This window comes from Barbus barbus (genome assembly GCF_936440315.1).
Source record: "Barbus barbus genome assembly, chromosome: 14".
In the NCBI taxonomy this organism is placed as follows: domain Eukaryota; kingdom Metazoa; phylum Chordata; class Actinopteri; order Cypriniformes; family Cyprinidae; genus Barbus; species Barbus barbus.
In genome coordinates this window covers 18,369,754-18,434,755 of record NC_136742.1, presented here as the reverse complement: position 1 = coordinate 18,434,755, position 65,002 = coordinate 18,369,754, and the positions used below count along the sequence as shown (strand labels likewise).

At 37.7% G+C, this 65,002-nt stretch overlaps 4 protein-coding genes across 6 annotated transcripts; 2 read left to right on the top strand and 2 right to left on the bottom strand.

Moving 5' to 3' along the window:
- Positions 1-14,867: 14,867 nt before the first annotated feature.
- On the top strand, positions 14,868-15,680 carry LOC306880361 (uncharacterized protein; the record flags this gene model as incomplete). The annotated part of the gene is made up of 1 exon (XM_079433857.1): positions 14,868-15,680. One exon carries the CDS (start codon positions 14,868-14,870, stop codon positions 15,678-15,680), a length of 813 nt encoding a protein of 270 aa, XP_079289983.1.
- A 5,936-nt stretch (positions 15,681-21,616) lies between these two features.
- On the top strand, positions 21,617-34,175 carry LOC306880179 (zinc finger and BTB domain-containing protein 25-like). 2 transcript variants are annotated; one of them, XM_079433513.1, is made up of 4 exons: positions 21,617-22,189; positions 23,206-23,271; positions 32,080-32,258; positions 32,489-34,175. In XM_079433513.1, the coding sequence occupies exons 3-4, from the start codon at positions 32,086-32,088 to the stop codon at positions 33,615-33,617; spliced, it is 1,302 nt and encodes a 433-aa protein (XP_079289639.1). In that variant the 5' UTR covers positions 21,617-22,189; positions 23,206-23,271; positions 32,080-32,085; the 3' UTR covers positions 33,618-34,175. The 2 variants fall into 2 exon arrangements, with proteins under 2 accessions (XP_079289639.1, XP_079289640.1); XM_079433514.1 differs by lacking the exons at positions 21,617-22,189; positions 23,206-23,271 and adding an exon at positions 30,770-30,879 and having other exon boundaries at positions 32,489-33,799.
- Positions 23,762-29,789, bottom strand: LOC306879798 (zinc finger and BTB domain-containing protein 1-like). The gene is made up of 2 exons (XM_079432988.1): positions 29,572-29,789; positions 23,762-27,974 (listed from the first exon to the last, which is right to left on the bottom strand). The coding sequence occupies exon 2, from the start codon at positions 27,968-27,970 to the stop codon at positions 25,949-25,951; it is 2,022 nt and encodes a 673-aa protein (XP_079289114.1). The 5' UTR covers positions 27,971-27,974; positions 29,572-29,789; the 3' UTR covers positions 23,762-25,948.
- A 3,353-nt stretch (positions 34,176-37,528) lies between the features above and the next one.
- Positions 37,529-62,015, bottom strand: LOC306880273 (C-1-tetrahydrofolate synthase, cytoplasmic-like). 2 transcript variants are annotated; one of them, XM_079433714.1, is made up of 28 exons: positions 61,708-62,015; positions 61,497-61,606; positions 60,450-60,534; positions 59,517-59,576; positions 59,384-59,437; positions 58,944-59,080; positions 55,140-55,240; positions 53,578-53,714; positions 53,236-53,347; positions 53,012-53,139; positions 51,660-51,757; positions 51,385-51,558; positions 51,051-51,187; positions 49,936-49,982; positions 49,737-49,844; positions 49,571-49,645; positions 49,382-49,474; positions 49,148-49,282; positions 49,005-49,073; positions 48,733-48,844; positions 47,922-48,061; positions 47,746-47,787; positions 47,484-47,584; positions 46,994-47,171; positions 46,361-46,468; positions 45,815-45,967; positions 41,624-43,469; positions 37,529-39,263 (listed from the first exon to the last, which is right to left on the bottom strand). In XM_079433714.1, exons 2-27 carry the CDS (start codon positions 61,595-61,597, stop codon positions 43,398-43,400), a joined length of 2,757 nt encoding a protein of 918 aa, XP_079289840.1. In that variant the 5' UTR covers positions 61,598-61,606; positions 61,708-62,015; the 3' UTR covers positions 37,529-39,263; positions 41,624-43,397. The 2 variants fall into 2 exon arrangements, with proteins under 2 accessions (XP_079289840.1, XP_079289839.1); XM_079433713.1 differs by lacking the exon at positions 37,529-39,263 and adding an exon at positions 44,745-45,437 and having other exon boundaries at positions 42,524-43,469; positions 61,708-62,012.
- Positions 62,016-65,002: the final 2,987 nt, after the last annotated feature.

Here is a 65,002-nt window from a genome sequence, read left to right as displayed (position 1 = left end):
AGATAAGGAAACATTTCAGATGCCACTTTTCCTTATTTTATTTATTCATTAAATTTTTTCCATATTTGTATTTATTTATAGGGAATAATAGGCTATGATTGTTTTGTACAATAATATATGTTTAAATTAGCTATTTGATATATTGCATGCTGGGTCAATTAAATATACTTTATTTTTTAAATCCTTTAAATTGTTTTCATCACATCAGTTACTGTTTTTACATGGATGTTTATATAAGGCTCAGTGTCTTTAACACATATAGTCTTCACTGAGATCATTATTTCCTGTAATGGGTGTTTATAGTCACACTTATTAATTACAAATAAAATGAAAATGGTTTTAATCAATGAAATTGAAGTACATCTTTATTGTGTGTGGAATTAAATATTTTGTTAATGTTTTCATATCACTTAGAAAGGTTTTATGAAAGTTTTTGTGTATGTGTTGTTTAATTTCTCATGATTTGACAGAATTGTGGTTTAACTTCAACTTCACCCTACATATGACAAGTACGCACACTTGCCAAATAAGGACTACAACTAGCTCAAGGATGTGAATTTATACCTAAGGAATTCGATAACCGCCGTAAACCTTATATAACATCTTGCTAGCAATTTACATGAAAAAAGTCAACAAAAATCACATTTAGAATGTGAAAGATCCTTTAAACCATAGACCTTATTTTTAATGTGTGTGTGTGTATTAAAAACCTAAAAATTCACAGGGAATCTAAATTTGGTAACCCAGACATTGTGATTGAATGGCTCTATTGGGAAGTACTGCGTGACAAACTGCTTATATGTAAAGTTTCATGGTTATGGTTACATGAGTGTAGCTTCTAACTGAAATGTGGGTGATGGGCCACAGTGACATTTGTCTGTCCTCAGATTTGACCCCACTGATTGTGGTTTGCAGTTTGAATGTCACTTCAGTTTTAGAAGCATGTAATTTCCCCCTAACCCCCCTAAGAGAGAGAGAGAGAGAGAGAGAGAGAGAGAGAGGGAGAGAGAGAGAGAGAGAGAGGGAGAGAGAGAGCGAGAGGGAGAGAGAGAGAGAGAGGGAGAGAGAGAGAGAGAGAGGGAGAGAGAGAGAGAGAGGGAGAGAGAGAGAGAGAGAGGAGAGAGAGAGGGAGATTAAATTAATTTGTGACTTGTGAGTACCCAGTGATCAAAAGCACAGACAGTGAGACCATGGGAACATCATACTCTGTGGTGAAAGAGTAATTTATTACACATAAGCACTTGACGAAATCAACATATTTTATGCTGAACAACTGAGTTATTTATAGCGTAACATATTTGAAGCAATTAGGAAAGTTTTATGACAGCATATTCAGCTTCATTACATTGTAGTCTTCACCCTGTTCAAGTAATAAGAACAGAATTCTGTAAAATGAGTAAAGGAACACACCATTAAATCAGATATATTTGCTATATCCAATTGGCATTTTATCCACATTCTTGTGTTTATGTTCAGTAGTTTTGGTTTCAAGTTTTAATATGTTTTGATTTTCAGCTGATGTTCTCACTAAAAAAAAAAGTGCACAAGGGTTTTAAGATTTGGTAACACAGTTGTAGAGAACGAGACTATAAGGTGACCCGTGACTCACTTTGTGCTCTCCTGTGATATCTGAGCTAAATGATGAGTGCTGTCACTGACAAAGCACTGACAATGAGCGCTAATGGGATTATCATTAGTTCTTTAAAAGAAGAAGAAACCAACATAGTGTTCCTTGGATATAAGGTCTTTGTGTTTCTATACACACTATAATGTATTATGTTTTAGCATGACAGTAGTATGCTGTTCTACAAGAAAGAAGATAATGCAATTAATTCTAAATGTGTTTGTCCATCTGTTTTAGCCCTATCTACTCATGTTTACCAACCCGATCTTGTTAAAGTGCGTATAAATAGTACGCCAAATAAAACTGAAAACCCTTAGTATTGATACACAAAAATGGACTTTGGTGTGTATATGCTACGCGATGGGTATGATTAGGGTTGTAGGGTGGATGCGTGTCATATGTACGCGGTATGGAAGCAGAATAATGACAATAGTTTTTGAAACATAAAGCATGCTGAATTCCACAAATCGAAAAAAGATGCATTGCAATTAACAGTGCTTGCATTTTAATGCCTTGTATTTACAGGGCTTGCATTTTTAGGTCCTGAAATTTAACATAGTTGTTTATTTAAGCTGTGAATATTTGAATTCAAAATATTTCACACACATTTTCAACGCGCTGCATTTTCGTTGCTTTTCCTTGATCTATAGAATCCTACAAAGATATCAAAACCACGATTAGTTTTAACAGTAAACAACCACTTTATATTGACATAGAAAAGGAGTTCAAACCCGCCTAGGTGTATTGTTGCTGTGAATGTAAACCAGAGAAAGCATTGACGCGCTATCAGCATTGACGCGCTATCGCAAGGGACTGTCTTACAATTCCACCGACTGGGTTAAAACGTCCAATGTATTTAAATAAAAATTACTTTTAACATTTTAAATAACACACTGTTAAATTGTAAATTTTGTATTGCTCATAATGATTTACAACAGATGAGATTTTGCCAATACCTCACTTTATATATATATGTATATATATATAGATATACGACTTCACTGGGGGAAGTCGTGGCCTAATGGTTAGAGAGTCGGACTCGTAATCGAAAGGTTGCGAGTTCGAGCCCCCGGCCGGCAGGAATTGTAGGTGGGGGGAGGGAATGTCCAGCGCTCTCTCCACCCTCAATACCACGACTGAGGTGCCCTTGAGCAAGGCACCGAACCCCCAATTGCTCCCCGGGCGCCGCAGCATGGCTGCCCACTGCTCCGGGTGTGTGTGTGTGTGCATTTGTTCATGGGTTAAACGCAGAGCACCAATTTCGAGTATGGGTCACCATACTTGACAATACGTCACGACTTTACTTTACTTTACTTTACAGCACACAATTATTTACATATGAAAGATTTTTTTTTCATGTTCCAACGGCTGTAGTAAGTTGCTAGATACAAAACTGACTTACTACAGGTTAGATTTTGCCAATATCTCCCTTACGGTATGTGCAATACACAAATATATATTTTTTTAAACTACAGTAACTCATCAAACAGGTTTTTCATGTTCCACAGGGTGCAGTACGTTGTGGAAATTTTTGCCAATATCTCCCTTACTGTATGTAGGCCTACAATTCACAATTATTTAAAACAAACACAAAAAAAATCTGTAAGACCCCAAAAGGAATTGTGGAAAGATTTCGGGGTGGGTGAAAAAAATTTGGGGTGGGAGGAAAAAATATTTTTCAAATCTTTTGCGTTCTCTCGCAAAGATGTTTGCGTTCTCTCGTAAAAAATTTGCATTCTCTCGTAAAACTGTGCGTTCTTTCGCAAAGATGTTTACGTTCTCTAGTTTTGCGAGAGAACGCAAAAGATTTGAAAAATATTTTTTCCTCCCATCCCGATTTTTTTTCACCCACCCCGAAATCTTTCCACCACCATGAGCTCTAAGGGGCTCCGTAGAATTGTTCATGTTCCAAAGGTTGTAGTATAAAATATTGATGCACTTTATGTACATTAAGGGAGGTATTAGCAAAATTTCACATATATTAAGTCAATCTAGTCACTAGGAATGTACTACAACCTTTGGAGCATATTTAAAAAAAAAATTAAACTTTTTCCCACCTACTCCGCAAAAACGTCTGTGGCGTCCAAACTTTCATTCCAAGGCATGAAAAAAAACAGTATAGCCTAATTTATAATGAAAATAATGTCTCATTATTGTAATCAATCGGAAATATGATTGACTAACAAGCCGCTTAAAGTGAAGCGAACACGATCTGTCACCACATTAAAGAGCGTGAAAAAACACTTTATAATATACATATTGTTTGTATTTCACTATGAAACTGATAGATTTTGAAAGCTTTGGAATACAAGGCTAAAATATCTCAAAATATTATAACTTTAATCTTCATTCTCGAAACATTTAGACTTTATTCTCGTAGTATTTCGACTATATTCTCATAGTATTTTGACTTTATTCTGGTAGTATTTCGACTTTTTTCTCGTAGTATTTTACTTTATTCTCATAGTATTTCGACTTTATTCTCGTAGTATTTCGACTATATTCTCGTAATCTTAGATTTTCTTTTTTTAACTTGGCACTAAAACACTGTTGTAGGTGAAACTCGTTGGTTGTAGGCTCATATTCTGGGCTCATCTGCTTAAATGTACATAATATACAGTAATATATTTTATTAGCATTTCTGTCATTTAGTCAAGCATTTCTGCAGACTCAGTTGATCTTCTCCTGGATTCATTTAACTCAAAAGTTAAGAATGTTATTGATGATATTGCTCCGATAAAGGTCAGCAAGAAGACTGGCAGACAAAAATCATTTTGGAGAAAATCAACAGCAGTTCAGAGTATGAAAAGACAATGCAGAAAAGCTGAGCAGATGTGGCGGAAGACGAAACTCGAAATTCACTATAGCATCTATGAAGACAGCCTTCATGCTTTCATTGTGGAACTAGCCACAGCTAGACAGACCTTCTTCTCAAGCCTTATAAACAGTAACTTAAGCAACACTCACACTCTTTTTGCGACTGTTGAGAGACTGACAAACCCCCCACGTCAGATTCCCAGTCAAATGCTCTCCGACAGCAAATGCAATGAGTTTGCTTCCTTCTTTTCTGAGAAGATCAATAATATCAGAAAGGAGATTGGCACATCCTCAAGTTATGCAGAGGTCACACAGATTCAACCGCAATTTCAAAAAGAAGTGACTATGTCTGTCTTTAAAGCAATTGATAGCAAAATTTTGGAAGAAATAGTACAGCACCTTAAATCGTCAACCTGCTATCTTGACTCACTTCCCACATCTTTTTTCAAAAGTGTGCTTAACTGTTTAGATGTTGATCTCTTAGAAGTGGTAAATGCCTCACTTCTTTCTGGGTCTTTTCCAAACTCCCTTAAAACTGCAGCTGTTAAGCCCCTTCTGAAAAAGCGCAATCTTGATAACAACATGTAACTATAGACCAATATCAAATCTTCCTTTCATAGGTAAGATTATTGAAAAGGTAGTTTTTAATCAGCTGAACAACTACTTAAACTCAAATGGATATCTGGACAATTTTCAATCTGGTTTCCGAGCACATCACAGCACAGCGACAGCACTCATTAAGATAATAAATGATATTCGCTTAAATTTTGATTCAGGAAAAATCTCAGTGCTGGTATTATTAGATCTTAGTGCTGCGTTTGAGACTGTTGATCATAACATACTTCTAGAGAGACTGGAAAACTGGGTCGGGCTTTCTGGGATGACACTCAAATGGTTCAGGTCCTACTTAGAAGGGAGAGGTTATTATGTGAGTATAGGAGAGCATAAGTCTAAGTGGACGGCCATGACATGCAGAGTCCCACAAGGCTCAATTCTTGCACTGCTCTTGTTTAGCCTGTATATACTCCCACTAAGTCAGATAATGAAGAAGAACCAAATTGCCACAGCTATGCTGATGATACCCAGATTTACCTAGCCTTATCTCCAAATGACTACATCCCCATTGACTCCCTCTGTCAATGCATTGATGAAATTAACAGTTGGATGTGCCAGAACTTTCTTCAGTTAAACAAGGATAAACCTGAAATCATTGCATTTGGAAACAAAGATGAAGTTCTCAAGGTGAATGCATACCTTGACTCTATAGGGGTAAAACTACTAAAAATTAAGTAAAAAATCTTGGGGTGATTCTGGAGACAGACCTTAGTTTCAGTAGTCATGTCAAAGCAGTAACTAAATCAACATATTATCATCTCAAAAAAATTGCAAGAATGAGATGTTTTGTTTCCAGTCAGGACTTGGAGAAACTTGTTCATGCCTTTATCACCAGCAGGGTGGATTACTGTAATGGTCTCCTCACCGGCCTTCCCAAGAAGACCATTAGACAGCTGCAGCTCATCCAAAACGCTGCTGCCAGGATTCTGACTAGAACCAGAAAATCTGAGCATATCACACCAGTCCTCAGGTCCTTACACTGGCTTCCAGTTACATTTAGGATTGATTTTAAAGTACTTTTACTCGTTTATTAGTAACTCAATAGCCTAGGACCTAAATACATTGCAGATATGCTCACTGTATATAAACCTAACAGACCACTCAGATCATTAGGATCAAGTCAGTTAGAAACACCTTCACATAAAACAAGGGGAGTCCGCTTTTAGCTATTATGCTGCCCACAGTTGGAACAGCTTCCAGAAGAGATCAGATGTGCTAAAACATTAGGCACATTTAAATCAAGACTCAAAACTCATCTGTTTAGCTGTGCATTTGTTGAATAAGCACTGTGCTATGTCCGAACTGACTGCATTGTATTTTATGTAATCATTTTCTATTCTTAACTGTTTTAAATTCATTTTAAATAAATTTCTATATCATTTTAAAACTACTTGTTTTTATTATTATTTTTAATGACTATTTCACTTTCTTTTATATAAAGCACTTTGAATTACCACTGTGTATGAAATGTGCTATATAAATAAACTTGCCTTGCCTTATTAATTAGATGCTGAATTTCATCATTTATTATCACTGAGGCAAACAAAACTCGTTAAGTGTTTTCTTTATGGGAAATGTTTAACGTGCAGTTTTGCGCGTTCTGTAACATGCGTCCTCATCTGTTTGCATCATTAGTAAGATCTGCGTTTGGTCTTTTAATAGGCTTGTTTGAGATGAGCAAAATCTGCGTAGAACCGATCACAGTGATCACCGCAAGATGCATGCCGGTTAGAAAAGTGTCCGATTTTGTATTAAATCACATTTAAAATCACATTAAAACACATAACATTCACAGTGGATAGTAAAAGCAATAAATACATAGGCTACACAACCAGAAAACAAAACAGGAAAAACCTCAATAATAGTAATAACAAAAAAGAAATATAAGAGAAAAACAAATAAATAATAGTTACCATAAACATCTTTTAAAATAAATAAATAAAAAGTGTCCGAGTTACGTCCGCCTTTTTCTGATGTCATGCTCGACTCTTGCGACAGCGAGGCCGAGGCGACTTTGTCGGATTGAGCAGACGAGCACAGTTGCTCTCCACCAACAGTGCTGATCAAAAGCATGATGGGAAACAACTTGCTGACGACACAGCTCATTGGTTCAGACAACTGTGATGCTGCATTCTCGGCTAAAATGTTTTATTTTTTTATTACTTTTTTAAAATCTGATTTCATGTGATGTGTATTTCAATTATGCTTGAATATTCCCAAACACTATGACAGTGCGATCTCTGTGTGAGATATGTGATTGTTGTCATATGTCTAAAAAAATCTAAAATACATGTTTGTAGTAAAGTAGAAATGGATAATAAATACGCCTTTCGTATGGGATTAAATAGCAAGCACTTCGAGTTTCTTGTTCATCATATTTATATTCATATAAAAGCAACAGAACTGAATGTATATCACGTTTATCAGCAGCAGACATGAGTGAGAATAACGCAATCTGCCTTTGATCTCATAGGTATCTGTTCTACTTCGAGAGGTCAGAACTGTCCATCTTGACTGTGCTTATTACACTCCTCTCCTCACTGTAGCCGCCTACACTTCAGGCCAGGCGAGGCACATCTCAAACAAGCCTAATAGCTGTCATTGCATTAGTGCTGAGCTGCGTAATGCGTTGTCTTTAACCGATTTCTGAGGGAAACAGCATGAAACCTTGCGTGAATCTGCTTAACTGTCCATATAGTTCACATAATGATCAATAAAGTGTATTCTGAGATCTGAGGTCTTCTATCACTGTATTAGTTCACTGAGGCTCATCGTTGGGGAATCCTGGAGTGTGACCTATGAGGGGAACCCCAGTATTACAGCACAGAGTCACACAAGCCATGATACAAAGTTACAGAAACTAAGCAACCGAAAGCAATAGATGTAATGTTAGTTCTGTACTTCAGCGTTGGGTAAAAGAGCATAATAATCTCCTTTGTGGTAGAGAAAGCTGCTTACATGTAGGCTACGGGAAACAGCAAAGATGTTGAATTAAACATACACACAATCAGCGTTTCCACATGTTTATACTGGCCCCGATAATCAAAACTTATTTAGCGCTTGCTCCATTTCTGCAAATCAGTTTTTGTAAATGAATGACTTGATCCACATATGGCCTTGTTCAATGGCCGCTTCCGCCACCTGCTGGTGAGCGGCTGACATCAGCTGGAGATCATGCATCGGTGCTCTGCTGCTTTTCCTGCGGGTCCCGGATGTGCAACGTGGAATTTTCTGCCGAATTTTAACTACTGAATTTGTGGCAGCAAATTTGGAAAGTGAAATAAAATGACCGAAATTTGCCTGTCGAATATTATGCATCGTATTTTTAAACAGATTGAATATTTTGGAAGTGAATTCTGGAAGGTGACTATGAATGTTTGAATTTTTAATTATGAAAATGTGTGTGAAATATTTTGAATTGAAATATTCACAGCTTAAATAAACAACTATGTTAAATTTCAGGACCTAAAAATGCAAGCCCTGTGAATACAAGGCATTAAAATGCAAGCACTGTTAATTGCAATGCATCTTTTTTCGATTTGTGGAATTCAGCATGCTTTATGTTTCAAAAACTATTGTCATTATTCTGCTTCCATATATGCGAAAACTGCGTATCATATGCACTCCAACATATTTGGTATCATATGCACGCCAAACACGTTGGTATCATATATACGCCAAAGTCCACTTTTGAGTATCAATACCACGAGTTTTCGTTTTTATTTGGCGTACTATTTATACGCATTTTCATGAGACTGGGCTCTGTTTATCAAGATTGCTGTTGACCACTGTACTGTATACAATTCTCAATCATGCAAATAAAATTCATGGAAATAATTTGAGGTAGATAAGTAACCTTTTCTGTCATCAGTGCTGTCATTATTTTCCATGGAAGAAGAACCTGGAGAAAAAAAAATATTGATATAAGGCAAAAATGTTGGTTGGGATTGCTGGCATGATGAGTTTTATATATATATATATATATATATATATATATATATATATATATATAGCCCACGAACCTCTGCTGTCATCCTGCCTTGTCTCAACGGTTCAGGCTGCTGGTGGTGGTGTAATGGTGTGGGGGATATTTTTTATATATATATATATATATATACACACACACACACTCACCGGCCACTTTATTAGGTACACCTGTTCAATCACTTGATAACTCAAATTGCTAATCAGCCAATCACATGGCAACTCAATGCATTTAGGCATCTAGATGTGGTGAAGACGACTTGCTGAAGTTCAAACCGAGCATCAGAATGGAGAAGAAAGGGGATTTAGGTGACTTCGAACGTGGAATGGTTGTTGGTGCCAGATGGGCTGGTCAGAGTATTTCAAAAACTGCTGATCTACTGGGATTTTCACACACAACCATCTCTAGGGTTTACAGGGAATGGTCCGAAAAAGAGAAAATATCCAGTGAGCGGCAGTTGTGTGGACGAAAATGCCTTGTTGATGTCAGAGGTCAGAGGAGAATGGGCAGACTGGTTAGAGATGATAGAAAGGCAACTCAGTAACTCAAATAACCACTCGTTACAACCAAGGTATGCAGAATACCATCTCTGAACGCACAACACGTCGAACCCTGGAGCAGATGGGCTACAGCAGCAGAAGACCACACCGGGAGTCGCTCCTGTCAGCTAAGAACAGGAAACGGAGGCTACGATTCACACAGGCTCATCAAAATTGGACAATAGAAGATTGGAAAAAATGTTGCCTGGCCTGATGAGTCTCGATTTCTGCTGCAACATTCAAGTTCAAGTTCATCATGATTGGAGTCAGTGATATGGGACGGTAGTCATTTAGACAGTACACAGGTGATTTCCTTGGTACCGGTATGATTGTTGTGGATTTGAAACATGTGGGGACGACTGCCTGGCTCAGCGAGGTGTTGAAGATATCTGTAAGCACATCTGTCAGCTGTGCAGCACAGTCTCTCAGAACACGGCCAGGTATGTTGTCAGGACCCGCAGCCTTGCGTGGGTTAATCCTAGATAGGGTCTTCCTTACGTCGGCTGGAGACAGACAGAGTGCCCGGTCGTTGGGAGGTGTGGGCAGTTTTTGTGCATGTGTGTCATTCTGCATTTCAAGTGGTTGAGTGCATCGGGGAGGGATGTGTCATCATAATCCCAGCATACAGACCACTTCTCAAACTTGCCAAACCGGTCAGTGACGGTCAGCTTGTAGTCAGTGATGGTCTGAATGGCTTGCCACAGGCTCCGTGTGTCTCTGCTGTCTGTGAAGTGATTGTTGATTTTTTTTTTTAGCATATAACCGTTTTGCATTTTTGATACCACAGGACAGATTGGCTCTTGCTGTTTTGAGGGCTGCTTTATCTGCTGATCTGAATGCTTCATCTCTAGTCTTTAGCAGCCCACGAACCTCTGCTGTCATCCATGGGTTCTGGTTTGCACGTGTGGTGATGGTCTTGGTGACTGTCACATCATCAGTGCACTTTTTGATGTAAGCAGTCACAGTTTCAGTGTACTCATGCAGGTCTGTGTGGTTGTTGTAGGTGGCTGCCACTTTAAACATGTTCCAGTCTGTGCAGTGAAAGCAGTCCTGTAGTGTTAAGGTAGCATCATTTGGCCAAATTGTGATGAGTTTTTGAACTGGTTTGTCAAATTTGAGAAGTGGTCTGTATGCTGGGATTAGCATAACAGAGATGTGGTCCGAGTACCTGAGGTGGGGGCAATTCAGATGGTAGGGTCAGTACCAATACCATTCAGATGGTAGGGTCAGAATTTGGCGTAAAGAACGTGAAAGCATGGATCCATCCTGCCTTGTCTCAACGGTTCAGGCTGCTGATGGTGGTGTAATGGTGTGGGGGATATTTTCTTGGCACATTTTGAGCCCCTTACTACCAATTGAGCATTGTTTAAATGCCACAGCCTACCTGAGTATTGTTGCTGACCGTGTCCATCCCTTTATGACTACAGTGTACCCATCTTCTGATGGCTACTTCCAGCAGGATAATGCACCATGTCACAGAGCTCAAATCATCTCAGACTGGTTTCTTGAACATGACAATGAGATCACTTTACTCAAATGGCGTCCACAGTCACCAGATCTCAATCCAATAGAGCACCTTTGGGATGTGGTGGAACGGGAGATTCGCATCATGGATGTGCAGCCGACAAATCTGCAGCAACTGTGTGATGCTATCATGTCAATATGGACCAAAATCTCAGAGGAATGTTTCCAACACCTTGTTGAATCTATGCCACGAAGAATTAAAAGCATTAAAAGCACCTGCATTAAAAGTCAGTAGCAACACTTCCTCAGAGTTTGTCTCTGGTTACTAAAAAAAATGATCTGTGTAGAAAAACATGTTGAGAGGTGTTAAACAGAATTAAGGCAGTTCTGAAGGCAAAAGTGGGTCCAACCCGGTACTAGCAAGGTGTACTTAATAAAGTGGCCAGTGAGAATATACAGTATATAACAATCCTTCTAGAATCAAAACTTTAACTACTGACCTGAGTCCTGACTAAACTTCAACAGCAACATACAGCAGGCAAAGTTACAACAAGAAAAACGAAACTGATAGAAATCTATTATTGATTGATTTGCATACTCTTTTAAATATGCATGACAAATGTGTAAAAATCACTACCTACACAGGAAATACCATCTATCTAGTAGCAACAAATAACTCAGTCTGAGATATTTTCTCATTATAGTTAGCATTCATTATTCATAAGTAAATCCATAGTGATATCCTTGAAGTTACTTACCTGCCAACTTAATAATAAAAAAACATATATTAATTGTGAAATATATTATATTAGTTATGAAAACTATCCTGTCATGACCATTTTTCTCCATTACCTGCATTAAAATAAACAGTTGAACACTCAATCAAGTTGAACAGCAATGCAAGACTTGTGCACAAGAGCAAAGTCATTTTTTCTCCATTAATAACAGGTTTTGCTCTCAGTTCCCAAAGTCTTATACATATACACATTGTCTTTTGACATCACTTCCTCAGACTGTGTACTCTGTTTGCCACAAACGTGAACCAGTGAATTTTTTATTTTTTTTTAAATCAGACTGAACCCTTAGGTCAGATTCCTTTATTTTGGACACTGATGTTCAATAGCAAATGTATTTATTTATTTATAGCCTATAATTCCTAAATATTGTTTAAATAATGATTAATTGAAAAAAGGGTGATTGATTTCTCTGTGTTCCGTAGGTCTATTATTTTTTATATTTATTGATATTCATGCACTTTCTGTATAATTGCCATATGCACAAAGCTATGTTTTAATAATTGTAATACTTGTGGCATTTTCATTTTGATACAATTACCTGATGTATAAAATGTAAAGGAATAGAGAACCACACTTACATGCCAACTCAATACTATGCAAGAAGCTTTGATTTCATCATTGATCATGTGTGCCATTTGCTATCATGAAAAATCAAATACATTTTTATACCCCCTTAGGTTACATGTTCAGCACCCTCAACGAAGTCCACGTTTCAGAGGCTGAAGTCCCGAATACTTACACCACTAAACCAAAAACATAGTCTGTTCCTGTTCTGCATTGCCAAAAGTCAGTAGCAACACTTCCTCAGAGTTTGTCTCTGGTTACTAAAAAAAATTATCTGTGTGGAAAAGCATGTTGAGAGGTGTTAAACAGACAGCGAGTAAAAACGAGAAGTACACACAATAAGACACATCAACTCTCTCATCTCCAACCATCTTCAAATGTTGCCTTTTTATCACAATAACCAATGGCAATATTGCACCTATAGTATGACCAATAACTTAACCATCCAAAGACGTTTAATATGATAAATGGTTACAGTTTTAGTATGGTATTTAATATTGTTAAATACCATACTAAAAATTGTATATCAGATATTGATTGAACTATTATTTAGGTGAATGCACTATAATCTCAGGTTGGTTATTATTTCAGTCATAGTGCAGTGTAGCGGTTTGTCCAGCTGGTGGCATCCATGCACTTGGTGACTAATGTGTCAAAACAAAAGCACAAAGGAGCATTTTTAATTTTTAAACCAGTGATGGGCAAACTTTTTGACTCGAGGGCCACATCAAGTTTTCCACATTAAGTGAGGGGCCGCATAATACGTTTATGACAAATGAAGCTTGATTTTTATTTATTTTTTTATTCTAAATCGACACTCACTTACTACTGTACTATGTATACTTGTACATACATGGTAGTTCTATTCTTGTACCATCTCTACCTATTTTTATGAGCACTTTATGACACACAGATAAGTTGCATTGGTGTACAAGTCGATTGATGTATAAGACACATTTTATCATTTCATTCAGAAATAATGTAAAATAAACGAAACGTTTACAAACATTAGAAACATATATTTATATTCCATACACTCCACAAAAAAATCCTGTAAATTTAGCAGTGTTCAGAATAGAAAAAAGAACGAAAAACAAGCCATTTTTCAAAACAAATGAACACTTTCACATTTTTTAAACATGTAACTTATTTACAATTGTGCCAGTTTTGTAATTTATATAGCTATTTTGACTTTTTATTTTGTATTTGCTGTACGGCTTGAACGCGGCGTCCGTCAAAAATAGACTAGGCACTTATCTTTGGCGAAGCGCGCGCGGAGAGCCGCTTCTGAAACGTGCCGCGGATCGACTGGAGTGGGCGCGATCAGCTCCGGTGGCCGCGTCGGAGCGGTACTGCACTACAGGCTACACTATTGGATTTTATTGATATTGCACATTGGAACAAATGCCTCACGGGCTGGATGAAAACGCCCATAGTTTGCCCTCCTCTGCAGATTCGTATCATTTTTTTTAAATCCCTCGCGGGCCGCCACAGGAGTGATAGCAGGCCGTAGTTACTTTCACCCCTGTTATAAACCAGGCAAAAATTTGTGCCTGCGGTTGACTGATTTTTCCAACATGATTAATAATATGCCAGACATATGCTACCGGCAATAGGCATATAACATTTTATTATTAATTCTGACATTGTTTAGGTTGATAGACCTAAGTTACATGAAATAAAGATGGAAACTTGTGTCTGAGATTTCTACAAATCACAAATTGCCGAAGGAAAAAAAAAAACACTATGAACACCTGTTCTTTGCCGGGGTTTATAAAACTAAACTGCAGAATACTGACTATTAAACGAATTGACACCCGTGACAAACTACCCAAATTGGTCAAAACGTCTATTTGTGTAGCCTTGTCCAATGATTTATAAAGTTAGTGAAATAACAAGAAATGGGTGGTTGGCATTGGTGAAGAGCAGTGCGGGGATCTAAAACGTTAAATCAGAATTAGAACAGAATGTGATGTTCCCTTTACATTTAAACATGTTCATGTCCACGTTATTTGTCCACGACCCAAAAAAAAAAAACGTTTTTTTTTACGTTTAGCTGTGGGTAGCGACTAGTGTGCACTAGTGAGACCCGCCTCCCTTCATGTTCCCTCACTGCATAACACTGAGGCTGTCTGTATGTCCGTTCTCATGTCATTCAGCAGATGAACATCTCAGCACTGGTTCTGCTTCAGACGGGGTGAGACACTGTTGGCTATACCCTATCGGTCATCTATAAGCGCTCTGGAAACGTCTCTGCATGGAATAACGTCCACACGCTGGAAACGGATCGCTATTGTGGATTTGCAAGATTAGAGGAATGATGAATGAATAAAAACTCAGCGACGTGGATAATCGACAAACGCAGTGTATCAAACCGTGAGCAGTTCTCTTGAATAATCTGTCAATAACAAGCGTTCAAGACGGACGGCGTCCAGGTGCACAGAGGGAGAATCCGCGCGAACATGAGAGAACGGGACTTCATGCCAAACATGGAACGGGGCAAACCGGCCACATACACGGGAGACAAAAAAGCTAAAATGGCTGCTAAAACCAATAAAAAGTGGGTGAGACTGGCTACTGTATTCGCATATGTCTTGTCGGTGTCTTTGGCTGCTATAATACTGGCGATTTATTACAGTTTGATATGGAAACCGACATCAGCATCTGTGTCTGGACGGTCAGATGTTTTGGTGACGGCTACAATTTTGCCCATAAACACAATTAACATCACAACAAGTGATGTACCAACCACGAACAAGATGAATAATACACCACCTGTCAGCCTGAGATCGACAGAGACCCCCACGTATGCCCACTCCACTTCTTCACATAGACAGCAACACTGGGGTGATAATAAAGATCACGAAGGCCTTCTCAATATCCCCACAACAAAAACAAAGAATACTGACCAAACAGGAACATTTGACTCAGTGCACATTCACGATAAACCTGGACGTTTTAGTACAGTAGAAGTTGGCCATGTGTCAGAAACTAGTGTTCTTGTACAAGGTGCATCAAGTGAACCTCCTTTGGCCCATGGATCCATATCTTCTACTAAACAAAATCGCATTTCTTTGGTCAGTGCCACTGAGGATCAGCCAAACATGTGGGATTCAGCCTCTCCCACAGCTGACCAAGCATCTTGGACAAGCTACAGTGCGAGACCTGACGTCTCCTCTTTGACAGAACGTGGTCTGGAATTAATGGAGGGCTCGTCTCCGTTGCAAGAGGAGTTGGTTACCAAGGACACCGAGAATGCAGCAAGTGGAGTGTGACACCAGATTATTTGTGTGGCACGTAATTATATGACATTAACAGTGATGACTGTGCAGCGAGAGAAATAAAGGACAGAAACTGCGTTGACCTACCTGCTTTTAAAAAGCTCGTTTAAAAGTTGTTACATTAAAGAGTGCAATAGATGGGTTCCGAAAGTAAAATCCCATTCATTTTCTCCACTGAGGAATTTAACGATAACTTTCAAGCCTTTTAAGACAGACCTACTGTGAGCAACAAGGTTGTTAATTGAGGTTACTTGCTTTTTATTTTTAAAACCATCATACTGCACTATTTCAACTTATTTTTTAAATAATTGTGTTTATCTGGTATAAAACTACTTTAAGCATTATTCTGAAGCGAAATCTCCACCAATCAGACAATCACATCAAGCAAATTGTCCCCAAAAAAGCTGTTTAGCATCCAATCACTCCCATGAAGCACATATTTTTCCATAATGTTTAATTGATGTCATTTGCAATGCTTCTTTCCCACAGTCTTGACAGATTTTCAATTTTCTTTTTTTTGTTGCTTCAAATCAATTTTGTAATGATGTGATTCACCTCATGGCTGGTTGATTTGGCTCATGGCTTATAACTCTTTGACGAAGACTTTTTAAAAATTTCTATGGGAAAAATACTTCCGGAAACAAGGCTGCTGAAAAATGGGCGGGCACTGTGGCATAATTCATTTGCAGTTAATCACAGCCACGCTTTTATACAACAGTTCTATAAACCTGCAATTAATATCCAACAACTTACATTTTGGACAAAAATTGGCCAGTTAGTGTGTAGATCTCTTTCCAATGACAGTAGTTCCAAAATAAGTCAAAGTCAAATATGTCCAATACACGGACTCAGCTCCACGTTCACTCCTGTTTTTCTAAGTGGGGCGATACAGAATTAAAACTACAAAATGTTAAAACACAGTGCCATTATACTAAATTAAAAGTCTTGGAACACTCCTTGGCAAATCAAATCAAGGACAAAAACTAACTGATGTATAATGGATTATAAGATAATGGTAATGGATTGATAAGGATTGTGGTTAAGCGATATGATCATGGTTCTTGAGATGTCTTTTTGAAAAACAGGAAAATGAGCCATTCACGTCGCCAATGATGGACAAACATCCTTCAGTAGCGTTTATTTCATTGTGTAGTAATTGTGAGCAAGTTAAACACTGTTTAAAGCAACTTAAAAGACTTTGCCTATAACGTTCAGGAATGCTCAGGAATGGAATATCTGTCTGAATGCAGAATACCTGGCAAGTATAGGAAAAATTCACTGTGCAAACTCACCCATGTTGACATTTTAGTGTCTTTAAATCAGCGTGAGTTGAGCAAGATATATAATAACTGAAATATGATGTATGAATAAACAAATATTTTTCATTCAGTGCAATGATTATTAAACTAGAAATGTGTCTTATGAGCTATAAAATGATTGCTTATACTAGAAAGAAAGACGTCCTAAACACCAGATGGTATTTATAAATTAGTTATATATTTTAAATGCAAAGCAGTTTTCTGAAGTGGATGACTGTTTAAAATGGGCACATATTTGGGAATTAAACTTGTCTTGTATTATAATTATTATTATTATTATACAAAGCCATCCTTTCACATTCCATGAATATCAATTTTTAATGATTCTGAATAACAGAGGCATCAAATGAATAAAAGTTTAAAGAATTAAATAATGTATTATTATTATATAGATTTTTGGTTCATGTTTATATCCATATTTTTATATTTATATTTTATATGGACAACAAGCGTAATCATTCTTTTGTGCCACAAAGTAATTTGTTAGTAATTTTTCTTGCCAAAGCAGTTTCTAGACATTTTTTTTCTTAGATTATTAGCTTCTAATTATATGATATATAATATGTAATGTTGTCAGACACATAAATTATATTTTGAACCATACTTTTCAAAGCACTTTAAGATAGCAGAAGGACAGTGACAGTAACCAGATGTCTGCACAAGTAGACTCTTATCCCCATCTCTGAGTCATCAATCTCTGTTAGCATGCATGAAATGCAAGCCAACCCCTACAGATGAGTCTCAGTTCATTTTATATGCTTATATACGTCAAACAATACAAATTAGTGCATAGTAAGATGTCACACTGTAAATGGTAAATTTATGTTTTATGGGACACTGCATTAGGGAGATGACACATTTAAGAGTGCTGTCTAAAGGGAATCATTTGCTTAATTAACTTTTACATCCCTTTCAACTATATATTTGGCCTCATAAACCAAACTAGTCCAGTAAAACAAATGTCTAGCAACAATAAAAAATAGTTGAATTCCTGCTGGACAATCCATGCCAGTGATACTGGAAAGTGTATGACTCAATGGTTTTAAAGTGACCTGAAGTATCCCTCAGCCTAAGTTTGTCTCTCACACTGTGTACTCCATCCATCAGTTGTCCACGGGGACTTCATCATCACATTAAGCCTCAGCATTCCATTCAACCAAAAAAAAAAAATAGCACTGTCCCTCAGCAGATTCCCATTAGCTTCAGATGAGCAAAGACTGTTTACGCCATAGCAGCAGCAACATAAAATGCTACCTTATTTTTTTCTACCTCTTAACCCAATTTAAAATATAAGGAGCTGGACATTCCCTGCATATTTTAAGATGTTGCTGTGGGTGACACTCTTTATAAATGGAAACATACCAGTAATGCTATTTAGACTGAACCCATTAATGGAACACTTAAGTTATGGAAAAATGCTTTCTGATGGTTGCAGTGAAGGAAATGTGGAATGGAAACGTGGAGAAAACATGAATTTCGGGAACAAACAGTTGAATCGGAAATTGTTCGGTTACCAACCTTCTTCAAAATGTCTTCTTTTGTTTTACACAGATAAAAGTAAGTCAGATGGGTTTGGAAGGACATGTCAGTGAGTAAATGAGGAGAGAATTCTAATTTTTGAGGAGTGGACTATTCCTTTAAGAATAGGTTGTAAAATAGTTTTTGCAAGTACACAGCCATACAAGCCATTCAAATATAACGTATAGATCTGACATAGTTGACATGCACCACCATTCAAAAATCAGTTAAATGTTTTTGAAATTATCATTTTTAGTGATAAGATTTTTCAGCAAGGAAACTGATTGATCAAAGGTGACATTTATAATGTTACTGAAGATTTCTATTCTAAATAAATGCTCTTATTTTAAACTTTCTGAAGAATAATGTGACACTAAAGAGTGGAGTAATGGCTACTGAAAATTCAGCTTTGCCATCACAGGAATATAATACATTTTAAAATATGTTAAGCAGAAAATGGTTATTTTAAACTGTAATAATATTTAGGTTTTACTGTATTTTTGACCAAATAAATGCATGCTTGGTGAGCATAAAACACTTCTTTCAAAAACATTACTAAATATTGATAAACTCAAACTTTTAAATGGAAGTGTAATTCTTCTGAGAGAGTTTACATTTTAATTTAAATACTCCTGTAAGGCATGTAAGCCTTTGGATGGGGTGACAATGCTTATGAAATCTCCTGTGGAATCAGTCTTGTCAGTCAACGTCACTGTGAATGGTATGCAGCATAATTCTGTCCATCCAAAGATTAAAATCTTATGCAAAGTTTTGTCTTTTGAATCACTTTTTAAAATCTAATGTGGCATGTTTCATGAGTATGTACCCTAGTTCACCTCGAATGGCCTCTCGTCGCCTTTGTGGACTGAAGTTCCTGAGGAGATTCTGTCTGCTAATGTTTGTGGTTTCTATTGCCTGACATTTCGCAGGGGTCCTTACAGAACAAACCACACATATACCATGGGATATAGAAACAATGGGGAGCAGATGACCTCAGAAGAAAGTATCTGCATATCACCCACAGGACTAGAATGAATTTTACCTCAAAGGACCTTGTTGGATCTCTGTACATACATCTTTTTAAATGTGTTTACAGAAACAAAATACATCCACCTTAACACTAAAATGGTTTAAAACATTTGGGAACTAGTGTCCTAATCTGACTTTAAATCATACAGCGATCGAGAATTATGGAAACAGAACTGTACAACCTGAATTTGGTGACCAAAAGTAATTGTTAACAATTTTTCGTCCAGGTTATTCACAAAGTGGAGGAAATGGGATTTGGTGACGCACATGTTTAATCTTATCAAATACCTTTAAGAGCCATCCTTGATTAATTTCTACACTCATCATGTGGGCCAAAATAGATTACCTATTTGATATTTTTTCTTCTGTCAAAGGTGGATGCGGATTACTTTAATTCACTCCTTTGATGTCAGAATCATCCTGAAGAAGTCATTAAATAAACTGCCAAAATGTGTTGGTCTCTCCACCCCCCTGACATAATTACAGAATAACTCATTTCATAATTTATATTTTTTTCTCCAGCATCTGAGGTTCTTGGCTTATAATGTCAGTCACATTTCTAGCCAGCGTGCATATGTAAGTGACTTTGCATTATGTCATAAACAGATGGCATGGGTCAGTTGTCATTTTGAAATATTTCAAGAATGGTTTATGTCCTTTTAAGGCAAAAGGCTCTAAAAGCTGTATCTCACATAGATGTTCTAGGCTAGGCTATGTAATAGGCTATCTGTGAACATTCACACCCACAAAGTGGGTCAAAAGGGACAATTCAAGCATGATTTTTATATTCATAGAAGAATGATGCTTATGTTATGTTAAATATATATTTTTAAATAAAATATTTGTCTTTTATTTTAGCTGAAGGCTTTTGGGTCCATGAATTTAGCTACATGAGTCAAGTCACAGCTCTTCATTCTAAGATTCTTTACACATTATTACTGCCTCTGGTGTGAGAGGACAGATGGTGGGAGTAACAAATAAGGAGAAAGTGGGAAAAGCCAAATCAAATGTGTGAACTTATTCTGGCGTTTTCTAGAATCATATGCAAATTTCTAAATAATAATAATAATAATTTATATATATATAAATTCCTCATGCATTAGACATGACCTGAGAGTGTGGGTGGATTGGAATAATGAATCAGCAAGAACATTAAAGATTACATAAGATCAGTCCAGACCGAATGATTTTAGAACAGACGGCAGGTGAACTCATCAGAGTTCAATCTTAAATTGCTCTGGACGAAGGCATGTGTTAAATGTTTGATAAAAAATGACAAAATGCAAGAATTGTGCTTAGGTTTATCTGAGCTTACAGGATACAGTGCTCATGAAAGGTTAATATTTTCAAGAAGGCTAAGAGCCAAAGCCTGTGCTAATTGACATGTAATGAAGCAACTACAAAAGGACCAGGTGGCTAGGAAGTGCTGTAAAGTGGACCTTCAAGAGGGCCGTGCCTGTAAACATATGACTGGAGTGGGTGGATGATGTGTTATGGAAAGACTCTCCATTACTGAAGTCGGCATGACCAGCTCCCATGAGGACCAGACACCCACAGTCGTGACAAACAGACCTGCCTTAAAAGGACATCATGTAAACCAGACTAAATCAGAGGGGCACGAGAGATTGTGGGATTGTGGGTCTGTGATCCAAGACAGAACTCTGTTGATCTGGAACATAGAATTAGGGATAATGGAGAAGAAATTCATTTAGCAGGGTGTAACGGAAACAGACTAGCTTAGACGTCACAGATAAGGCCATTTTATTTTTTAGAGAAAAAAAAAAAAAGTAGCTTAAGTCATCATTGGTTTTGTTAACAAACCAATAATGTTAAAACGTATGAAAGAAAATCTAAAGAAATAATTTTAGAAAATTTAAAACAAAAAACATTGGTGTGTAAGGCTAGAAATATAGGCCAGTTACTCTACGCAAGTATGTGATTACAAACCAGTTATCATTTAGATGCATCTGCCATTTAAACCTACTCTCTAAAAATCACTTATAAGTTGCAATAAACATAGGCTACTATCTCAGCAATATTCTCTTCGACCTGTTGCTCCGCCATGACAGTACTTTACCTAAATCTCAACATGAAAATCTTTCCCTTGCGTCAACGCAGAGAAAGCAGCGCCATTTTTACATTCTAATTTCCATTCTAGTTTCGGTCTTAATCTACACCGATTTGAGAATAATTTTCCCTGATAATATATTTCAGCAATCACGCTATCTGTGTTTTTCTAATACGTGTTTAGAATCAGAACTAGCGATGCCAACCAACGATTCGGTCAAACAGGTTGCAAAAGGTTCACGATTCAGTTTGATTCATTCGAACGGTTCACTCACGCACTGACTCGTTTTTGCAGCGGCTCTTCGAAATAGTATTTCACGAGTTCACACTTACATGTAATAAATTGAGTAAAGGTTATGCGTATTTGGCGTGCTGTCCAGGGAGAGGGCTCCGAGCTCAGTAATTACTTACAGGCCCGGAGTACTCCCCCTGTCCGGGGAGAGGGGTCCGAGCTCGGCATTTAGCCCGGACCCAGAGCGCTTCCCCCGAGTGCTCCTCCCCGTGCTGGGGTAGTATACGGGCTGAAAGTCGGGATGGTGGAGGGATGCTGAAAGACTAGAAATGATGAAGGTAAGACGGCTTGATTATTTATAGGGGTTCTCTCTCGTGCTGATTGGTTAGCTGGTGTGATTACTGATATCTTCTAGTAGCTAGCTCTTTATTCTTGAAAGACTAATGCTGAACTGGCTTTAATTAATTTTATTATTATTATTATTACTTATTCAATAGTAGAGTGCACATTAAGCTTCTCAAATGCACTCGTGAGACCTGTTCATAATGTGGACTATGGATAAGCATAAAACAGCACCACCAAGTGATTAATAAAAGAATAACATGAAAGCACATAAACAAGAGCGGGCAGACAGTGTGCTTTGCCCATTCTAGTAAACAAGCTGAATTTTTTTTTGCACATTTTACAATAAACGAATATATGTGTAATATTTAAAGTAGGGCCTACTTTTTGTTTCGTGAGAAGAATTATTTGGTTCTCATCAAGGATGTTTTTATTAAACCGCTTGAGACATCTTAGTCAGGTTGAGAACCTTCCATGCTAAACTAATTTGGTTGGACAAATACAGAATTTGTATGCGTCACAGTAAGCGCCACAAGAGGTTTCCAGGCATCTAGAGATGGTTTCCAAACCACAAGTTCACTGGCTGCAAAGGCAGTCGAGCAGTTAGGAGAACATGTAGGCATTAAAAGACTTTTAACCAGCCATAAATTCATTTGAGAGCCTGAGATAGAGCCTGCTTAGGCATTTTAAGTAGATAATTATAGCAAAATACAGGCTATATACCGGAGGGATGTTTTTGTGCTGATATTTAGAGCTCAGCATTGAGGTGGCCAAACAACATTTGTCTTTTGTATAAATCCCTAAGACCATCTCCCCTACACCTAACCTGTTTCTCAGAGAGTGGTACATACATAAAAAGCTCCTCTAGAACTTTGGGTCAAATCATATGAGAGAAATATCACCATCTAGAGGTTAGTGATGGCACTATCCTGCAAACATACAAACACTGTTAACGTTAGTTCAATTTGGCTCATGTGTTTGATTAGTTGACTGTGTTTCTGCTTTCCTACAGACCTACAGAGATCGTTCCCTGTTCCGACTTTGAAGCTCAATTTCAAAATACTGCTAGAGGGCACAGGTATGAAGATTATTTTCAGTGCAGCTACTGAACATCAGCAATAAAAGCCACAGTATTTCACATGGTAACACAGGCTAAAGAAATCAGTAAAGCAATGCATTGTCACACACAATACAGAAGCATGATGTTCAGTTTGACAAATTCATCTTCCTTGCTATATTTTGACAAGCTACTGTTTATTTGTAGACAAGTTAAATAAAACTATAGAAAACAATGCACCAAATTACCATTAAAAAAAAGGCAGTAGTATAATTTTTTATAAATTTGACATAGCACAGGTATAATATAAGAGTAAAGCTTTCATAATTAATTAATTAAAAATTATTGTTATTCATTTGGCAGGGGATTCAAGCTATTGTGTTTGATATGGTCTGTTAAATATAGGTATAAAATATCCCGGATAGGTTTGGAATGGTCATTTGCATGGCAAATATTATGCTGCCATTATCTGACAACCAGAAGGTTGTAATAATTCAGTCAACAGCCTGTAGTCTGTCTAGAGAAAATATTTTATATGATAAATTAATCATTGTCAGATAAAACAGTAAACACACCTTATAAGATGTTTTGCATTCGTGTTCGTGAATTTTGATGAATTTCCTATCAAATACATCACACAAATCACCAATTTTTAAACTTTATTTTCTTTCTTAAATCCAAGAACGTATGAAACACTGAAGGAAATTTTTAAAGTGTGATCAAAAAACAGTATTTGCTTATTCCTTGCAATATTTCTACTACACACAAAAAATATATATATTTTCACTAGGTTTAGATCACAACACCACCCAAATACACCGCAGAACAGCCAGTGCAAATGTCTGAGCTGTTTGTCTGTAAATTAAAATTACTTGCTTTGGTCCTTTTTGTTTAAAAACCCATCACAAATGTAACTTCCGATGAAGAATACAAGTAAGCTGCATAAACCCCACTGTAACAGAGTTCTGATATACTTTTTGTACAATCCATTAAGACATTAAGCTATGTAAGCCTGAATAGGTCAGTTTACTTGAATGTGACAATGTATTTTAAACAGAAGCATGGAGCACCAACTACCACAAGTTTTGCCAGACAGCCTGCTCTTAATCCAATCATTAACTGCGTCTAGATTGATCTGTATGATCTCGTGGCCTCGTTGATGGTTCATGGATCACAGCTCCAAAAATCTGCTCTCTAGCTTGTATGAACGTCACGTGATTAAACTTGAAAAACACAAAACCAAAAACAAACCATCCTGGCTATTTCACAGGATAAGATAAAAATTGCTGAAGTAACTGTTTATTAATACAAACATGTAATAATTTACCCTACACCCTTGTGCAAGCATTATATGGCATACTTCACATCAAGCCACATTAATTTTACAAGGTGAAATATTTGAAATGTTAAGACCTCTTAAAAGCCCATTTAAGCTTTAGATGGACCCTAAACAAAAGCATATAGTTTGATTGCTCTGAACAAAAACAGCATAGGCTGATAAGTATTGTATATCACGTAATCCTTATTAGAAACAGATAGCTTGTGTACAAGCTGAAAGATTTTATAAATCTGTTTATATGACATGAATATCTTTGGGATATTGAAATAACTACACAATAATTGTTTTTACACCATGAAACTCTGTTCACGTCAACTCTGTGAACACACACTAAATTAGGGTTGAATTTACAACAGTTTGCATAGATTTCTGGGTTTTGTATGAGTGACTATTTAGCAAGTACAGCTAGCTGAAAGGCATCAACAAGAGTGTTTTTCTTTGCTTTTTATAAAATACAGTATTTTTAGTGTTCTGGTGCAAGGAGGGAAAACTGCCCGCATACTATTAGCAATATATTCTCCTTTATTATCTCTATGCTTTAAAGGGATAGTTAACCAAAAATGAACATCATTTTCTCATCCTCATGTCATTCCATTAAACATGGCTTTCTTTCTTCTGTGGAACAGAAGAAAATATATTTTGAACAATGTTTGAACAGTTTTTGTCCAAAACAACATTGGACCCCACTAACTTTCATTTTATGGACAAAACCAGTATGATATTTTTCAAAATATCAAAAGAATTGAGTCAGTCATAAAGGTTCAGAATAACATACAGCAAGGGTGAGTAAATGATGACAGAATTTGTCTGTGTGAACTATCCCTGTAAGGGCGATTGAACATGGAATATTATGACAGGTAACGACACCAGAGCTACTTGAAATAATGAGAAATTGGAGCAGTATATGCTTATGTTCACTAAAAAAAGCACCACCAATAAAAACAAATGACCCTTTTGACAAAAGTCCTCTTAAATATGAAAGTTTAAATGTTGATGTGCACCACCGTTAAAGCTTAATGAACATATATTATTTTGTTGGATATAAAACTATTAGCCATGAGCCAGTTTCATAACTACAGACCTATTTAGAATTTTCAACTGAAACACCACTAATAGTGTGATTTAGTCAATATCTAGACTTAACCAGTGTCTGGATATCCATCTCGAAGTACAAGAAAATGAAGACAAAAGCTTGAGGCACTATGTCCCACCAAAAACATTGAGCAACACATCTAGAATTTGCATACACATAGAAAGTGCAGTTGTAAAGGTTACAATTGGTGTCTAAGTGCATAGATTTGTTCTCACATTTACAGTTTGGCTTATTTAAAAAATTCAAGGGTTGCAGAGAGAGGCCTCTCATTGTCTCTTGGTGTGCTTGGAATTGTAGTGGCTCCGCATGTCTTTGCGGAGACGGAACTTCTCTCCGCAAACGCCACAGATGTACAGATGCACATCCATGTGCTTCTCAAGATGTTCGCCGCTGGGGAAAATCTGGAAACACACCTGGCAGATAGTCTCTCCGGCAGACAGATGAGAGATCATGTGTCGCACGTGATCGTGTTTGAGGAACGTACCCTGATCACACACGGGGCAGATGTACCGCGCCATTCCCTTGTGCATGTCAGTGTGCAACCGCAGCTGTCGCTCGCGCAGAAACTGTTTCCCGCAGGTCTGACAGGTGAACTGCTTTTTCTTGGTATGCACAGTGTAGTGCTCCCGTAGATGACACCTTTGGTAAAAGCCTTTGCCGCAAATTGCGCAGAAATGCTTGCGCCGATGGTCTGGTTCACTGCTGTCTTCCAACAGAACGGGCCGGAACGACTCCTGCTCCGGACAAGCCAACGTATGCTCCACCGCGAGACTTTCGCTTTCAAATATCATCCCACAGAGTGGACAGCGAAAGCCCAGGTCGGCTCCTTCCAGCAAGCTTTCTTCCATAGCCTCGGCATCTTCAAGTAGAAGCGAATCCTCACCTGGGGAGTCCGTCTCGGCCCCTTGAGGTTCACCGCAACGCTCGGCATGCTCCTGAAGCTGCCTGCCTTTAATGAGCACTTGGCCGCACCTTCCACAGGCACAGATATGTCCCATGTGGCTGGAGATGTAATGAGCGGACTGATCCTCCTCCGTCAACAGGGCTCCACACAACTCGCATGGAATGCACACACCATCTTGCTTTTCCTCTTTGATCCGGTGCACCTTGGGATCCGTGTCTAACCCTGTGCTTTGGCCCTCCAAAGCATCCATGGCTGATACTCCAGCCTCTTCCTCGCTGTCAAACTTCATCTGGTCTTTGTACACTCTGGTACGAACTTTGCAGCTCCCTACGTTATGGTTCCCTACCTTTACGACTTTTATAGTTTCCAAATCAGTCTCAGAATCGTCATCTCGCTCCACTTTAATGGTAATATTCCTGGAGAAGGCAGCTTCGGCGTCCATGCCGGTGGCGACGGACCTGATCACGGTCTCTGTGTCTGGCTTGTGGTCTGGCCAGTCCTCTTCGCCCTTGCAAACCGTTCTGTGCTCATCCGTACCCTCTGAGGTCGAACTCTCGGCTTTTCCGGCATCGCCGTAAACCTCCTTGCTGACTTTGGGTGTCTGGAAAGCTTTGCGATTGGTGCATGTGAGGATGTGTTCGATGAGCAGCTTTTCACAGCTAAACACAAAACCGCAATCGTCGCAAGTGTATGTACGACCAAATCGAGGACGTTCTTTCATGGCAGAGCTTCGGCCTGACGTTCTCTTCCTCAAGTCACATGGCTGGTCTACAACGGTCTCGGAGTGTGGCGGAGGGTGTGGTATGACCACATCTTCAGCAGGCCTGACAGTTGAGATGTTAATGGTCTGACGAGCAGTTGTGGTTGAGGCTTTTGGTGCTTGTTCATTCTCAGAAGGGATTGGCTGCAGCTGCTCAAACATTCGAACGCCGAACATCATCTTGCTTCCCACCACGCTGGATGAGGACGAGGAGCTGGATGACGAAGAGGACGATGCAGAGGACGAGGGTGTTAGATTGGATGTTCGGATGTCTCGGAGGTCCTCCAGTGAGTCGGGTATGTAGTACATTTGCAGGTAGGCCATAGATGATTTCAGCTCTTCAAATTCATAGTGATCCACGGCAATTCGGCCAAGGTACATGAGCTGCAGAATGAGATCGAAGCACTCTGCGCTGATCTGCATGTTGCTGAGATCAAACCGTGCGGTTCCCTGCTGATCCCGGATGAACATCATTCTGAAGTAAGAGCTGCAGGCCGCCAACACGGCCTTGTGGGCCCTGAAATAAATGTCCCCTATGGCAATGCAGCAGTCACAGAGGAAACCCCACTCCCTTTGGTTGTTGAGCTGCTGCAGGACATGCTCACTGTGGCTCGGCCTTGCCATTACCCTGTGAAGAATTGTAAAGAAAAAAGTGATACATCAGCAAGACCCAGGTTTGAGGAATATTTTTCCTTCTCACAGGCCCCCTATCATGATAATATCATGACTCGTGTATTGATTTGCAAACTGAAGAGTTTATCTAACTGTGGAATGGAAACGTGAGTGCACAGATCTCAAGATACACTTTTAAAAGTTTGACTATTTTTAACTTGACATGCTGCCTAAAAAACACAACACTAATGACAGGACATCCAAAAACAGCCAAAGACGTGTGAATGTGTATGGCTGTAGCTTAAAAAGGGGATTTTTTTTCAACTTCTATGAAAGGGTTTATCATACCAACTTTCTAAGAACTAGAGTACAGTACGCTAATTCAAGCAAAAATATATCAATTAAATAAGGGGCCACTAAGCTTTTTACGATTTTTAAAGAAGTCTCTTATGCTCACCATAGCTGCATTTATTTAATTAAAAACAGTAATATTGTGAAATATTATTGCAATTTAAAATAACTGTTTTCAATTTTAATATATTTTAAAATGTAATTTATTCATGTGATGTCAAAGCTGAATTATTCCAGTTTTCAGTGCTGATTTGGTGTTCAAGAAATGTTTCTTATTATCATCCATGATCAAAACAGTTGTGCTGCTTAATATTTTTTTGTGGAAGCCATGGTACTTTGATGAATAGAAAGTTCAAATAAAATTATTAATTATAATTTTTTCAATGTTACTTTTGATAAAATGTCCATCCTTGCTGAATAAAGTGCATTAATAAAAAAAAATTAACTTCAAACTTTTGAATAGAAGTGTATATAAGAAAAATCTAAATAAAACAGTCAAACTCACACACTAGTCTGTACTGGACACTTACCTTGATCACACATAAATCTAAAGACTAAGTAATAGATATCTGCCAATATGAAACAACAACAAAACAAAAACAATAAAGGGGAAAACAAATTATATTAAAAAATATATATATATGTTGCATAGATTTGTAACCATCTGAGCAACCCACGAGGTAAAATCCCTTCTAAGGGCAAACTTGGTCAATAAACTCAATTGATCGGGCTATAATAATTAATGGAGTCTAGTGGAATCTTCAGATTCTTTGCAAACTTGTAGAATACGGTTTTACTATTTAGAATAAAATAATAAAAAGCTGAGAGACTGTGTTCAAATAATTAATAAGCTTAGTAAAAGAACTGGTTTAAATAGTAGGCTACTTGTTTCCGTCGTTCAGTTCCATCACAAGCCAAACAGAGAGGTTTACATCCCGCCCCCGCGTTCTCATTGGCCTATTTTGGAGACAGAATCATGCGGGCGTTGTGGCTGTCAATCATACCGCACTTAAAAGTAAAATCAAACTACTTGGACAACACGCTACAGATCTGACCATACAATTATCCTTAGTGACAACATAAAGTTTTTAAAGGCTCTGTTACTTAAGAGACGGCATAACCGAATATATCTGACCATTGTCGTAGGGAGATCTCTCACGCAAGCATGCAGTGCCACCCCCGCGCAGCTTCCCGCACATACGCTATGAGCGTCACATTACTGCAGCTTGTGTTTACACGCAAAACACACTGAAAATACTCACCGACGGTAATGGGCGCTAACTTGTAGCGAACGACAGAATTCAAGTTAAAACACAGAGCGAAGAAGTTCCACCTCTTTTGCCTTCGTCCAAGCGAAAACTTGGGACGAGAATAGCTAATCTCGAGGGCGAAGCCCCTTCTGTGCAGCGCGGATGAAAGAACTTCCGCACAGCCGCTCTGCGAGCTCTATCACCGCACTGAGATCCGGCCCCGCTCACGCAAATCCAGCCCGCCCCAGCACGCGCAGCACAGTGAAAATGCAACCAAACCATGTATGAAAATATGCTCTTCAGGACGAACCCTTGCGGTGACATTCGTTCTGAAAACGAAATAGAATGGTGTTATATAGTTTATATTTCGCACCTTTACCACAATAACTAGTCTACTGTCAAATTATTTATTTTTATTTTATTTTATTTTTTATGTGTAGCCTACACATTTCCACGCTTTCCTCTGTATAGCTGTCATACCATCATGCTAAGCATTTTAGAGAACTGAATTTCTGCAAAAAAAGTTTGTTTTTATGGAATGGGAAGTCTTATTTCTGATGTAAACATCAAAAATATCACTATTTTTGTACAATATTTTATTACATTGTCAGGCCATTAACAAACATGTTTAAAATGTAACATTTTATACAATTGCAATTCTCATATACAAGTTAAAAGTATATATAATTTTTATACATTCAAAGTCAGTTTGCTTGCTTTTACATGGTAAAAATCATCACAAGCCATTACCACACAAACACTAATCGTAAATCCGCACGTTACCAAAATCCATCTGATTAGATCTTTATTGTAGCATCCCTATGTGATAGGCTAGGCTAAATGTTTTAAAACAGATGAGTTTAAAGACGTATAATTGGTCAAGTGTTTAAATTGTTAGAGGTGTTCCAACATATGTGTGTTACACTAAAACAATTTCATGAGTGCTTCAGGTCTGTCAGACCCTTTTGCAAAACTGGCTTTGCGCTTTCATCTATGCAAGTTGTCATACTTCACGCATCGTTTAGGACTTTCCTCACTAGATACAACTGCTATAATCTATAAATATATATATATATATGCACCCGAGTCATCATTCGACACAAAAGAACAAAAACACATCGAACGAGCATGTAAATACAAGCAAAGCGTTTGCTGTGTATGTTTCCACTATGTGTGCGTCTGGATCAGCTAATGTACAGTACGGTCACGTGACGGATAACAAGCTAAGCCGTCAATCGCTTAGGAAGAACCGCGAGACCATAAGAGAATTGTCCTGCTGCAACAAACACGAAATTATTATCCGTTTCTCTCGTATAGGTGGTAAGAACGCATTTTTTTGGGACCGTGTGAATGCATCATGCATGTACATGCATGTTTTGTTGGCCAAGGTGCATGAAAACGTACACCGTTTCTTCGACAACACTTGATCGGTGTAGACCAGACGTGTGAAAATTATTATTATTCTGTCGCGGACAAATCTGCTGGGAGTCAGAACATGTATAAAACAGAAGCAAGAACTAAACAGCTCCTACACGCTATTTTGTGTATTATCCATTCATTCATGGAATTTTCTTGTTCGAATGCGACGAACATTGCTGTTTGTAAATGTTCTTTTGTGTAATGATTTTAAGAAATCGCTGTCAGGTAATGTCTGCTCAGGTCGGCATGCAAATATTTTAAAATGTTGCGGTGTAAACATTGAATTCAAGCCAGTCGTTGATGTTTCTCCGTTTGTATTAAGAAAAGTCAATTACATATATTGATACAATGTGAAATTCTGCTGTAGATTTAAGTTATATATATAAAGAAAAACGTACAACGTAGTTCTTACAGAATTTCCGAGTAATTTGTTTTTATGAGGAATGTCATTTACCAAAGCATTGTCATAGTAGGTTTCACTGTAAAAATAAATAAATAAAATAGCAATCCTATCCAGATGTAAACAGCTGGGTTGTCTCAAAAAATGTTAAAATATTATGACTATTTTGATCGATAGAGGTCGCCAGTTTGATCTCAGTCAACTAAGGCTCTTCAGAAAGTCGCTTCATTGGTTGGTTCTGGCACTTGCTGGCCCATCATGTTGAGAGACATTTGGGACAAGAAAAAATAAGAATGTCTGAAGACAAAAATTATGAATCTAGCTTAAAAGTATGTGCTATGGTATTCAAATATACATTATTCAGTCATATCAATAAGTTTTTCTGAAGGCTGCTGTATTACACCTGAACAAAATATGCTTTTTTATTAAAAACAAAGCCTATGACATTGAAAAAAACAAAATGAAAGTATTTTCATCATAGTTTTTTTTAATTGCATTTTTTATTTGTTTTTGAATAACTCAGTAGATAGAAAAATTATATTGCTAGAAATGTTGACTGAATAAACTACTCTGAATAATAAGGTAAATGCCAATATTATTAATCCCAGTGTAGTATACAGGAGAGTAGGCTATTCAAATTATGCATAAGAATTTATTTGGTTTACATTTGTATTCTATGCATGTATGTTCATGTGTAACAGGTGGAGATGGACGTGTCTGGCCATAGTTTGTTCCTCCTGCAGCAGCTGAACGTCCAAAGGGAGTTTGGCTTTCTGTGTGACTGCACTGTTGCCATCGGCAACGTATACTTCAAGGCTCATCGTGCAGTCCTTGCTGCCTTCTCAAACTACTTCAAAATGATCTTCATCCACCAGTCCAGGTTAGCGAAAACTCCATTTTGAAATGTATCTTGAAGTGCACAGGTCACCCATCATGCTTACATACTCTGCTATACAAATAAGCATGGGGAGGAAGTCAAGATAGCTTGATTAATAAACATTAAAAGTTGTTAATAATAATGCCAAATATAGACCAAATGCTTAATAATCATACTTTAAAAGAAATAATAAATTGCTGATTGTATTTTTAATTACTTTCCTGCTTTTTCAGTGAGTGCATCAAGATCCAGCCCACAGATATTCAACCAGATGTCTTCAGCTATCTGTTACACATCATGTACACAGGCATGGGTCCCAAACAACCCGTAGACCAAGGCAGACTTCAAGAAGGCATCAAGTTCCTCCACGCGTACCAGCTCTGCCGCAAAACAGGCGAGGGCGGCCCCGATGCATCTTCTGAGCCCATCCGTATGTCCAACCTATATGGCATCCAGATCTCTTCACAGCTGGCCAGTAAAGAGAACTCAGGCCTGAAGGCTGGCGGTTCACGGGACCCTGAGGATGGCCGCTGCAGCACTAGGACTGATCACACACATGGCCGTTTAGCTCTCGCTGTAGGGCTGGAGGGCATTACGTCTGAGCCACAGCCTCAAAGCTTCCGCGCCGCATCCTCCGTGGCCTCAGGGGACGACTCTGACATTTTGGCTCGGATCAAACAGGAAAGGGTAGAGGAGGAAGAACAACAGGAAGGTGACAAAGAGCCTTGCTCTTTCTCCCCAGCCCAGGTGAGCCCCTGTCAGGCGGGTCTGTTCAAAGATGGCCCTCTAGCACTTTTATGCCCCCGGTGCGGTGAACGCTGTCTGTCACCTGAAGGCCTGCAAGAGCACTTATTTACCCACGCAGCCTGTGCCCTCGAACCTAGCGGTCTGATGGAAGGCCCTTCAGAGGACAAAACCGGGGAGCACAAGTCCCTAGAGGAGAGGCGGCCTCATAAGGAGCGCATTGACTCTGGTAGTCTGGAGGAGGCCTTACGGCAGAGTCAGGCCCTGGCAGATGAGCTGGCCGTGGAACTCAGGCGAGGTGGTGGGACCGGACGGAGCGGCAGCCCATTGGCAACCTTCACGCGAAAACGAAAGATGGCCTGTGCCGTCTGCAACCGTCGCTTCTCGCAGAAGAGCCAGCTGCAGGAGCACATGTTCGCACATGTGGGCAAGCCGCTGCGATACCATCGCTACAGCCGATTCTGCGGGCAGCTGCTCCATGGCTGCGAAGGCCAGCCAGATATTACCACAGCCACGGGAGAGGAGGCAGCCAAGGACACTCAGGATAACGGCAGCTCCTGCTACTCACTGGACTCTGAGGTCTCTCAGGAGAGCGTGGACGCAGTGACTGTGGAATGACGTAGTTAAATGTCTGTTAAAGGAATATTCTGGATTTAGTAAAGTTCTGTCAGCATTTGTGGTAGGTTGATTACAACAAATTAATTTCCATCTATCCCTCATTTTCTTAAAAAAAAAAAAAGAGAGCAAAAATCTTGGTTACAGTGAAGCATTTACAGTAGAAGTGAATGGGGCCAATCTGTAAAAAAAAAAAAAAAAAAACTCACCGTTTCAATAAGACATAAACAAATCATTTTAATTTGTAAAAAAAAGTCTCAACTTTTATACTTCATATATATAAAGTACATATAAAGTATACTTCAGTTTTTATGCATACACTGGAGTATGCGTACAGTGCTTGACATAATACTTAATTTTTAACAGAATAATGTATAATGTTTCGACTTTTAATTCCTCTAAAATTGGTGCCCATTCACATAAAATCTAATGTGACTTACCATAACCTCAATTATTTTCTTTTTTAAGAAAACGGGACAAGTCAAATTATTTTGTTAATCAACATTATTCTTCAATTACTGTCGATTGAGCTTAACTTTTATTAAACCCATAATTTTCCTTTACCTAATTTTGTTTTCTGCCTCAACACTTCTGTCCTGTCACAAAAGTCCTTGTCAGTGTTTAAAACTTAGTGTTGATGATTGTAGTGTTGTTGTATAATGATGTTGCTGACTCTTGGATGACTGAATAGTGTTGGATCAATTATATATTTAAAGGAAGTATTAGATTGACAAACAAATGCTTACGAAACTCAAATAGCACTATGAAGTGCCACATTTGACCACAATCAAAATATATATTCTTTCAGAGGCCAGCTTAAGCTAATAACATGATTATTTCTTGTTTGGGGTTGTGGCCTATTGAGTGAAACTGACTGAGCATAGAGTCTAAATGATTTCTTCCCTAAATCGAATTTCCTATAAGAAACTGGTTCAGTGCCTTAGAACATTTTTGCCAAGCATCTCTGTAATGAAAAGCACTTAAACTATTGCTCAGCCAGTTGAACCAAATCCAGCTGTTTTTCATTTTTCAAGTTAACAGTGAACAGTGCCTATTTGTGCAAAGTTGTCCAAGACATCTACACAATCAGAATATTCGATCAAATGAATGTGTGCAACTGGTGCTTTTCTAAAAGCTTTTTGATATGTTGAAAGACTTTCATGATTATATTGTGTATGGAGCACAGACTATAATCCAAGTTTGCTAACAATCTTACAACATAAACTGAGACATAACTACAAAGATGGGACAATGCCACTGTAAATGTCTAATATAACACTTCTTGACAAAAACAGCAATGGCACATTCAGTCATGTTTCAAAAGCAGACAGGCCATTTTCAAAAGCTGAGACATGACAAAATGTTTTATTAAGAACGATTTATCAATTTCAAGACATCACTGATGCACTGTAAAAAGCAAAAACAAAGTTGAGCCAACTTAAAATTAAGGCAACCAGCTTCAGCAGATTTTTGAGTTTTCTCAACTTGTTTTACGTTTATACAACAAAAAGTTGAGAATCTCCTACAAAAATAAGTTGAGAACTCAAAAATCTACTGAAGCTGGTTGCTTTAAAATTTTAAGTTGGCTCAACTTTTTTTTTTTTACAGTGTGGTAGACATGGTTTCTTTGTGCTGTATTTGAACTGTTGAAGCACCACTTTTTGCAGTCATATTTATTGAATACTCAAAATCGAGGCTGGTGTACTGTGAAGAGTATTTTAAAACAGCGAAACTTGCATTTGTGTGACTTGTGTAGTGCATTTAAATAGTCCCTTTCGATTTTATTCCTCATCAGCACTCAGTGCCATTGTGTGATAATGTGTTTGGGTATTTTTTTAAATAAATGGCACACTGAATAAACTGTGTTTTATAATGCATCTGCTTTGGTCATATACTTGTCATTGGTTTCACTGGCGCTGACTGGGGATTGTTAACCCCAAATGAAACTCTGCCATTACCCTCACATCATTCCAAACAGGTGTATAATTTTACCTTTTTTTTATTTTTTGGTCTTTACAATGAAAGTCAGTGTTTTTGGTCACCATTGACTTTCAGTGTATGGACAAAAAGTGTTGAAACATTCTTCAAAATATCCTCTTTTTTGTTTCCCAGAAGAACGAAAATCATACTGGTTTGTAACAACATGAAGGTAAGTAAATCATGACAGAATTTTCATTTTTGGCTGAACTATCCCATAATTGGCCGTCTTGTAGTAACATCTCAGTGCCACAAGAGAGTAGCATGTAGTCACAAAAGCAAAAATGATCTCTGCTGCCAACTCTGTAATCATCTTTAAGCATTACTCCCAAGCATGAGATGTACAGTATTCAGTGACTTTACATCCATTACACTGTAGGCTTCAGTCAGGGCCTCATTTAAATCTGAAAAGAGCATATGCACACCTGGGTTCTCAAGACCACATATTTTCATAAAAACGTTGCCCTAAATGTTGACAGAAGGCAGTTTCACACAACATATCATAAGCATGTGGCTTGTTGCCTTCTCAGAGTCGTGTGGGATATTCATTGCTATAGAAACTAGACTGCAATGACATTACCATATAAAAAATAGGAACAATAGAAGGTAACATTAATGAATATATGACAAATGATAATCATGCAAGTACAAACTTACAGCATTAGAATGACATAACATTACAAACTTTTCCACAATCCAACAATTTAATCATTACAAATATTAACATTGTCTGTTTTTACACACCAATTCCTCTTCTCTTTTTTTCCATCTGTTACACACAGCTATACCATCATAGAGAAATATGAAACCATTTGCTGAATAAAGAATAAATATATGTGTGATTACGCATGGTCTAACTTATCTGATTGTGCTGCTGCTCGATTGTGAGTTGCTCCACAACGCCATGAATGGCTGCTTGAACCATTGAAATTGCCGTCTGAATCAGTAAGGTCTCATTACAATGGCTGTGGCCCAGTTCAGGAGACACATTTAGGTCAGACGGATGCAGTGTGTTGATTGTTAGGTTGTTTATTCTTTAATCCATTCACTGCTAGACCATCAAACTGAGGTGTTTCATTCATGTTCTCTTCCTCTGATGAGTATGCTTGCTCTATAATAATCACTGGCTTGCATTTGACAATTTTTAATAGGCTTCTCAGTTAAGACTAGCAGATCACCACCTGATGATGTGCCTGCAAACTCGCTGCAACACGATGGAGGAACCTCAGAATCCAAAACACCATTAGATTTTAATACACGGTTTTCTTTATTTATACTAACATCTTGGTCAAGACATATTTCCTTTTTCTCATCCATGTGATCAAACTTAATATGCGTGTTAACGCTCACCTCTGCACTGAATGTAAATGCCTCTGAAATGCTTTCCGCTTTTATGTCTTGTTCTTCCTTTTGGTTCTCTTCTTTCTCGATACTGGAACTGTCCAAAGCAGCTGCATGTGATTGATTCAGTTGATCAGCTTCTTCTTTTTGTGATTCCTTGGGAGCATTACACTCAAACTGACCAATATGAGATGCTTTCTTCTTTCTTGGAAAGATCTTTTTAAATGTCAAACCTTTTGGTGCTGTTATCTCCTGAAAAACCATGCTATTGTCTTGCTCTCTACACCCCCTTTGACATCGCATATGTTAGATCTCTTAAAAAGGGGCCACACTGTAAAGAAAGCCCTAGTTTTAATTTTCCAATTAGGAACTTCCTTATTTACATCACTCAGTTGATTCTCATCCATGGAGTTACACATACTGTGTTGAGCTTTGTGTCTGTTTTTCTTTGTTTTTTGAGGATTCAAAGTATCATTTTCTGTTCTCTCTGATTCCTCCCTCTTTCCACACCTGAGGAGTGAGGAAATCATCCTTTTAATGGATGTTTTTGAAGTGCTTATGGTAATTTTTGTTTTACTTTCTATATTTTCATCTTTGCTTTCACCATGCTCCAATGTTACAAGAATTCCTGAGGTATCTCCTGGAGCATCTGGCTGGGTGGCCTTCTCCTCTGAGGGCTTTTCTGGGCTGTGGTGGGTAATAAGTGAGGATTCATTTCCATAATTTTCTTGATCATTATTATCCGCTGTGCCATCACAACATTTAGCTTGTCTTTGCCTTCTCTGAGATTCACCTTCCAGTTTCTCCCTTGATTTTGACTTCCCCAGCAAACGTCTCGGTGGACCCGTCAGTTTTCTCTTCAAACCCACCCTCTCCTGATTGATAGGCTACAGGAATAAATGTATCTCAGTGCAAAGTCAAAACTCGAAGACTATTCTGACAAAACCCTATTTTGTTTGTGACGTCCTTACTTTAACTTAACCTATATGGTGATTAAATATAGCCTAACTCAGAACAACAAGTTAACTTAGATTTAAAAAGTCCTACGACAATGTACTAATTAATAATAAGTTACAACTCCTACCTGTGAAGCACAGAGCACGACGTAAACTATTTTCACGGTTATTTGGGGCGATGAAGGAGCCGACTCACAGCACTTTACTCGCCTGTTTCCATGACTACCAGCTGATTGACGCATGCCGATCCCATCCGATCAACACGGCCATGGAGGAGGCTCCGCTAATGTCAAGATATTATTGATATCCATCATGGTGACCATACACACTTGCCATACACAATTTCCTGACACAGTTACATTTTCCCCACCTTTATCCATACAAAAAAGTGGCAACAAAACTAAAAAGAAGGCAACTAGTAGCCTACTTTTGGCCCCTGAAACACATTTTACACGTCCATTAGTTTAATTTAGGCTAGGCTATCTACTTTCAATGTTCAAAATGTCCGATTAATGGTTAGCGTACATCGTTTTCAAATAATTTTGAATATTTGATAATATGACAACTTAACTGGAAATTCTGCATAATATATTTAATATACCTTGTTTTTTTCTTCTCATTACTGGTAAATTTGTCTCCTTGGTAACCAAGCACTCTAAGTTTTGTTCATTTATTTATTGGTCCTGATGGAAATTGTCAAAACGAGGGACACTTATAATGTGCATAAAAACGGATTATTGTTAATTCAATAAGGGCATGATTAAAGATAAATATCAATGTCTTTTATAAATTAGGTGTTGATTATTTACATATAATAAAGTTCTTAAAGGGAGATTCACCTAAAAATGAAAACATCATGTCATTCCAAACCTGTATGAATTTCTTTCTTCTGTGGAACATAATTTTTTACATTTTTGTCCATACAGTAGAAATCATTTTAAATAACGATAATATTAATTATATTCATTTTTTATCTTGTGGGACAGTGAAAATTCAATGTCACGTCAACAACCCCCTTCCTGTTTTTTTTTGTTTTAGTTTTTTTGCATATTTGTCACACGATTCAGATCATCAAAACAAATGTAATATTACACAAAGATAACCTGAGTAAAAAAATGCAGTTTTTAAATAATGATTTTATTTATTAAGGGAAAAAAGCTGCCCTAACCTACCTGGCCCTACGTGAAAAAGTAATTGCTTGATTCAACAAGGCTGGCCTGGGTTTGGCTAGTGAAATTTAACTCCGCTTTCTAAAATAATGTGGTTATTCACAGTTGGCTACACTCTAAGGAATAAAGCTTCTTTGCTCTATCCATTGATGGTTCCTTTCCATTCAAGGTTGTGGAAAAAAGGTTGGTTTTATTATTAAAATGTTCTCAAAACAGCAAGAGCCAATCTGTCCTGTGGCATCAAAAAAGCAAAACGGTCATATGCCCAAAAAATCAACAACCACTTCACAGACAGCAGAGACACACGGAGCCTGTGGCAAGCCATTCAGACCATCACTGACTACAAGCCCCCGCCACAGGCCTGTGATGAGGACACATCCCTCCCCGATGCACTCAACCACTTTTATTCACGGTTTGAAATGCAGAATGACACACCTGCACAAAAACTGCCCACACCTCCCAACGACCGGGCGCTCTGTCTGTCCCCAGCCGACGTAAGGAAGACCCTATCTAGGATTAACCCACGCAAGGCTGCGGGTCCTGACAACATACCTGGCCGTGTTCTGAGAGACTGTGCTGCACAGCTGACAGATGTCCTAACAGATATCTTCAACACCTCGCTGAGTCAGGCAGTCGTCCCCACGTGTTTCAAATCCACAACAATCATACCGGTACCAAAGAAATCACCTGTGTCCTGTCTCAATGACTACCGTCCCATAGCACTGACTCCAATCATGATGAAGTGCTTTGAGAAGCTAGTCATGCATAACATCAAAACCAGCCTCCCCAACACACTTGACCCGCTCCAGTTTGCATACCGTCCAAACCGCTCTACGGACGATGCAATTTCCTCCACCCTCCACCTGGCTCTTACCCACCTAGAAAATAAAGACTCCTATGTTAGAATGCTGTTCATTGACTTCAGCTCGGCATTCAACACAATAATCCCACAACAGCTCATAAATAAGCTAAACCTGCTGGGCCTTAACAATTCCCTCTGTAACTGGATCCTGGACTTTCTAACTGGAAGACCTCAGTCAGTCCGTGTCGGCAACAACACCTCGAGCACTACAACACTGAGCACAGGTGCCCCACAAGGCTGTGTGCTCAGCCCGCTGCTCTTCACACTGCTGACCCACGACTGCACTGCCAAGTTCAGCTCCAACCACATCATCAAGTTTGCTGATGACACAACAGTGGTAGGTCTCATCAGCAACAACGATGAAACGCACTACAGAGAGGAAGTGGCACAGCTGGCTGAATGGTGTGGCACAAACAACCTGTCCCTCAATGTGGAGAAGACAAAGGAGGTTGTGATGGACTTCAGGAGAAACTCCGTTGACCACCCCCCACTGACCATCGACAGCTCGACTGTGGAGAGAGTCAGCAGCACTAAATTCCTGGGGGTGCACATCACAGAGGATCTCACCTGGACCACCAACACCATGTCACTCTCCAAAAAGGCACAACAGCGCCTACACTTTCTCCGCCGGCTGAAAAGAGCAAGTCTCCCTCCACCCATCCTCACCACATTCTACAGAGGCACCATTGAGAGTGTGCTGACCAGCTGCATCACTGTCTGGTACGGGAACTGCAGTGCTGCTGACCGCAAGACCCTCCAGCGGACAGTGAACACAGCTGCAAAGATCATCGGTGCCCCTCTCCCCTCCATCCTGGACATCTTCCTTACACGATGCTCCAGCAAAACCAACAGCATCGTGAAGGACTCCACCCATCCCTCCCACAGTCTCTTCCAGCTCCTACCATCAGGAAGACGGTACCGGAGCATCAGAGCCCGCTCCGCCAGACTGCTCAACAGCTTTTTCCCCCAGGCTGTGAGAGCCCTGAACTCAAACCACCCCGCCCCCCTCTGAAACCTCATGCAAACCCCTACCTCCTGAACATGGACCACCCCCCACCCCAAACCTTACCACACCAAAGAAAAACTGTATGGAACTTTTATATATTTTTTTATTTATTTTATTCTTATTTTTCTTTACACTATGGACACTCTCCTCTATGTGCACTATGGACACTTTACACTATGGACACTTACACTTTACACTATGTGCACTATGGACACTCACACTCTACACTAGGTGCACTATGGACACTTACACACACTGCTGCGTGTGCACAATCTCACAAAAAACTCAGCAATATATGTATGTTATGTTTACATGCTCTTGCACTACAAATCATCCTGCACTGTTCCCCAACCAGCTGCTGACTCAAATGTCTCTCTTTGCACATGTACAGTTTGTATTTTTCGTCTTCTATTTTTTAGTTTGTATAGGATAATATTTATGTGAAGCATTCGTATAGTTGTATTTTTTATCCTTTATTCTTTTAGTTTGTATAGGGTAAATACTTATATATAGTATACTTATAGTTAAATCTGTTAGTAGTGTATAGGTTTATAGTGTTTTTTCTTACTTCATTGTTGTATGTCTGTATTTATGTAGCACCGTGGTCCTGCGAGACACGACATTTCGTTCCACTGCATGTCCCCACATGTAGCGGAATGACAATAAAGCTCAACTTGAACTTGAACTTGAACTTGAACTTCACACTAAGAAAAAAATTGTTCTTTTAAGAACTGTTCGCCAAAAAGTTATTTGTGGAACTTCTTTTTTTTCTTTCTTTCTTTTGCATCAATGCCAAAACTTGGATTGGAACTTTAATTGGAACTTAAATTTTTAAGAGTGTAACTGTTATTTTATGACACATAATGACTGAAAATCTAATCTGGCATGAAATGTCCGTGATGAGCAGATGGCACACAGAAATTAATTCTCATTTGGAGGCTTGCTTGATGTTTGCAAAAGACATATGTGCAAATATGACCTGTTATCTTATTTTCCCAGGGTCTAATTTATATCTGTGTCAGTAGCAGACATTTCCTTATGGACCTTTAAGTCAGACAGCAGCCTTTTTATCATTTAGGCATGTTTTAAACTTCGTTCAGAAGAGGGATTGCTTCTTTCACTCAGGATATATATGACACAAGTCTTGACATCTCATGCATGAAATGTTATTTCAAGCTCAAAGCCACCAATGCTAATGCTCATTGACGTTAGGTTCCAAAGGTCTGAGGAAAATATCCCCTTGAAAGCCATACCAGAACAGCAAAAAATATACAAAGTACTCAACAAAGCTACCACATAAGTGTATTTAGCCCTGGCAGAGTTTAGGCTGCCTCATACTGATAAACCTGGTGGCAGTGTCCTGAACTAACCCCTGAATCAAACAGGCCAGATGCACACTCAGTATCCCACTTCGCAAATATGGCTCTGTTTTCATGGTGACAACATTCATTTTACAAAGCACAATGTCCTAAAATATGATAACACCTTTTATATTAGGGTTTCTGTAAGTATCTGGATACAAAGGTGTTTAACACGTCTATGTATGAATGTAATAACATTTTAAACCAAATTAAAACATAAACCAGCAATCTTTTGTTAAAACAGGACTCCAAAATATTGGGTTTAATTTTTGATAAGCTCAAATTCAATATCAGCACAGCATGGTATACACACGTTTTACCCCATAGAAACAGAATGCTTTTCTAGTCACACAGCATCAGATAACTGTAAGGGACACATTGACAGTGATCATTGACCACTGGACGGCATCAATGGCTGCTGGGTAACGTGTATTGAAGAGGAGGCTAAAAATAAACTGGACTAACAAGCTGGACAAAAATACAAATATCTAATTATAGTCTACAATCAGATTGGCAGCTTAGTATCTATAGCAACTGGAAACTTCATTAAATGGTAAGCCAAGATTTTATTGGAGTTAGATAAGATAGCATATAGAGTAAACATATAGACATTATGTCATCTCATAAATTTGCACATTGTCTATAAAATCAAATGTGGCTTTCAATAATAATACTGGCAAAGTTTAGCGTAATAGGGAAAATACTGACAGACGATTGGTTCTCTGTTGCTAAAGCTCAGTTATGGCTAAAAATATCATATGGATCAAGAAGCACAGTGTAATAACTGTGAGATCTGGAGTGATTTTCTAAAATACAGAGCAACATCATTTGTCAGTTTACAAATTTACACTTAATACAGTGAAAAAGACATAATTAGTTGTTTTTACAGCAAATAAAACAGTAGTTGCAAGGAAATACTTGAAAATATTATACATGTTGATCATACAGAGCTAGAATTTGATGCCACTATTTTACTTAAGAGTATTTGTAGGTTTTAGAAATCATTTAGCCATGTTAAAAAAGAAAACTGTTACTTTCCACTTACTAAAAGTATGATTGGCCATTAATTAAACCAATTTCCGCTTGCCCATCTTAGCAAGTAACCATTGCGCTACTTGCTGCCACTGTAAAGGTTGTTGCCATGGAAACAGGGCCACATGGGATCATCCATTTCTGTATTTGTCTGTTGGAGAGTTTGAAGAAATTAGTCAATCTGGTGTTATATGGAGGAGTTATTTTGCTGCCATAATAATAAACCCAATTATGTTTTTTTTCCCCCTAAGACAAAAAAAGCTAGCTGAAGCAATGAACAGAAAAAAAAACAGTCCAACGAGCTAAATAAAATCATGCTGAGCCAAGTTAACTATAACCGCATATGTAAATGAATGCTACCCTGAAGAGCGGTTTAATAAACTGATTTACATTTGTAATCTGTAATGAACAAATGTTGGATAAAGTCACTTGGACCACCAGTGGATTTTGTTGAACAGCTCATGTTCAGCACAGGCATGCAGTCTAGCAACGTGTCTGGATAAAAATATCCACAACATGTGTGACCAAATATTCTCTTTCTTTTCTGCACTGTAGACTCACCCGATGAGCGACTGACTGAGGTGGACCGAAATGAATCAATGACTAGAGGTCAACCACCTCAGTGTTCATGTAATCTCATAATTTTATCTTCCATTAGTGTTCAGCCAGTAATCATTAACAATGTTTGACAACAACAATCACTTGCTATTATGTTTTTCCTTCCTCGGGTATGGGGAGATGGTGTAATGTGATTGGGCTTATTTGATTGTACACCACCAGTTAAAGGTATAAATTTGTTTTGTCTCTTTTGTTTCTGTTTGAATTCGTTTTGGAGACACATATCAGTTGTAAATTATGATGCTGAATGAACAAGACAATAAAAATAATATATGGGAATCATTAAACATTTGGATATTTTTTTATATTTTTGAAAGAGGTCTAATGCTTACCAAATCTGCATTTATTTGATCAAAACTACAGTAAAAACAGTAATATTGTGAAGCACGATTACAATTTAAATTGGCTGTTTGCAATGTTCATAAACTTTAAAATGTATTATATTCCTGTGATGGCAAAGCTGAATTTTCAGCAGTCATTACTCCAGTTTTCAGTGTCACACGATCCTTTGGCTATCCTTCTAATATGCTGATGTAGTGCTCAAGAAACAGTTCTTCTTATTATTATCATCAGTGTCCGTCAGTGAACACGAATTCCGGAAATGTTGGGACGTTTCTTAAATTTGAATAAAATTAAAACTAAAAAAACTTTCAAATCACACGAGCCAATATTTTATTCACAATAGAACATAGAGAACATAACAAATGTTTAAATGGAGAAATTTTACTATTTTATGCACAAAATGAGCTAATTTCAAATTTGATGCCTACTAAAGGTCTCAAAATAATTGGGACGGGGGCATGTTTACCATGGTGTAGCATCTCCTCTTCTTTTCAAAACAGTTTGAAGACATCTGGGCATTGAGGTTATGAGTTTCTGGAGTTTTAGTGTTGGAATTTGGTCCCATTCTTGCCTGATATAGGTTTCCAGCTGCTGAAGAGTTTGTGGTCGTCTTTGGCGTATTTTTTGTTTAATGATGTATCAAATGTTCTCTATAGGTGAAAGATCCGGACTGCAGGCAGGCCAATTCAGCATCTGGACTCTTCTACTATGAAGCCATGCTGTTGTAATAGCTGCAGTATGTGGTTTTGCATTGTCCTGCTGAAATACACGTCGTCTTTTTATACCTTTCATCATTCATAGTGTCTTCCAAAACATGCAAGCTGCCCATACCTTATGCACTTATGCACCCCCATACCATCAGAGATGCTGGCTTTTGAACTGAACACTGATAACACGCTGGAAGGTCTCCCTCCTCTTTAGCCCGGAGGACACAGCATCTGTGATTTCCTACAAGAATGTCAAATTTGGACTCATCTGACCATAGAACATTTTCCACTTTGAAACAGTCCATTTTAAAATGAGCCTTGGCCCACAGGACATGACGGTGCTTCTGGACCATGTTCACTTATGGCTTCCTTTTTGCACGATAGAGCTTTAGTTGGCATCTGCAAATGGCACGGCGGATTGTGTTTACCAACAGTGGTTTCTGGAAGTATTCCTGGGCATTGTGAATAAAATATTGGCTCATGTGATTTGAAAGTCTTTTAGTTTTCATTTTATTCAAATTTAAAAAACGTCCCAACATTTCCAGAATTCGGGTTGTAATATTTTTGTGAAAGCTGTGATCATTTTTTCTCAGGATTGTTTAAAGTTCAAAAGAACAGCATTTATTTGAAATTGATTTTTTGTAACAGTATAAATATCTTCACTTTTCATCACTTTAACAAATTCCTAAAAATTCCTTATGCTGTCCTCAAATTTAGAATGTGATTAATTATTATTAATATATTAGTTATTTATATTATTATGATTATATATAATTATAATGTATTAATATATCTACTACTAATATTATAGATATGTAACAAAGCTCACCGGTTCAGTCAGACAGCAGAGGAAACCTGCTCCAGCATTGGCCTTGATATCAGCTATGGGCAGCATGAAGTTGATAGGCACTCCCTTCGACATGGGGTCATTACTCAAGGACAGGTGTGTCTTAGCTATGCAAACTGGCAAATTCCCAAAGCCCTTTAAAAAAAAAAAGATGATGAAAAAATTGTGGAATAAGACAGAATGTTACACTTTGCCTCAGGCAGACATGCATACATACAGTATAATGTTAAACAGCCAAACTCATTCCTTCAAAACTCTGTTACACAAAATTTTCCATCCATAATATGTCACACAATGTTTTATTTAAAAACTCTTAGCTGCTTCTACTGATTAGTCCAATCCATATCAATTAACAGAGTATAAGTATTAATGTTTTAGTATATACTGTATTTGATGACAAACATCTCATTAATAAAGTATGTTCTATAAGTAAACAAATATCTGAGAGGTTTATGAATAACTATTTCTTAGGCTGCTATATGTATATATAATTAAACAGACTTACTGTATAATGAAAATGAAGCTTACCTGTTTTGTATAAAGTGCCAGCTTTTCTTTTGCTTTTGGAGATAGCTCGATATCTTTTGCACCATTCATCTTTTGTGCCACAGTCCTTAACTTATCTGCAGCTGGAATCTGAAAATAGCCATTTATCTATGTTTAATAATGCATTAGTATGAGTAATGGATTTTGGCTTTATTCCATCAGTGGAACCTTACTGTACTTAATACATACAGACTTTCTCCTAGCCTTAATTTGCTATGAAAAGTTTTCATGCTGGTTATATTTAGGCCTTGTCACTTAAAAAGATTTCATGCATTATAAAGTCATTGGCTGGTAATGAAACAGCTCTCTATATATAAAGTGTTGAGCTCAGAATATGTTTGGGAAAGAAGAGCACAAATACACTGGGGAATATATATATATTGTTTTTTTAAAGTAACTGAAAGTAAAATTGCTCCACTGCACACTTATATAAGGAATTTAATGATGCCGCAAACAAATATCCTTTCACTTCCTCTACCACCTAGTTATTCAGCTGATGCTTTTACACAAAGCAGAGTACAGTATATTTAGTATCAGTTTCACTTGTAAAAAGGGATTTAAACCTACATTTTTTAAGTTGCAAGTACAAATCTTATCCACTATGCCACTTCTCACCTGTGTGTCATAGAGGAACCTGAACTGTCCAGGAAGTTTAGCTGCTCTCTGAACAGCTTCTGCCAGAGCCAGCGCTCCAGCGCCCCCATCAGACCAGTTAGAGCATTGCACTGCTTCAAAGGCTCCAGCTTGCCTTGCCTGGCCACAAACCAGCTCCAGCTCAGCGTCAGTATCAGAGCTACACCAAATACAATCAGAGCCCATATTCACACACATTCTCTCAGAGTAGGAGTACTGTGTGTGGTTCAGTTTGGCTCATGAGCATACAGTTAGTGTATAAAGGGTAAGATGTAAATATTAGATTATAATTAGAGATATATGAGTGAAAAAGCATAAAATAGTACACATTGGTAATAATCCCCACCATGACCCTGCAGAAGATAAAGCGGTATGGAAAATGGATGGATGCACATTGATAATGTGACTAGTTACAAATAGCTAGACAAAATACACACAGACAACACTTTTGGTTTGCTGTTTGATATCGTACCTGAATTTGTTGACAGCTACGATCACTGGCAAACCAAATACTTGTGCATTTTCCACCTGTCTCTTCAGATGACAACAGCCTCTCTCCAGCTGCTTTAGGTTCTGCTTTGCAGAAAATATATCATGTAAAATATACTAAACTCATCCACTCACTTTCAGAAATGTCATTCAAAATTTCTTGCAGTAATATGGCTTAACCCTTACAAATATGAACATTCAGAATTGTACATAAAATGGTTACAGAACTTGAATGAGTGTACTACCTCCTGTGAATACTCTTTTGGAAGGGGCAAACCAGCGTGGACCTATAAACAAGAAAGAAAACAAGTGTAAAGACAATGTGAGATATTGCCTCTGTGAGAACAAGCACAACCGATGTGTTATAGGCTCTTGTGAATACATAATGAAAACTGTCTATAAATTTGAGGGTCTGACTCACAGGGGGGGCACTGCCATGCATCTTCAGGGTACGAACAGTGGCCACCATCACTACCACATCTGGCCGCAAGTCTGAGTAGCGACATTTAATGTTGAAAAACTTCTCCAAGCCAGTGTCAGCCCCCTGACCAGACTCAGTGACTGTAAAGACGGAAAAGAGTAGATTAGACAGAGTTTGAATATTGTGACAGTTTGTGCATTAGTTTTTGTTGTTTCTATTACACAAACCTAAACCTAGAGATGATAAACCTAGAGTGATAATATACACTACGGTTCAAAAGTCAACAAAATGCAACAAGGTTGCTCGCCAAGGCCCAAAAACACAGTAAAACCAGCAATCTTGTGGAATATTATTATTTAAAATTTTATTTAAAATCTTTGTTGGTTTCTATTTGAATAATTCTTTTAATGCAATATATTCCTGCTATGGCAAATCTGAATTTTCATCAGCCATTACTTCAGTCTTCAGTGTCACATGACCCTTCAGAAATCATTCTAATATGCTGATTTGTTGTTCAGGAAACATTTTTTTAATACTATCAAAATTGCAAATTCAATTGCTCGATTAAAAACCGTCTTTACTGTCACTTTTGGTCATTTAGTGTGTCCTTGCTGAATAAAAGAATTCATTTTTGAAACTTTTGAACAGTAGTGTATTTATGCAGAATGTACAGCATTATAGAATTATATATATATATATATATATATATATATATATGTATATATATATATATATATATGTGTATATATATATATATATATATATATATATATATATATATATAAATAAATTAACTAGATTCCTTCTTCACCTACAAAACCTTCAGATCCAACCATTTTTAGAGCCAGTTTGTCTGCCAGAATGGAAGGACTGCCTTGGGCAATATCAGCTAATGGGCAGGTGTGAAGAAACACTGGTGTACCCTAGAGAGAAAGACTGAGATGTGCTGAGACAGAATCTGACAGAGCTGAAATAAATAAATAAGAAGGATTCTGTGTGCAGTGATTCTAAAATATTTATACAGAAAAAAATGACAATGATATTTTCAGTGGACATGTAATATTTTGCGCTATTAAGTCTTACCTCTACAGTTTGCATCAAGACAGGTTTCAGGGCATCTTTCAATAGCATGGCCAATGGACCACTCACATCCTGTGATGACAAGGTTGTGTAGATTAGATCACACACATACAGACACACACAAACACATGAACACACATACTGACTAAATCCTCTGTGGTGACAGCATCTCCAGATTTGTTTGTAGCTACTACTATCTTGGCCAGCCTCTGCTGCATCTCCTCCACACTGCTGCTGAGGGACAGTATAGCCATGATCTCATTTTCCAGAGAGCCAGGATCCTGAACAGCGCAGACATCCATTAAAATGAACAAATCACCCTTAATTACATTATCAAAAAAGGCACTACGTCAAATTGAAATTATGACACAGATACCTACTGTTGCAGTGTCTGGGTCAATGTCTAATCGGACAAAGCGTCTTATCTCGGTTTCTGTGAAGGTCAAGGGGTCGGATTTCTCAATTCCCAGTTTCTACAGGTCACGAAGGACACTTTGACCATGTCATCATACTTCTGCAATGGATTTGAATTGAATATCTTACTATAGACTGTGTTTTCTATGATTTACCTTCATTCGGTTGAGCTGTGCTGGAGAAAAGGACCTTTGCCCCCTTCTTAGAGGAACCAACAGGTCAAACAAAGCCTGCAAGATTTAAATGTGTGAGGTCATACCAAATGCAAACTGTACAAACACATGAGTATAAACACCCACACACACGAAACACAAACCTGACCTTCTCAGAGAGCTTGGTCTCATAGTGAGCATGTGCTTTAATAGTGTCCATCACCACTTTACTGGTAGCAGAAATGAGCTCATTTTGACCTGAAGCCTGAAGGCTGACCTGGGATCAATGTGTTAGAAAATATTCAAGTTCCATTTGATGAAATCTACTTCTGCATGAAATCTCTGTTGCAAAAGGGTCTCAAACAAACCTCCTCCAATGGTATAACCTGAGAATATCCACCTCCAACAGCAATCCCTGTGAACAAAATGAACCCATGAAAAAAAAAATAATAATCATATAATAAACTTGTTATAAAGGGTAAAATGAAATGGGTAGGCCTAATTGCTAGTTTTGTGAATAAAGTTTTTAAGAAATAAGCTGCACTGCAAGAAAAATCATCAGCAATGATTTTATGGCATAATTATGATTTAGCATCTCAAAATCTCATAATTTCAATTTTTTGTAAATTTCATCGTAGTTGATATCATAATAATTCTGTCTGACTATCGACTTTTGTCATACTTATAACTTTTATCTCTATTTATATAACTATTTGTCAGGGTTTTTCATCTTATAATTTTATACTTTTAATGACTTTAGAAGTCATAATTCTGACTTTTTATGTCGTTATTTGAACTTTTTTTATCACATAATTACAGTGCCGCATTAAACCTGGGCTAACGCAGCTTTGGGCCAAGGTAATAAAATAAGATTTCAATTTAGTTTTAATCTCATTGATGGAATTTGAGGCTTTCACAGATAAAGTTAGCCTATTCCATAGCCTCGGTCCAGCTATTACAAATAGTAAAAAGGTAGCCTAGATATATGTTTTCTAGCTTGATGTTGTGATTACGATCAGTAATCACGTCTTTGCATTTGACCAAAATGATTTGCAGAAATCAAAACACAAGTCCCACTCGCTGTGATAGGCGGCAGAGGATTCTGCTTGGTCTTAAAGCCTTCCTTGAGCGGCTATGTTCACAATTCAAACAATGATTTGGAAAAACAATAATTTATTTATTTGTATGGTCTAGGTGGTCATACGTTGTATTACTGCAAATACGGGACAAACTGATGCCTTAAATACGGGACAATTCCGTATTACACGGAACGGTTGGCAACCCTGTGTAAAATGCGATTGACTCTGGGGCCCCCTAGTGTTCGGGGCCCTGAGCTGCAGCCCATGTTGCCCATTAGGATAACGCGGCCCTGCATAATTATGACTTAGTATGTAATAAGTTTGGATTTTTTCTTATTAAGTGGAAATTGGCTTCCATAGATATAATCTCGGAAACCTGGAGGGAAAAAAAAATTGTCCCTCACCCCTAGCACCAAAACAGAATCCTGGGGAAGGCTCTTTCACGCAAGCAAAAGCGTTGATATTCAGGTGGGCCCCAAAAGCCTGGGCCAGTCCGAGAGCAGTGGTGCGCTTTCCCTCGCCCAATGGAGTAGAAGTAATTCTGGTCACAGTAACAAAATGAAAGCATTATTATTTTTTTTGTCTAATTGCTTGATTACATAGCTTAAGGTGGATGTGAATGCAGTGTGTGATCCACGCTTAATGAAGTGTTGTAAGATCCCATTTAGCGCTTGTGAAAAGTTACTACACTATAAGATTATGCTCATGCACATAATTATATTTCAGGATGCATCCTACCCAGTGACAACCACATATTGCCCATCAGGCTGTTTCTCCATGCGTTTCAGAGAATCCAGTCGTATCTTAGCTCTGCTCCTACCATATGGCTCCACTTCCTCAGAAAACAATCCCACCTCTCTTGCAAGCTGACCAATTGGTTTGCTTTGGCATGAACGGGAGATGTCAGCATCACTGAGAAAATGCATTAGACATTCACATGGGTCAGCAAGAGTCACAAAAGTGTCACTTTACAGAATATGCTTTAATTAAACAATTCCATGCCACAACAGTACCTCAGCTGAGGCTCTTGGGGTTTCTTCTTTGTGTAATCTATGTTCCACTTTCCTGGAGTGTATGTCTGCAGAAACCGCTTTGCACTTTCTACTGTATTCTGGTCAAAATCCAAAAAAGAAATCGTAAGTATTTGTAAAAAATACTTTCATACTGTACAGTATTATTATAAGCATGGGTTTTTTAATGTTTGAAAGAAGTCTCTTATGCTCATTTATCTGCCAAAATTCAGTAAATACAGTGATACTGTAAAATATTATTTAGAATTAAATGATTTTACTTTTTTAATATATTTTAAAATGTAATTTACACCCATGATGAACTCAGCAGCCATTACTCTGTATGTACGTTTTTTTCTGGATTTTGTGATAAACATGAAGTTCAAAAGAACAGCATTTATTTGAAATGGAAATATGTTCTGACATTATAAATGTCTCTTGTTACTTTTGATCAATTTAATGTATCCTCGCTGAATAGAATTATTAATTTCTTCAAAAATGTACTGTACTGACTCTAAAACTTTGAATTGTATAATAATTCTGTGATGCCTAAATTCAGTTGTAGCATTTAAAATGCTTTTAGTCTTTTATTTTGTCATTTATTTATACAAAATATATTAAAAAATAAATAAATCAAGCATTCATTTATCAGTAGGAGTTGGCACGGCGGATTGTGTTTACCAACAGTGGTTTCTGGAAATATTACTGGGCCCATTTAGTAATGTCAATGACAGAATCATGCCGATGAGTAATGCATTGTCGTCTGAGGGCCCGAAGACCATGGGCATCCAACAAAGGTCTCCGGCCTTGACCCTTACGAGATTTCTCCAGTTTCTCAGAATCTTTTGATGATGTTATGCACTGAAGATGATGAGATTTGCAAAGCCTTTGCAATTTGATGTTGAGGAAGGTTGTTTTTAAAGTATTCCACAATATTTTTACGCACTCTTTCACAGATTGGAGAGCCTCTGCCCATCTTTACTTCTGAGAGACTCTGCCACTCTAAGACATCCCTTTTATAGCCAATCAAGTTACAGACCTGATGTCAGTTAACTTATTTAGTTGCTAGATGTTCTCTCAGCTGAATCTTTTCAAAATGTCTTGCTTTTTCAGCCCTTTGTTGCCCCCGTGCCAACTTTTTTGAGACCTGTAGCAGGCATCAAATTTGAAATGAGCTCATTTAGTGGATAAAAGTTAAACATTTCTCAGTTTAAACATTTATGCTCTCTATGTTCTCTTGTGAATAAAATATTGGCTCATGTGATTTTAAAGTCTTTTAGTTTTAATTTTATTAAAATAAAAAAAAACGTCCCAACATTTCCAGAATTCGGGTTGTATTTTTCCTGATATGATACCTTCATCAGCATGGCTACCGTCATGGGTCCGACTCCACCAGGCACTGGGGTGATGTATCCAGCTCGCTCTTTAGCTGAGGGGTAGTGCACATCCCCCACCACCCGTTTTCCACTGGCTTTACTGCTGTCTGTGTGAGAGTCAAAGGTAAACGTGAGCTAAAACCAGCAGCTATTTGATATTCCATTACTGTTTCAAACAAGTAGATAAAGTCAAGCAGAGAGACCTGGTATATGATTGATACCACAGTCTATGACCACCGCCCCCTCCTTCACCCACTCTCCTTTCACCATCTCAGCTCTGCCAGCACCCACAACCAAGATGTCTGCTCTGCCCACCTAAAGAAAGCAAGTTGCTCAAAATTACTCCAATATTCACCTACTCCATTCGTTAAACCGGACTGCATGCCAGGTCAAGGTCTGTACTCCATATTGATAAAGCAAACACTAAATTCATCAACAGAATCATGAGTTCTTCATTGTTGTAAAATCTAGCTGAAGAAATGCTCATGTTCAAAACTGGGAAAAGGGATTTAAAATAGAGCGTGAGAGAAGCAGATGAAACCAACCTGTTCAGCAAGGTCAAGAGTCTTCGAGTGACAGGTGGTCACTGTGGCGTGATTCCATAAGAGCAGATCGTGCATTGGAGCTCCAACGATCTTACTGCGGCCGATCACGACAGCATTCTTCCCCATCACACTCACACCTGCACACATGAATCACACTTGCTCCGTTCCAAAACCCAGTGAGCATTTTAACGTGCACTGTTGACACTAAGCCTGTTCTAAAAGTCTCATTTTAATTGCGCTGTCTTGTTTGAGCCAAATTGTAAAGAAGCATCACATTTATATTTTGTGAAGAAGGCAGAATGCTCAGCATAAAGAAAATACCAGATGGTCAGCATGGTGATAGAAATTTTGGTGGTACATTACAGTATATACTACTGTTCAAAAGGTATGTATGTATTTATTCATTTAAATTGAATTATTATTTTATTTTATTTAGACATTAATACTTTTATTTAGCAAGGATGCAATAAATTGACCAAGAGCGACAAGATGTTTATCATGTTACAAAATTTTCTATTTCATCAAAGAATCCTGAAAAAATGTATCATGATTTTCATAAGACTTTTAGGCAGTACAACTGTTTTTAAAACTGATAATCTGATAAACGGTACTTTACTTTAGATACTTTAGAATCAATTCTGAAGGATCGTGTGACTGTAATGGCAAAAAAAGTTTGCCATCAAAGAAATGGATTACATTTTAATATATCTTTAAATGAAAAGTAGTTAATTTAAATTGTAATAATATTTCACAACATTACTGTGCTTTACTGCATTTTTTGATCAGATAAATGCAGCCTTAGTGAGCATAGAAGGATTTATTTTTGAACAGTAGAGAATTTCCTTACAAAACAAAGTACCAATAAAACATTCTCTATAAGTAAAATGAGGTATTGTACCAAATATTTTTATTTATTTATTAACATCCCGTGGTAACTAGGAATGACAGAAGCTTCAGTCTGGATCCAACCCTTAAATGGTCTGAGATGACGAACACCTGAGAAAAGATAATGCCAACCCCTCAGAGGACTTTGGAGGATGCCAATGCTCAGACAACATACAGAATTACCAAATTTTGCCATAAGTCAAACATTTTAAGGTTCCACAATATATAAATATATTGTGGAAACTTAAATTCCTGTAGAGCTGCTTTGCAACGATTTGTATCGTAAAAAGCGCTATACAAATAAATTTGAATTGAATTGAATTAAAACTTATTAGAGGTGCTGCCCATGTAGGCAGTAGACAGCAAAGAAACTCACTGGGTTTTAAATCAGAGCTCTTTTCTTTATCTTTCTGCCATGTGCCCTTTCTGACGCACCTACATGTGCTGCTAAAAAAGAATGTTCTGGATCCTTCTTTTCTTTCCTTAGGGTGATGGCTCATTTCACCACCCAGTCATAAGATTGCATCGCTCTGTCTGTGTATGTGTATATATAGATTTCACACCTATCCAATCACACTGCACACTGATTGGGCTGTAGTACGAAGGCCCCCTGGACAATCATTCTGACCGTTGAGAGCTAGAGCTCACGGGTAGCGCTTCACAAGATTTCTACCCACCGGTCTGACTGATGAGCTCCATACAGCCATTAGGAGTGCATGGGATGAAACAGTCGCCCAGGTCTCCACGAGACAGCTTCCCTGCATTTACACTGGTCAGGCTGAGAGGAAGACACATTAAATAATATACAGTTACAATGTTCTGTGGAGGTTATTAAAAAAATCGGCTATGCTTTAAGGAAGTTTTTCTGACAATTTGGCATTTTGTTACACCTAATATGACAACTGTAACCTTTTGGAAAGAGGCATGTTTCTATGTTTTATCTAAAGCATAAAGTTTGTGTTTTTTTGCACCGGCATTAAAAAATACAGTTTTTTTATCGTGTGTTTTGAGTTAAAGGGTTAGTTCACCCAAAAATGAAAATTCTGTCATTAATTACTCAGATTATTAATATAAATATGATACCCAGATTTACCTAGCCTTATCTCCAAATGACTACAGCCCCATTGACTCCCTCTGCCAATGCATTGATGAAATTAACAGTTGGATGTGCCAGAACTTTCTTCAGTTAAACAAGGAGAAAACTGAAATCATTGCATTTGGAAACAAAGATGAAGTTCTCAAGGTGAATGAATACCTTGACTCTAGGGGTCAAACAACTAAAAATGAAGTCAAAAATCTTGGGGTGATTCTGGAGACAGACCTTAGTTTTAGTAGTCATGTCAAAGCAGTAACTAAATCAGCATACTATCATCTCAAAAACATTGCAAGAATTAGATGTTTTGTTTCCAGTCAAGACCATTAGACAGCTGCAGCTCATCCAAAACGCTGCTGCCAGGATTCTGACAAGAACCAGAAAATCTGAGCATATCACACCAGTCCTCAGGCCCTTACACTGGCTTCCAGTTACATTTAGGATTGATTTTAAAGTACTTTTACTCGTTCATAAATCACTCAATGGCCTAGGACCTACATATATTGCTGATATGCTCACTGTATATAAACCTAACAGACCACTCAGATCATTAGGATCAAGTCAGTTAGAAATACCAAGGGTTCACACAAAACAAGGGGAGTCCGCTTTTAGCTATTATGCCGCCCACAGTTGGAACTAGCTTCCAGAAAAGATCAGATGTGCTAAAACATTAGCCAAATTTAAATCCAGACTAAAAACTCATCTGTTTAGCTGTGCATTTGTTGAATGCTACGTCCGAACTGACTGCACTGTATTTTATGTATAATACTTTTCTATTCTTAACTGTTTTAAATTAATTTTAAATATTTTTTTATATCATTTTAAAAGATTAAACAGAAGGCTAAAGTAAGTGCTGTGATGGTAAAGAAAATGTGGGCAAAGAAAGACAAGTGTGTTGGTTAATCAGCTGAAAGTAGGACCTCCGAGTTCTATTTGTTTGGTTTCTGGTTAGGGACTGTCTGTAAGCGGAGGGAGTGCGGGAGGGGGAGGGCGATGGACTCACTCAGACGTGAGTGAGGGACACCAGCAGAAGAAAACTGGTGTCATAAGTAAAGTACACCTGCAAGTGTAAAGGTGTACGAGTGCACATCTATAGATTGAGAGATGTGCACAGTCCAGAGGGGGGGACAAAACGCATTCTCTAAGGCATTAAGAGCCGTTTACAAGCAGAGGAAGATGCACACTGTGTATAAAACAGTCTTCGTAAACATGTCTGAAGATTTTGACAGCATGGATGACACAATTTTTTGCCCAGCCTTACTTAATCGAACCAAAATATACAGACGATGAACTGAGAGAGATGGATGTTCTATAGCAGGACGCTGACTCCTGTGTCAGCAGCAGTTCTGTACACACATGCATCGTGGTACTCTCATGAACGTGCCAAAGACTGACAGGAAAGAGAAGAAATTGTTGAATAAAGTCGTTGTTTTTGTTCTTTGTGCACAAAAGGTATTCTAGTAGCTTCATAAAATTAGGGTTGAACCACTGATCTAACTAGTGGTCGACCGATATATCGCCATATATTTGGCCTTTTGTTTTTTCAAATATCGGCATTGGCCGATAAGTTTTTCTGTTTGACGGCGCTGAGAATGGCAGCGCCTGCGCACACAGTGCTCACATTCTCCTTCTAAAGCAGAGGTCCCCAACCACCGGGTCATGACCCACTACCTGGCCGTGGAAGAATTCCTACCGGGTCGCGAGAAAGTTCTGGGGAAAATGTGGATAGATATGACCCTCTGTTATTTATTGTGCGTAAATTATTTTTCTAATTATTCTGTATTTTTGTTGTATGCGATTGATAGAGTAGCAATTTGACGATTTCATGTTAAATAAGTAAATAAAGGATTGCTCTGATCTGTCATGGCTAGGGCTTTAAACGGATCGCAGTTGATCCATGATATACGGACCAGGTCAAGACAACACCCTTCGGCATGTGATTCGCAGATTAATTTGCCAATTTACACGTTCAAGCTATTTAAAACCACAAGAAGAAGAAACGAAACAGAACTCAATTCATTACTTGCGCGCTGTTCTCGCACACACCCGATGCCCGCGCAAGCATAGAAACACATACAGCGCTGCATACCGATTTGATTCCTCTTTCATGTATACCTGCATTTAAGATACATATGCATGGGGGGTTGCGGTTACGTCGCAATACTGGAAATATTTCTGTTTTAAACCATGAAGGCGAGCCAATGGATATCACAAAAGCAACGTACAAACTTTGCTCAATAGTTATGCAAGTGAATGTCTTAACTTCAGTCATACAGAAAGTGAAAGTAAAAAAACTTTTCTAATGCTGCATTAACAGCGCATATTCTCTCAGAGACAAGAGACGAATCTACTTCAACATGTGCTGATAACAGTATAAAAGAATTTAAAGACCCCATCCACAAAACTTATTATATCGGCTTTATATCGGCCATCGACCACCCTGCTTTCCAAGATATCGGCATCGGCTGTCAAAAAGACCTATATCGGTCGACCAATAGATGTCACATGGACTATTTTACGATCTCCTTACTACCTTTCTGGGCCTTAAACATGTCAGTTGCGTTGCTGTCTATGCATGGTCAGAAAGCTCTCGGCTCTCAAAAATATCTTGATTTGTGTTCTGAAAATGAGCGAAGGTCTTACAGGTTTGGAACGACATGAAGGTGAGTAATTAATGACAGAATCTTCATTTTTGGGTGAACTAAACCTTTAAAGAAGCAAACTGACAGCACTGTTGCAAGATCGTATTACTGATTTGAAATATGTTATTGAAACAATCTTGACAAACAGTTTTGGAGATTTCAGTCTTTCTGCATCACCTTTCCTATTAAAAGTTTCCTATTAAAATGACAACCAGCAGCTTCCAGTCAAAAACCTCAATATAGCTCCAGTTAGTATTCACAATAAACACATTTTAAATCGCATACGGTAACACAAGTGATCCATTCCCCATAAGTATGCTGCATAAATCTGATAAAACTCTCATAGGATGCCTCAAGAGCCTGCAGGTGTATATTGCTTATTTGTGCAGATTTTAGACTCAGTTGCCCCTCAAAACTATTTTTACTTAGATAACTCATCTGAAATCAGTAAAAAAGGCCAATATTCACACACATCAACAAAAAAGGCCTTTGGCCTTCTGACTTTTGAGTGGAAAAAACAGATAAGGGAGCCAAATAGAGTGATTAGACCTGGAAACTAGACCTAGCAGAGGCCCAATGGATCATACGATGGAAAAAAGTGTGTAAAATGCAACAACTTGACTTTGTAAAGAAAACAGTCTGCACTACCTGTCTATTCCAGTTAGTTTATCAAGAATAAATTCACTATCAGGCCCCTTTTCGCTGTCTTGCTTCTCAAACATACATTTCAAGCAAATAACACCTACCCATCCACATCTTTGTCTGGGGACACAGCATTGGTTACTTTCTCTGTTTTTATTGTGTTGATGGAGTCAAGCGGTAGTTGTACGATGAGGCCATGGACCGCAGGATTCTCATTCACTGCAACTATACTTCGCAGGACCTTAAGAAAATCAGTGAGATCAGCCTTCAGAATCAAATCCTTTTTGTCACAAAATTGTTTCATTTGTTATTTGTCATATATATTTAACAGCTCAGAATGCATTTATCCATTTCAAACTCTGACCAAAACTATATCAGAATGAACTGCATGGTTCAAAATTGGTTTGAACTGAAGACATCCAAAGGCTCTAATCTTCATTATAATGAATTGTAAGTAATGTTGAGACGTATAAAGAGAGAAAGGATGCAAAACAAGACAAGGTGAATCACACTGTTGTTTTTGCTTGGGGCATGTTTCTCTTACTTCATCCTCTGTGGCTGTCTCGGGAAGCCTAATGTGGTTCGCATTGATCCCAATCTATGCAAGAGAGGAAGACAGTGTCAGCAAGAGGTTTATGATGAACATGATTTCTGTTTATTAAATCAGCTCACTGAACCTCAGCCGCTGCCTTGAGCTTCATGCTGATATAGAGGTTTGAGTCATCTCTGTCCCCAACCTACAACAAAACACAGGGTATATGAGTGTGTGAAAAGAGTACAAAAAGTAAAAAATGTAATTGATCTAATGTGTATAAAGTAGATATTTTTAGTTTAATACTTCTAGACATTTTACACTTTTATGCCCTATAAAAACAGAATCAGCAAACATCTCACTCAAATGTAATACTGATTTAAATTTTACATAATAATTGTGTATTGTGTAAAAGTCTAATGTTGTAATATTTCAGTGAAAATGTTTTTCTCAAAGTATGTGTAATGTTCTACTATTTGTGTAAATATAAAAATGCCTAACATGTAAATGTTGTATGTTTTATATATTTACTAAATTTAATATTTATGAACATTCATGAATACATAAACAATATACAAATATTTGTAATATATAATATTGCATTTTGATATGAAAATTTAAATGCATTATTTTTGTTCTAAAGTTTTAAATCTGGTTATTGAAATGTAATGGTCAAAAATGTTTTGATCAAAACAGACCAAAAATATTTATAAGAACAACAAAACAACACAGTTCAGGCAGTGAGATCATTATGGTCCAAGAAATGAGTCACACACCATATCAATGTTATCTTATCATGGTGACCTTAAACTAACACACCTTTCTTTCACGTTGCACACTTATGCATTTATCAACACATGACCATGAAGCCATAGGGAGATTTTAGCACAACACCCACAACCGTGAGAGAAAAGAAAATGGCACATTACCAAATGACCATCTGGAGTAGAACGAACGAAAAAAGAATAAAGAAGAAAGATGAGTCAGATTATCAGGAGAGATCAAAAATTATACAGCAAGCTATCACCACAAGGTTTATTATACGGTCCAAAATAATGAGCGAGAGGTCCAGACTGACCTGCAGCACAACCAAGCCGGGCCTGAAGCCTGAGAACTGATTCTTCATCTCTGCTACCTCCTTCTTCAGTTGCTCCTTCACCTGTCTGGACAAAAAGTGCAGAATGGCATTAAATCTAACTAAAGGGTATTTTAAATTATTGTTTGATCTCAAATAATAAATGCGCACATGTATTTAACAAAAATACTATATAAGTTGCTATCCTAAAGCTGAACTTCACCTAAATGTTCTAATGTCCTTCTCATAAAGTGTATTAAGTACAATTAAAATATAATATACATAGATAATGATTAATAACAATGGCATTGTAATGTAAATATAAAGTATATAAATAATTATATTAATAGATTATTACATATTATATACTGAACTTCGGGGTCTGTAAGATTTTTAAATGCTTTTTAAGTCTCACCAAGGCTAAATTTATTTGACACAGTAAAAACAGGAATATTATAAAATATCTTTAAAGAACTTTTTTATTTATATATAATCTATTTAATTTTGTATTTAATTATATAATTTATATATATATATATATATATATATGTATATATATAATATATTTTAAAATTGTATATATTCCTTTAATGGCAAAGATGATTTTTCATAAATGATTACGCCAGTCTTCAGTGTCGCATGATCCTTCAGAAATCATTCTATACTGATTTGAAACATTTCTTATTATCATCAATGTTGAAAATAATTGTGCTATTAAATATTTTTGGTAGAATTATTTTTTCAAGATTTGTTGATGAACAGAAAGTCAAAAAACAACAACAACAAAACATTCATTTAATTTTGTAATAATGTAAAAGTCTGAATTAAATTATTTCTTTAAAAAAATGACTGACCCCAAACTTTTCAAAGGTAGTAGTGTATATATTGACTTAATGATAAATTATTATATAATTTAATAATTAGATTTTAAAAATGAAATGAATATAAGCATAAAAAAAGCAATTTGAAACATCTCTGTATCCAAAAAAGGAGGTCGTTGGCCTAAAAAGGCACCCGATCCACCTGATCTGCAGGGGCCCTCAAACTCACTGTGCGGTCTTGTTTCCAGATACAATGGTTGCCATGGTGCACTGGCTGTCCCGGTATCTCAAAGCTCCTCGCCGGAGCACAGAGGCAGTTGCAGCAAACATCTCCAGCTACTGAGCACAACACAGTGGCAAAGTTAGCAAGAAAACATAATAGACAGAGAAAAAAAACACCTGAAAATAGAGTTGCTTCAGTATTCTACACATATCAAGACCTGTCCTGTGGAAAAACGTAGCCTGCACAGCCACCCTCCCTCTCGGCTTTCTGCAAGCGTCTCCTCTGCTGTCACAGGAAACTGTGCAGTGTGCAGCTCCCAAACCAGAGTGTTATCACTGGATCCAGCAGCAGCATTCCAGACTATTCCAGTACGAGTGGGCAAGCAAGCTGATAAAGGAGCCCTGTCAAGGCTGCAAAGCTTAGACAAGCTCAAACAATCACATGGTTTGCGGAAAAAGCATGCACAGGGCCAAAGAGGTTAAAATACAACTGCTGTGCTGCGGAGGAAGTGGGCTGTTCCACAGCAAAGAGCCAGGCAGCCAATCAGGGATGCTTTGAGCTGGGACAGGAACAGTCTTGGGACTCTGAGCTCTGTCTCCTCCTCTTCTTTCTGCCTGTGAAAGAACTCCAACATGTGATTTCTAAAACAGAGTACCTCCTTCTCATGCCTCTTTAAGCAGGCCAAAGCCTTCAAAACAGCTGTCAAGTCCAACAAGCTCTGGGAGGAGCCTAGAGCAAGAAGTCTAAACACTAGATTTTTGTTCATGTGCTGCCTGCAAACAAACTCATACAAGCATTTGTTTGTTTTAAGGCATTTTTGCCATGATGCTGAAAATGATATAGGGGCACTGTCTTAATTTTGTAAGTTTGCAGTGTTATAGATTTCATTGGCACTCTTTAAAATGCATTTCAGGCACAACTACTGAAAAACTCAATTATTTAAAACTTATACATATATTACATAGGTTATCTCACATATGCAGTCCGAGTGGAGAAACTGTAGACAACAGAAAACTCCAGGAACATCATGACACGTTTCTCCACCAGCTTTCCGTAAAAAACAAACGAAACGGTTTGTTGTTACTTTAGGGCCCTCTAGTGAGAAACTGTTAAATAACAACTTTGAAATGTTCACTAGACTGATTCCTTTAATCTAAACCCACTGAATTCAATATGTGGGCGTTTATTCACTTTATTTTTGGCAGATTATTTTTGTGACACTTTTACACAATGCCTTCACAATAAATAAATCAAACTAAACAGAGTATAAATAAAAATAAATTTTTATTTATTTATTTATTTATTCATTCATTCTTTTTTCCCCAAAAAATGATGACTATTGCTCAGATGTGGTGTAATTTCCAACACAACCAACAATTTCATCTTAATACAAAAAACAAACAAACAAAAATGTATTTGTTATGATAACTTGTTATCTACATACTTTGCCATTTGAAAACAGATTAATTCAGATGTTCAACCAACTGTCCAGTCGAAAAAAATTGAATTATTTGGCATGTGTATCTACTGTTTTTATACAGTTCTAAATAAATAAATAGAAAGTATATTTCTATATCAAATAAATGCTCTTCTTTTGAATTATAATTAAAGTTTCACAATTTTATTAATCATTGAGGATAACATTAAGAAATGTTTCTAGAGCAGCAAATTAGCATATTAAAATTATTTCTAAAGAATAATGTGACACTGAAGACTGGAGTAATGATGCTGAAAATTCAGCTTTGCCTTCACAGGAATAAAATTACATTTAAAAAATATATACTAAAATATAAAACCGTCATTTTACGTTGTAAGGTCATACTGTGCTTAAAGGCTTTGAAAATAAATACACCTATAAATGAATAAAAATCCCCTGAAAATCGACTGCAAGGAGCAAGTATTTCCAAGTAATAATAATACAAATTTAATGTCTAACAGTGACCACTAGGAGGCAATATCGCATCATTAGATGCTATTAGTGTAAGTGTCAGGTTATCTGTTCCATATCATTTAATGACAAATATAAACCCAGTAAGAACACATACAAAAAATATAGCTTACTTTTTTATATAAATGCTTTTATTTCTCAACAGAAGGTTGACATGCATTTCCTCTTAAATAAAATGTATTTCATTGAATGTAAACTTAATGTAAACAGATTTAATAGAACAGCAATGAAAGTCACAAAAAAATAAAATACACTGCAATCTACAAAGAAAATCACATCAATGTATGTTAATCTTTTAAACCACAACTGTGCTTTTCTCATATACAGCCCAATCTCTGATGTCTCATCATGTGAATCCTCACAAATGAACAGTCTATCTGGCTATTCACCATGCAGATCCACCAGGCTCTCCAGAACACCATTAGTGTCCTATAAGTATTAAAATCATTAGGATTATTTCCTGCTCAAGGGACATTAGAGTGTAATTGCTCTGGTCTGACTGATCTTGTTAGCTAAATAATATAAGCCTGACTTCCTCCTGGTGCTGTGGAAAAAGTATTTGAAGAGAGATTTTACACTTACACACGTCGCTAGAAGTAGGTCCATTACATCATGCAACATGAGTCACTGAGACGCCACTGACCCAGAACTCCTGGACTGATGATCAAACCAGAGCTGGAAACTGGGTACACATAGCAATAATACACAGTTAAATACAAATACACAGTTAATCCATTGCCAGAGGTGTAGAATAAGCCAGAATGCCTTTGCATTGCATACCATTTATTATCAGTAAGAATCCAACAAAATGTTTTCATTGATTTTCTACTTCTTATTTGTCTTCAAAACATGCTGAACAGGCCACTCAAATCCCTCAAGACCCACACAAGTTCTCTGGCAGTGGTATGTTATCAGTTCATAAAAGCAGGGCAAAATAAAATCATTTTGTAGCTTCAAGTTACAGCTTCCATAAAGTGCAATATCATATGAATTTGAACACCACAATTCTCATGCTTTTGCTATTATTTTGGGAATGCATTAATACTTTACATGTAGCTGATTACACACTTTATATTTCATCTCACACACACACACGTTGGTTTTTGTGGTTTATGTGGACTCTCCATAGGCGTAATGGTTTTTATACTGAACAAACTGTGTGTGCTGTTGCCCTACACCAACCCTACACCTAAACTTAGCCCTCACAGGAGACTTTGTGCATTTTTAGATTTTCAAAAACACACCATTTAGTATGCAGTGTCTTCATAAACCACCTTCATATTGTAATACCTCTGTCATACCCATGTCATTATACAAATTTGTGTCCTCATAAACCACATAAACATGCACACACACACACACACACACACACACACAATATATACAACCCGAATTCCAGAAATATCGGGATGTTTTTTAAATTTGAGGGGGTGGTGATGGCGCAGTGGATAAGACACATGCCTTTGGTGTGAGAGACCCGGGTTCAAATCCACTGTGAGACACCAATGTGTCCCTGAGCAAGACACTTAACCCCCTAGTTGCTCCAGAGGCGTGCGACCTCTGA

Excerpts from the sequence above, each read along its gene's own strand:
- LOC306880273 (XM_079433713.1), bottom strand. The coding sequence starts at position 61,597 with ATGTTTGCTGCAACTGCCTCTGTGCTCCGGCGAGGAGCTTTGAGATAC. Across the intron at positions 55,241-58,943 it reads CCAGACAAAGATGTGGATGG|CCTGACCAGTGTAAATGCAG; the intron begins GTAGGTGTTATT and ends TCTTCCTCTCAG. Across the intron at positions 51,559-51,659 it reads CCCCAAGAGCCTCAGCTGAG|TGATGCTGACATCTCCCGTT; the intron begins GTACTGTTGTGG and ends GCATTTTCTCAG.
- LOC306879798 (XM_079432988.1), bottom strand. The coding sequence starts at position 27,970 with ATGGCAAGGCCGAGCCACAGTGAGCATGTCCTGCAGCAGCTCAACAAC.
- LOC306880179 (XM_079433513.1), top strand. The coding sequence starts at position 32,086 with ATGGACGTGTCTGGCCATAGTTTGTTCCTCCTGCAGCAGCTGAACGTC. Across the intron at positions 32,259-32,488 it reads ATCTTCATCCACCAGTCCAG|TGAGTGCATCAAGATCCAGC; the intron begins GTTAGCGAAAAC and ends CTGCTTTTTCAG.